Genomic DNA, 72089 nt, shown 5'->3' with positions numbered 1-72089 from the left:
GGTCCCTTGGATGATGGTCAGTTAGTTGTACACCGGAGTTATTATGTGAATTTGGATGTTATGCGAGATTTTCTATAACACCCAAAAATTTCATGCCAAATTAAAACGTTTTCAAAAACATTTAAAACCATTCGTCATTACAAAGTTTGTTTTCAAAATATCTAATATCAGAGTTTTCCCAGAAACATAAACAAATCACGAGGAGCTGTACAATCATGTCTTCGCCTTTCCGCGATCCCCTGATGTACCTGAAACAATAAATTGAAACTGTAAGCTCGAAAGCTTAGTGAGTTCCCCCCAAAATACCAACGCCATACCAATATAACCACAACAAATAACAATTACAGATCAACATGCATAATGAGCCTTCAGCCTGAATGGACCGCCTCGCAGGGCCTACAGCCTATCTGGACCGCTCCCGAGCCTTCGGCATGACTGGACCGCCTCGTAGGGCCTACAGCCTATCCGGACCGCTCTCCGGGTATGTTGGCCTACAGCACAAAGCAGGACCGCCTCAACCCAACCCCCAATCAAACAAACATGTGCACATAAATATCGTACGCTAGCTCATATCATATAACAGTCAAACCGATCTAATAGATCACTAATCATAGCAACATCCCAATAACCGGGATACAGACCTAACCGGTCACTAACATAGCATCATCCTATAACCAAGACACTGACCTAACCAGGTCACTAAGCATAAACATACCGTCATCCTAACTACCAGGATGTAATCAATAAACATATCATGCCATAATCCAGATACAATATATAAAGGGTCGGCTTTGGTGCCTTAGACCCATTGGTATAGTGAGGATAACTCACCTTGCAAATGTCGAATCGATAGATAAGCTCACACTCCCGGATCACTGCCGAAAACTCCACCACCTATAATCGCCATACAACCATGTTCATAAGTTCCCAAAATGCCCCCAAAGTCCAAAAGTCAACCCATGGTCAAAGTCAAAGTCAACTGCCAAGGTCAACAGTCCATGTTGACCTGAACTCGTCGAGTGCAACTAGACACTCGCCGCGTTCCTTGCATTACTAACCCTCTCGCCGAGTCACTCTACTAACTCGCCGAGTCTACGACAATCTTCATCGGACCCGCCGAGTTGTTCATCCAACCCGTCGAGTTCATGACCATCTTCATATGACTCGCCGAGTGTACCATGCGACTCGCCGAGTCCCTTCAATCCTCCATCCTTACAGGTGCTTTCTAGGCCATGCAAAGGCTCCATATTGCAGATCTAAGCTCCTAGGGCATGTTTATCACGTAAAGTTGCAAACTTTACGTGCATGCAAGATGATAATGCCCCAAAACAAGCTAAAGGAGTGGCTTAAGGTAAGGGAAAGGTCATAGCTTGACAAGGACTGAAACTTTATGACAAAGAGGGGCTAAAGGAGTCCAGATCTGAGGTTGCAACCTCAGATCTTGACCCAAATCGGAGAACCACCACAAAACTCCAAAAATGGCTCTAAACCCATAAATGAAGAGATCTAACCAAAGGAGAGTCAAGGTGAAAACTTGTTACCTTCAAAACGATGACAAGACAGAGAAGAATCCGGATCTACAACAGCCCCTTGCTTCAAACTTCTTGAACTCCAAGCCCTTTACTCCAAGAATCTTCTTTCAAGATAAGAAGCACACAAAAATAGAGGGAAAGCACAAATTAGGGTTTCTGAATTCGAGGGAGGCAGTAAGAGAGGCTAGGGGAATAAGTGATCCTTAAATAGGGTGCAAAACCCCGGAAATTAGGGTTTCATCCTCCAGCTCCTACTCGTCGAGTCCTTTCTTGGACTCGGCGAGTAGGTCACTTAAAACATGCGGACCAACCCGCTGCTACTCGACGAGTCAGGCAACCCACTCGTCAAGTAGACCTTAAAATCAAGAATATAATTATATAAATCAATACCTGAGAATCGGGGCGTTACATTTTCGGATTGACAATGGTTATGCTCGTGGGAGTGTTGGGTTGGTGATGACCTGTCAGGAAGTCAAGTGTGTATTTGAGGTCTTTTGGGCATTACTTCCATGGTTCAGATTGGTTGAAAAATTGCTAACGATATGTTTTGGGTATTCATTAAGCATGGTTTGGTGGTGATCATACTCATGGACCAGGGATAAGTACGACGAAAGGATGATCATCTGTTTTAGAGTATGGGTTCTATAGTTTAGACTGATGGCTTCCCAGTTTTGGGAGTATATTGTTGAAACTAGGTTGTAGTTCCAGTTTTGAGAGTTTCCCCAGTTTGAATGGTTTTTGTTGCAAGTTTGGTCTTATAGTTAGGGAGGGTGATAGTTGTGCAGTTGTGGGTTTTCAAGTTTTTGGGTTGTTTGTTAGCATTTGTAGGGTTGTGGGTGGTCTCTCGAGTTTCTTCATGGATGCTTGAGTTCCAAGTAGTTAGAGGGAGCTTGTGGAATTCGTTGGTGTTGTTTTTAGATATCCTAATCGAGACGGATTTCGAGGACAAAATCCGGTTTAAGTGGGAGAGAGTTGTAACATCTAGTTTCAGGATGTTTCTTATTTCGGGATTGTAGACCGTAATACGATCATGTAATCAAGGAAATAGAGTTTATACCCTATCAAATGTTGATAATTTTGGTTAAGTGATAAAAGCCCTAAATTGTGCTTTGAAGCAAAAGGGTAAAATAGGAAAAGTAATATTTTAGGCTCCTTGCATGGATTATGGTTTTATTTTGACAAGTATAAATTAAAAGTAATTAGATAGGGTTGTGGGGCTTGTCAATACCTTTACATGCATATAAAGATCACCGAAAACGGAGTTGAAACAAAGAAGTTATGACTGTTTGAAACTGGAGTGGAATTGGGTGAAAACCTGTCGTCACGAGGTGACAAGCATGTTGTCACAACGTGATGAGTCATCACGAGGTGACAAGCAGGCTATCACGAGGTGAAAGTTGTGCATCCCAAGCCTATGAATTTTTAGGGTTTTCAAGGTATTTAAAGGTAAGGATTCAAGTTTTAGGGTATTTTCTTAGCCTCCATTACTACTAGAACTCCTTAGGAGCAACCCCAGCCTCCATCTTCAAGATTTGAGTTCTCCTCTCCTATCTTCTCTTTTGGATGCTTTTGGTGGTATTTTAATGAAGCTTGAAGATCAAGAAGGTTCTTTTGGTGGCAAGGAATGTTGTTTGAAATTTGGATCCATCAAAGTCACCCCATTTCTGGACTATTATGAGTATAAAGTTCATATCTTGCTCCTTAGTTCTTTAGATCTCTTCATTTGTGGATTTTGGCACTTTTGGTCCATTTTATGAGTGATCTTGGAGTTAAGTAGACTCCAACACCTTTTGATCAGTTTGGAATGCTTCTTTGACCTCATGGACTAGGAAAGTTATGATTTTTTGCCTTCCCTTTTAGCCATACAAGTTATCTTGGTCCTTTAGGTCATTTTGGTGTATTAATGTTTAGATCTTGAAAGTTTGAGGCATTATTATGGATAAAGTTGGAAACTTTATCCATCTAAATATCATGTTGATTCAGATTTGAAGGTTGGAGACTTGGACTTAATGGATTAAGTTGAGAAATATGCATTTTTGGTCCCTTTGAGACTTAAAGACTAGATCTTGGTTGTTTGGACCATCCTAATGGATAAAGTTGGAAACTTTATCCATTATGAAGCTATTAGGAACCATATCTGATGATATGAGTTTTGGGTCCTTAAGGATTAAGCTCTTTATGAAGAAAAATCTTTTCGGCCAAAACAACGATGTGGCCAAAGAAGGCTCACGACGTGGTGGCGCGCTGCAATGCGACTGTTTTGTCTATACGTGCCCATGACATGTCAGAGGAATTTCCACAACGTGGGGGTCATCTGAGGTTACTTTGACCGTTGACTTTTTGACGAGTTTGACTTTTGGTCAAATTTGGGTAGAATTGAGTATTTAGGTAAGGACCGGTCTCGATTTGGCTTTAGGAAACTTGGGTTGGCTGTATGTTGTTGATGTAGTTGTTGAGCTTCTGTTGAGTAGTTTAGTTGAGTCTTCTCACTATACTCATGGGTCGAAGGCACCAATGTCGACCCACTGGATTGTACTAGTTGTCTTTGTGACTCTTGCATGTTTATGTTGGGTTGGGTTTATTATTATTTATGTTGGGTTGTGCCCATTTGTATGTTGGGTTAGGCCCATTATTTTTTATGTTGGGTCGGGCCAATTTGTATGTTGGGTTGGGCCTATTTTTATGTTGGGCTAGGCCTATTTAAGTTAGGTTGGGCCCATTTATGTATGTTGGGTTGGGCCCGTTTATTTATATGCTGGACTGGGCTCATTTGTATGGTATGTGGTATTTTGGGGAATTCACTAAGCTCCGTGCTTACGGTTTATGGATTAACATTTTTTAGGCACTTCCAGTTCCAAAGGGAAGGGCCCGACTTGACTGCACATCATCCCCTGATGGCTTTTCCGCACTGATTATATTTTTTTTACTCTGATGTTTGAAAAATACAATTCACTCTGATTGGTTTTGAAACAAATGATTGTATGGAATTAATGATTTAAAAATGAAAATTTGTATCGGTATTTTTGGGATGTTACATGTTTTAACAGTATAATGAGACTGTTTTGTAAGTAAGTTGTTATTTTTTATATTTAATCTAATTTTGTCTTAAGTATGTTTCATTCCAATTTATTTTTTTCCTAACAAAAATAGTAACTTGTTTGCAAAACAACCACAATACACCGTTAAAATGACCAATGATATGTTCAAATACACTGTTAAATGACAGTGTACTTGAACATACTATCAAATATTTTAATAATCTACTAGGACTGTTTTTCCAGTACGTTTCTACCGAAAAAATAATAACTTACTTGCAAAACAGTTTCGATACATTATTAAAATGAACATACCATTATACCTTATGAAAACAAACTTGGGATAGTCATTGAAAACATTCCCGATCTGGTGAAAACAAACTTGTAATAAGAGACAATTAGAGTAGCTTCATTCTCACAATAACATAATTTCATTTAAGCCTTCCTTACTAAGTTCCTATTTATGATGTCGGAGGAAAAATCAATTTTAGAGGACATAACGTGGTGTACAAGAAAAAGAATTAAATGAAATATGTAACCTAAGGTTTTAAAATAAGTTTTTTTAGGTGGTCGATGATTATGAAACACATGAGTTAAGGGATATACGACTACATGTTGGTAACCGTCTCCATTAGTGAAATAACAAGGGATACTCAAAATTTGGTCTATTTTTCTTATAAAAAGGTTTTAGGTATAAAACAAAAAAAAGTGCAAAATATAATATCTTATCGAATAAACCCTAAAATTTAATAACATTATGTTTTTTTTTGTTATGTTAGGCTATAATGAACCTTTTTATTATATATAAACAAAGAAACCCTATAATGTGATCTCATTACATTAGTACCAATTTATAGAAAGCAACATTGCACCCCAAATGACATCTAAAAAGGTGTAATTGTGAGAGTGGGAAGTGCTTGTGAATGGGTTGGCCATCTCTATCTTTTGCACTTATTGGCAGACCAATTTCAATGGCTATAATGCATATAAATTGTTCTTTTAAATACTCATGAAATCCTATTTGAAACAACGAAATTTGTTATTTTTTTTAATCAATATATCTGTAATTATGGTGTCTGTTATCATTTGTGGATTATTATACGACCTAAAATTAAATTATGTTTAACAAAAGGAAACAATTTTAACGCATATAAAATATTTTTTTGTCACATTTTGATCTTAGTTGTTCGTTTAGTTTGTCAAACACGGCCTAAATTTCAATATATAAATTGAACTCGAAACATATGATAAACCGAATTCAAGATTATAATGACACAAATTGAAGTTTTCTAAACTTTTAAATCTTTATACATCTATTAATTTTGTTGTGTTGAATTAAAAATCAATTTTTTTTATTAACATACATTGTAAATATTTTCTAGCTATCCGAATTTTCTACTTGACCTTGATCTATCAAACATACTTTTGTGTTACTTACATTAAGTTCCAAGTTGAATGAAAAAACTTGTCAAGAAATCAAAGCAAGTTCAAGTTTAACCTAACCGAGTTAATAATTTGCGATACGCAACCAAATCATATAATAAAATATTTTATTATTATTATTATTATTCTTATTATTATTATTTACATTTTTTGATTCGCCAAAAATGTATAAAGCTATCAATATTTTTTGTAAATACAAGTTCACTATTAAAATAAAGGTAATATAAAAGTTGAATATAGAAATGGTTGCTATCTAGATACTAAGCCTAAATATAAACAAGCTCCATTAAGGGTGAACAAAAACCGAACCAGAAAACCAACAAAACCAAAGCTGGAAAACCGAAAACCCGAAAAAAACCAACGGAGTGGGTTTGAATTTTTATACAAAACCGATATTAGCAGTTCGATTCATTTTTATACAAAACCGAACCGATCATCATATATATTAGTTAACATTTATAATAATAATATTATTATTATTATTATGGGTTATCTACAGAAAAGTCCCAAACTTTTTTTAAAAGTTTCAATAAAGTCCTAAAAGTTTTTTTTAACAGAAAAGTCCAATTATTTTGATTTTTTGCCTAAATTTGCGAAAAAATCTCTTTTTATATTTGAACAGCAAATGATAGATTATATGAGTTTTTCAAAATATTGGGACTTTTTTGTTCAAAAAAAAACTTTTAGGACTTTATCCAAACTTTTGAAAAAAGTTTGGGACTTTTCTATAGATAACCCTTATTATTATTATTATTATTATATATATATATATATATATATATATATATATATATATATATTATGTTTAAGAAATGTTAACTATGTTACTATAATTTATGTTATGTTCCGAGACAAAATTGAAGTAATTTTAGTACTCTTGTCCTTCTTACCCTTGCATAGTTATTTAGAAAAAATTTAAGTTGTGTACATTTACCATTTATAGCAACGTACTTTCAGTGAGTTTGAACTCGAAAAACAAGAAAAACATGAAACCACAAACTCACGGTTTCAACCGAAAACCCATTGCACCTAAAAAGAAAAAAACAAAAAACCAACCCATGTAGAAACCGAACCTCTATGAGTTTTAAAACCGAAAAACCAACTTTTTACGATATGGTTTGGTTTTAGCCAAAAACTCACACAAACCGACTCATGCTCATCCTTAAGTTATACATGTATGGCATGAGTTGGTTGTCCAAGTCGAAGGTGAAGGGCCTTTTGTGTTGGCTAGGGATGTGCTTCGGGTCGGAACCGACCCGAACAGGACCGGACCCGAATTGTAACGTCCCAAAAATTCATAGAAAAAAATTTCATTTTAAAAACAGTAAACCATACAAACGAGTTGTTCCAAAACCTATCAACGTGAATATATCATTTAAACATCAGAGTAAAAATCACAAATAGTCCATGCGGAAATCTCTGAGGATGCAGTGTAGTCACGTCGGGCTCTTCCCTTTGGAACCAGAAGTACCTGAAACCATAAGCATAAAACTACAAGCACAAATCTTAGTGAGTTCCCCAAAATACCACATACCATACATAGAATAGAGATTGTTATGTGCCAAGTATAGTCTTACAGTTACTATCCTGCCATGAGTTGTATCATGGTCTTTCCTTTCCATGTTGGGACCCAAAACCCGGGTCTTACAAACAAGTTCCAAGAGCCACCTCATGGTCTTCCATGCAAGTATCGCAAAGACAGCTAGCATTCTACATATAACAGCCAAGGTCCAGACCCTGGTCTTGCATATAATTTTTCGGGAGCCGTATCCAGGTCTTTCATATAATTGTTAGGGGCCACCACCTGGTCTTCCTACATATATAATCCAGAGGGACATCATTGGTGCCTTTGACCGACAGGTACAGTGAGGAGACTCACCTGAATCACAGCACCGACTAAAACCACGCTCAAAGCCGCAACGACCACAACCAAATGCTCTCAACGCCAAAATATGGGTGATAAATACCTCCTAACAATCCAAGCAAGGCAAACCCTAAGTCTACCTTTTAAAAACAGAAATTTGACCAAAAGTCAATCCATGCCAAAAGTCAACGGTCTAATTCAACGGCTAACGTTAAATTTGATAGGTTTTATACAAACAATCCTATGTGTGCATGCAACCCTAGAGTTGGATCTATGTTTTCACTATTAGTTATACAACTTTATGAACACAAAAAGAAACCTGGCATGCTAATACTATTTTCGAAATCCACATAGAAGAATTAGAATACATACCTTTTGTTGTTATATAGTAATAACAACTAGTTCCTTGAATCTCCTTAGCTTTGAAAGCAGGTACCACAAGTGTAGTACCTCTAATGGAGTCACAAACACCACTAAGCAACAAGGATGAAGAAGGAAGAGAGAGTAGACACCAAAAACGGCTGGAAACCCTAATCCAAGTGTTAGCTACGTTTTTGGTGCCTAAGGGTTCCTTATATACTTAGGCTATTAGGGTTTTGCACTTACGAAACCCTAATTTGACTGCTTAGGCCCTAAGCAGCCCATGGACCCCTTTAGAATATCCCTTGGACGAATTCCTTATGGGCTTCCCATAGAATTCGTCCAACCTATATTATTAGGTGATCCATAGCCCAATTGCAATTATCTTATAATTACAAATTCAGTCCCCTTAAGTTTAATTAATCTCTTTTAGCCACAAAATTAATTCTTAATTAGTTCTTGACTAATATTAATTAAACAATATGATTTCTCCTTTAACATATTATTCTCATAATATATTAATAAATCATAATTAAACCTTTCTCTTCTTAATTCATCCTACATATTGCTATGGTGAAGGCAACCCAAAAGGACCATGCTCACAATCGGGTCAAGTACATACCAAAATAGTTATGGACTTAGACACTAATCCAACAGTCTCCCACTTGGATAAGTCTAATAACTATTTTGCATAACTTCAGAACCTGATCAGCAATCGTAGCTTTCAAAAGCCGCTATCAACTCTGATCTTATTAGATACGCGTGTCCTTTAGATAAGGGATCATATATTCCTCCATTCTACAAGATATCGTATAGACACAAGACATGGATTTAAATCATTCTCTCTGTCTAAGTATTGTTTCCCGACTTCCGATTCATGACGACTGACAACAGACTACAATTGAACACATCAACTTAGTCCCGACTTGGCCAAGCGCTTAGGTGTCATCACTAAATCATCGAGGGGCCCACAGATATCACTTTTATCCCACTTTGGGTAAAAAGAATGGATAAACTTCGACTCAAATGCTTGCTTGCACCTACTAATCGAATTACACACAACAATAAGTTTTATAACACCAAGTTACTGGTGCGTTTACTTATCATCAATGTGCAACCGACCAGCAAATAACAACTCACACGTCCTGGTTTCAAGAATATACAATGTTATCGTCTCACTAATCACTCGTGATAAAACCATGAAGTGATTCAAGTGAGTGTGGGTTTAATCCAATACTTTAATCTTATCAAAGCACTCATGAACTCTGCAGCAAACTTGTGCTATGTCTAATCACTTTAGACAATCTACAGACAGATTCATGACAATCTTCCTTCATACCTACTTCCATCGTATGACCGACTGTGGAGGTTCGAATAACCCAGTTATTCTGGAAGTCAAAACATGCAGAGTGAAACGCAATAATAATATTAATCCTATATGGCCCCAAAACTTTTGAGCGTAAATAAAACACTTTTATTTAAACACCATATTGATTACTCATTATTCATTGCTTACTGTTTCAGAAAATCAACTTATTACTTGAATTACAACAATAATTGTCCCATGCTCCAAGCATGCACACTTTGTTTCCTATGGTCCATGCTTTATGAAATAGATCAATTGAAAACTTTTCCAATGATGCTCATTTCACAATTCCTAATCCTCATCGTTAGTGTAAGAACACAAGGTTCTCGCCACTACTAGAATATGTTAGATTCTAACATTTTATGTAACGATCCTTTCGCAAAGTCATAGCACAAACGTCACCAGGACTTGGCCAATGAAATTACAGGGTCTCTATCAGAAATTGTTACAAACAATTCTATAGATGTGATGTCTCTCACTCAAAGTACATTCCTTTGAACATCCTTTTGCATAAAATTTTCTAATCTAGATATAAATTCTCAATTTCCAACTCCCGATATGGAAACATTTCCATATTTGACATATGACAACTCATTCTTAATATAATCTTATCTATTCATAATAATGTCGATATGGTCCATCCAACACTATACTCCCAACTACTCACAGGCAACAAATCCTTGCCGAACCTTAGATCGTCCTTTGATAGTTGTTTAATTATTTTAGCCAAAACCGTTCTAGTCCTTTTTCCCTCTTAATGCGCTAGGCATTTGGAAAATTTTAGAATGGTCAAATATTATAGCATATGCAATCGATCCTATACCCGAAGCGTATTGGACACGATGCATAATGTCTCACATAAAGACGTGATACTTTATCATCCTTCTGCCATAATATTTTTATGTGCCATGTTCCCACAATTCGAACTATGAAGAGGGATGTCGTAATCATAATCGAATTTTGAGAATGCACTATGTATCCTTGACTAAATTTATTAACATTTCTTGATCTAAGCTTTAGAATTTTGAAACGAAGTATAATATTCTCTCCCTTAATTATAGCAAAACAACTTTTCAACCTTTGCAACTTTGCAAAGTGAATCTTTGTTTTCTATAATTAATATTGCTAACTTGCGATACTTACCATAATAATCATGCTCCCACTAACATGATTATTTTCTTACCAGCATAACACTTATGCTCCCACTAGCTTTGACATGTATTCAGAAAGCAATTGAACTTCCAGAAAACAATGCTTATTGAATTCCTTAAGTTCATATTTCTAATACTTGATGCTTCGATAAGCCTTTATCTAAGTTTTTTTTAAGCTCATACACCTTTGCCTTAGATAGCTCACATGTGTGTCTAAACAATTCAGAGTTTATGTTACTAAGTCCCAGATGTTCAGACTAATTGCCAAATCTCACAATTCGAACTATGACGAGGGATGCCGTAATCATAATCGAATTTGAGAATACAATTTTCACAATTGCTGTCTTCTTAAAATCTCTCTTAGTGAAAGCATTTCCTCACAATCATTTTCATGAAGGAGATAAATCTTATGACACTCAGATTTTATGGTGTATGTGTTCCTATCCATGTGAATTTGTCAAAACGAAGGTTTGCGACAAATCCAAAACCATATGGACTGAACTTGTTCAATCTTGATTTCTTGCCTCATGGTAACACGAGTGCCCACCATGTCTTCCAAGTGGTTTAGCAACTCACCCTTACATATCAATGTACTTTCCATTGATCAAGGTGCTTTGTCTTTATGCATTCAAATGAGAACTCATAGAACCCACATACATATTTAGCTTAATTGGAATGGCACAGAAACAAAATAATGTCAACACGATAGGTTATAAACCTCAAGTCATGCGCTAGTGATGATTAACTAGGTTTACTCTTGATTTGTTCTTAAACCTTTTCAAGACCATTAAGACTCCCACTGACTCCTTGACATATAAGATTCTCTTGTCAAGAAACATTTCTTGACAAAGAAATATTCAAGAGTTAGTGCAGCCTTTTGTCAAGTTTAACACTTCACACAATTGGTCCTGGTTGGTCTTTGTCTTATCCAAGACATCACAACTTACCAATTTCAAATGTGCAAGAATAAGAAAACTTTTCCAAATTCCACATTTGACGAGTGTTATAAACCTACTTAAGACTTGTCACTCAAGTCACAATCTTGGAGTATGACTCTTAAGACTTGATATTGGAACGAAGTATGATTGACTTATTGATTTAGCTATTTCCATAATTCTCGATTCCTCTTCTTAGACATACAAATGCACTAAGACTCACTTAGAGGACCAATTGAGAAAGAGTTCTTAATCATTAAGACTTATCATAAAACACAATAAAAGGTACTTTCCCTTCTTCTTAGAATAGAGAAACTTTTATCTTTCTGCCTACTTGATTCTTCTTATTCGTTCTGCTATTGATTGAAACTCTTTCAATTAACTCAGAATTATACTTAATCTTATAAGTATAACCATATTTACTAAACTTTGGTAAATCATGACGAATATCTTTATCACTCTTGTGGGGAACTTGATCAACGCACAACCTAGTGTACTAGATCTCCTAGTCCTTCTCTTGACACTTTGTCAAAGAATTAGTCTACTTTCCAAATATGAAGTTTCTCATTCATCACGCAACCAAGTTGTATGATTCCAAGTTTCTGTCCAATTGAAACTTGGGCGATGAGAATCTTCCCTTATTTGGCAAATTCTCGACATTTCCACAAATAACATAATTAAGAATCAAATCCATTATTGCTAATAATAGAAACAATTAAACATCAATTTTTCATACACACCATTGCAAGGATAAATAAATAAGACAAAATCAAAATTTATTTTATTGCGGAAAAATTTGTCCTTACAACGAAATTCAACTGAAAAACTATGCTATTTCATATTTCTTATCATTCTATCCTAACTCTAGAGTAGCAGCTCAAAAATATGATCTTCGAATCCATGCGATCGAAATCCATTTCTTCATGATCAGATTCAGCACGCTTCTTCCTTAAGCTTCCTCTCTTTTCTTCGATTCTGCAAAACATCAAAATGTAATCTTATCACATCATGTATCAAGAATCAAATAATAGGAACTTACAGAGTTAGTTAGTGAATTTTATCTGAAGTAGATGTTGGAGAGAGAAGAATGATTTATTAATTTATTGCTTGGTTAATAAATTAATAATCAAGATAAATGATTTATTAATGTATTATGGATATAATATATTAATTAGAAATCATATTGTTTAATTAATATTTAATCAGAAACTAATTTGGAATTAATTTTGGGATTAGAGGAATTAACTGAAACTACAGGGACTAAAGGTGACAATGTTCAAAAGTTATGCATTGAGCATTCTAGAACCTCCCTTAGAGGTGGGGAACGAAATCTAGAGTGTCCTAGGGTTTCCTTGCGCTCTAAGGGTGCCTTGGAAGCCTTAGGGAGGAAGTTAAGGGATTAGGGTTATCTAAGATACACCTGCCTTATCCTAAACCTTCCTTATCACCTATATAAACCCCTATAGGGTTGGATTTCGTCAAAGGCACTCCAAGAAAGGCTAAGGGCCGAAATTCTACTCTACTTCTCTCTCTCCATAGTAATCCCTGGTTGCTAGGTTTGTTTGTGAGCCATTAGAGGCGCGACACTTGTGGCGCTTGCTACCAAAGTTCAAGATCTTCAAGGATTGATTGTTATTACAATATAACAATCAAGGTATGTATCCTAACCCTAATTATATGTTAATTTCGAAAATTACATATGCCTCCTAGGGTTTCTAGTTTTTGTGTTCAATGCTTGTATGTCTAATAGTGAAAACATAGATCCTCACCTTAGGGTTGCATGCACACATAGGATTGTTTGTTATGTACAAAACCCATCAGTGGTATCAGAGCCTTTGGTTTTTGTTTTCAATTAGATTTGATACAAATGTATGAATTTGACAAATTAGGGTTTATGGCTAATAAACCCTAGGGCTTGGATTTTCGAAATTAGGGTTACAAAACCCTAGTTTTCGAATTGTATTAGGGTTTCCCAAACCCTTTCCTTAGCCACCAAGATTTCGAAATTAGGGTTGTCTAACCCTAGGATTTCGAAATTTGCCTTGTCCCCATGATAAGATTCCCAAATTTTAGGGATTTGGATAATTTCATATCTTGTAATTATCCCTTAATTGTTTAAATAGATAATTAAAGATCTTTTGAATTATCCCATCCAAAATTTTCGAATTTTAGGGGATAAAGGGATTAGGTTAAAATTAATTGTTTAATTTAACAGATTATCCTCCAAGATTTAATAATTTAAATTAATTGTTTAATTGAGATAATTATTAAATCAAAGTTTTAATATCTAATATTTTAAAATTAAAAGGTTTTAATTTTCGAAAAATTTTAAATATGATTAAAACCCTAGTATTTTGAAATGTTTAAAATACACCCTTATACTATATATATATATTATATATATATATATATATATATATATATATATATATATATATATATATATATATATATATATATATATATATAAAATTAAAAGTCTAATATTATATATGTATAACTTAAACTGCTAGTCTTACCGTTAGTAGGCCTCATTCACGAAGCTGATCTATAAGGGGGGTATAAGGTTATGGCCTATAAAATGGCCGTTTAATGGGTGTCCACTCTCACCCACCGCTTCCTTGATTGGTGGAGGGTCGTTAGCCGAACAGGTAGGATAGGGCAAACCCTCTCCTCATTAAAAGTATAATGAATAAACTAACTAAATGTTTTTACCAAATTCCCAATCTTAGTTACTTTAGGAAAAAGTGAAATCGATGCAATTCCATGGAATTACACTTTGTACCCTTGCTGAGACGTTAGTGGAGCGTGTGTGGTTAACCGGCACACTAAATGGGTTCTAAGCAAAGGTAGTGAAGGGTGACTCAGTGTTTGTCATAGTTCGATGGAGCGTGTGTGGTTAACCGGCACATCGAATAGGTGACTGTAACATTGGGGGCACCATGTAAGTTTGCATGGTTATTCACACCCTGTTTTGTGATCCTCGGCATCCCAGTCACAAATCGAGGGGCATATCGAGATTTACACATGCCATTGAAAAGTTCAATGAATCTCAAAAGATCTAGGAGTTTTCAATACATTTAAAACTTAATCTCCTTTTTGTTTTTCATGGTGGAAAATTAGTGAATCGTCATTCACTTACCTTCAAATGTTCTGCAAGTAGGATTACGACATCCCTCTTCCAAATTGTAGAATATTGTGTTGGATCCTAGCCTTAATATCTCATTTGGGTGTTTTATTAAGGACTCAATCAACTAACTTGAATTTTCTCCGGTTTTATAGATGTCAAAGTCTGACAACTATGGTCTTCCTAAATCTGTTGGAAAAAGTTTTCCACGTGAATATGATGTTCCACGATTATATTGTGGAAATAGAAATCATGCTTCATTTCCTCCACCTCCTCCAATAATTCTCCCTGACCCACATGTTCGAAGACTTGAAAAGTTCAAGGTCACTTAAGCCCTATTGGCAAAAGACACGAAAATGGAAAGTCTATATGTGCTCATGTCTTGGATAAAAGGTTACATATTGATAAACTGGGATTGTTGGGTGTCGATGTTTAAAGGAAGTTGGCTGTTGACTTGGTTCTTCAGTTACTTCCCGAATCATATGGTAAGTTCGTTAGAGAGTACATTATTGATTTGACTTATTTGCTTATTGCTGCTGAATCAGAAATGATTTGGCGCACTGGTCAGCAATTTTGTCTGGTAAATCAATATCCCAACCCTCTATGGGCAATGGTAACATTGGAAGTCCAGAAAAGTTTTCTCTACGCAAGAGAAAGGCTGAGTTTGAGATAGTCCCGTGTGCCATTCCAGAGAGTCCATAAGTTTCTACTGCCAAAAAGAAGGGGCATTGGTTACGAAGCTGCCCTGACTACCTGAGAGATCTAAGAGATGAGAGAGTGAAGATGTATGACTCTGCTTCAGGTAAAAATCCACTATCTAACTCTATTAAGTTCCTATTTGGAGATTCTTAATACATGATGTGATAAGATTACATTTCGATGTTTTGAAGGATCGAAGAAAGGAAAGGAAGCTTAAAGGAAGGAGCAAGCTGAGTCTGATCGCGAAGAAATGGATTTCGATCGCATGATTCAAGGATCAGATATTTAAGCTACTACTTTAGAGTTAGGATAGATTGTTAAGTAATATTTACATAGTTTTCATTAGTAATCGCATTGTAAGGACAATATTTTTCCGCAATAAAATAAATTTTGATTTATCTTACTTATGTTTCCTTGCGATGGATTTTATGAAAATTGGTGTTTGAATGGTTCTATTGTTAGCAATATTGTGAATGGATTTGATTCTTAGTTATGTTATTTGTGGTAATGTCAGAAATTTACCAAATGAGGAAAGATTCTCATCGCCTAAGTGTCAATTGGACAGAAACTTGGAATCATACAACTGGTATTGTGTGACGAATGAGAGCCTTCGTATTTGGAAAATTGAGACTAATTCCTTGTTCACATAAGTATGTGAGTCAAGTGAAGGACTAGGAGATTAGGTACACTTGGTTGTGCGCTGGTCAAGTCCACCACAAAGAACAATAGAATTATTCGTCATGATTTACTATAGTTTAGTAAATATGGTTATACTTATAAGATTAAGTGTAATTCTGAGTTGTTGAAAAAGTTTCAATGAATAGCGGTACGAATAATAAGAATCAATTAGGCAGAAAGATAAAAGGTTCTCCAATCTAAGAAGAAGGGAGATTACTTTTGTATCATGTTCTATGATCGTCTTAAGAACCATATTACAATTCATCCTCTAAGGACACCTTAGTGCACTAGTATGGCTACGAAGAGGAGTCGGGAATTGTCAAAATGGGTTAAGTCAATAAGATGAATCGTACTTCGTTCCAAAAATCAAGTCTTAGAGTCAAACTCCAAGATTGTGACTTGAGTGACATAATCTTAAGTAGGAATGTTCTTACATTTGCACATTTTGGTAAGTTGTGGTGTCTTGAATAAGACATAGACCAACTAGTACCAAATTGCGCGTAGTTTTGTCTTGATATAGACACACACTAACTCTTGGATATTTGTTTTGTCAAGAAATGTTTCTTGATAAGAGAATCTAATATGTCAAGAGGTCAGTGGGAGTCTAAAGATCTTGAAAAGTTTCAATAACAAATCAAGAAGTAAACCTATTAAACACTAGCACACGACTTGAAGATTGTAACTTATCGTGTTGACAAAATTTTATTTTTGTGCCAATCCAGTTGAGGGATTATGCATATGAGTTCTACGAGTTCTCAATTGAATGCATAAGGGCAAACACCTTGATCAATGAAAGTACATTGACTGGCATAGGTGAGCTGCTAAATAACTTGGAGGCAATGGTGGGACCCTTGATGGCAAGAAATTAAGAATGAACAAGTTCTGTCCATAAGAGTTTGAATTTGTCACAAATATTATCTTTCGATTACGGTTATGGCAAATTCACATGGATAGGAACACATAAACCATAAAATCTAAGTGTCATAAGGTTTCTCTCCTTCATGAAAATGATTGTGAGGAAACGCTTTCACTAAGAGAGATTTTAAGGAGATAGAAGTTGTGTAAATTGCATGCTCAAATTCGATTATGATTACGGCATCCCTCTTCATAGTTCGAATTGTGAGATTTGGCAATTGGTTTGAACAATTAAGACTTATTGCTATAAGTTTTGAAATTGTTTAGACACACATGTGAGCTTTCTAAAAGGTGTATGAGCTTAGATAAAAGCTTATCGAAGCATCTCGTATCAGAAATATGAACTTCGGTAAGAAAGTCAATAGGTATTGATTTCTAGAAGTCCAACTGATTTCTGAATACATGTCACAGCTAGTGGGAGCATAAATGTTATGCTGGTAAGAAGATAATTATCATGTTAGTGGGAGCATGATTATTATGATTTGCGAGTTAACAATACTAATTATAGAAAACAAGAATTTCAATTTGCAAAGTTGCAAGGGATGAAGAGTTGTTTTGCTATAATTAAGGGAGAGAATATTATACTTCATTTCAAATCTAAAAGCTTAGATTGTGAGTTTTTAGTCAAATTTAGTCAAATATATATGAATGTTATGTTGGAATGGTTCAACATAAGGAAATTCTATATATGGAAAGGATAATTGCATTCTCAAAATTTGGTTATGATTACGGCATCCCTTTTCATAATCAAAATTTTTAGAACATGGCAATTAGAAATATTATAGCAGAGGACTAGTCTAGTATCACGTCTTTATGTGAGACGTTATGAATCGTGTCCCATACGCTTCGGGTATAGGATCGATTGCATATGCTATAATATTTGACCGTTCTAAAATTTTCCAAATGCCTAGAGCATTAAGAGGGAAAATGGACTAGAACCGGATTTGACTAAAATGATTAAACAACTGTCAAAGGACGATCTAAGATTTCCTAAGGATTTGTCGCTTGTGAGTAGTTGGAAGTATAGTATTGGATGGACCATATCGACATTATTATGAATAGATAAGATTCTATTTAGAATGAGTTGTCATATGGCAAATATGGAATGTTTCCATAAATGGGAGTTGGATATTAAGAATCTATGTCGAGATTAGGAACTTTTATGCAAGAAGGATGTTCAAAGGAATGTACTTTGAATGTGAGACTTCACGTCTATGGAATTGTCTTGCAACAATCTCCGATAGAGAACTTTGTAATTTCATTGGCTGATTCTTGGTGACTTTTGTGCAGTGACATTACGAAAGGATCGTTGCATAAAATGTTAGAATCTAACATATTCTAATAGTGGCAAGAATTTTATATTCTTACACTAACAATGAGTTTTGGGGATTGTGAAATGAGTTTCATTGGAAATGTTTTCCAATTGATCTATTTCACAAAGAAAGGATCATAGGTAAACATAGTGTGCATGCTTGGTGCATGGGACAACTGTTGTTATAATTCAGTGTCAAGTTGATTATATGAAACAGTATACAATGAATAATGAGTAATCAATATGGTGACTAAATAAAAGGTGTTTTATTTATACTCAAAAAGTTTTGGGGTCATATAGGATTAAGTATTATTATTGTGTTTCACTTTGCATGTTTTGACTTCCAGAATAACTAGGTTATTCAAACATCCACAGTCGCTCATACATTAGGAGTAGGTATGAAGCAAGACTGTCATGAGTCCGTCTGTAGATTGTCTAAAGTGTTTAGACATAGCAAAAGTTTGTTGCAGAGTTCATGAGTGCTTTAATAAGATTAGAGTATTGGATTAAACCCACACTCACTTGAATCACTTCATGGATTTTATCACGAGTGATTGTGAGACGATAATATCTTATATTCTTGAAACAAACATATATGAGTTACAGTTTGCAAATCGGTTGCACATTGATAATACGTAAACGCACCAGTAACTTGGTGTTATAAAACGTATTGTTGTGTGTGATTTGATGAGTAAATAGAGCAAGCATATGAGTCGATGTTTATCCGTTCCTTTTACCCAAAGTTAAATAAAAGCGATATATGTGGGCCCCTCGATGATTTAGTGATGACACCATAAAGTGCTTGGCCAAGCCGGGACTGATTTGATTTGTTTAATTAGTCAGTCGTCATAAATCGGAAATCGGGAAACAGAACATAGACAGAGAGAATGATTAAAATCCATGTCTCGTGTCTATACGATATCTAGAATGGAGGAATATATGATCCCTTATCTAAGGACACGTCAGTGACTAGGTCAGAGTTCTACAACGGCTTTTGGTAGCTAAAATTTGCTAGTCAATTTTTGAAGTTATACTTGCAATTATAGTTATTAGACTTATCCAAGTGGGAGACTGTTGGATTAGGTGTCTAAGCCCATAACTATAATTGTTATGTACTTGAATTGATATTAGCAATGTCCTTTTGGGTTGCCTTCAAACCTGGCAATTGAATAGGATAATTGTTGGAGAGAGAAGAATGATTTATTAATTTATTGCTTGGTTAATAAATTAATAATCAAGATAAATGATTTATTAATGTATTATGGATATAATATATTAATTAGAAATCATATTGTTTAATTAATATTTAATCAGAAATTAATTTGGAATTAATTTTGGGATTAAAGGAATTAACTGAAACTACAGGGACTAAAGGTGACAATGTTCAAAAGTTGTGCATTGAGCATTCTAGAACCTCCCTTAGAGGTGGGGAACGAAATCTAGAGTGTCCTAGGGTTTCCTTGCGCTCTAAGGGTGCCTTGGAAGCCTTAGGGAGGAAGTTAAGGGATTAGGGTTATCTAAGATACACCTGCCTTATCCTAAACCTTCCTTATCACCTATATAAACCCCTATAGGGTTGGATTTCGTCAAAGGCACTCCAAGAAAGGCTAAGGGCCGAAATTCTACTCTACTTCTCTCTCTCCATAGTAATCCCTGGTTGCTAGGTTTGTTTGTGAGCCATTAGAGGCGCGACACTTGTGGCGCTTGCTACCAAAGTTCAAGATCTTCAAGGATTTGATTGTTATTACAATATAACAATCAAGGTATGTATCCTAACCCTAATTATATGTTAATTTCGAAAATTACATATGCCTCCTAGGGTTTCTAGTTTTTGTGTTCAATGCTTGTATGTCTAATAGTGAAAACATAGATCCTCACCTTAGGGTTGCATGCACACATAGGATTGTTTGTTATGTACAAAACCCATCAGTAGAGCCATACGTCTTGACTCTCCCATCTCTTAGATCTCTTAGGTAAGCAGGGCAGCTTCATCCCCAATGCCCCTTCTCTTGGCAGTAGAAGCAAATGGACTCTTTTGGAATGGCACGAGGAACTATCTCAAAATTTACCTTTTCTGGATTTCCAATGTCACCATTTTCAATGTCCATTGAAGTTTGGGAGTTTGATTCATCAGACAAATTTGCTTGATCAGCACGCCAAATCATTTCTGATTCAGCAGCTATAAGCAAATAGGTCAAATCAATGAGGGTCACGTCATGGTCCATCATATAGTACTCTCTAACGAACTCACTATATGATTCAGGAAGCGACTGAAGAACCCAGTCAACAGCCAACTCACCTGAAATCTCGACACCCAACATCCTTAACCTGTCAATGTGTGACTTTATCTCCAAGACGTGTGCACACACAGGTTTCCCATCTTCGTGTTTACTTGCCTATAGGGCTTGAGTGAGCTTGAACTTTTCAAGCCTTTGAACTTGTGGGTTAGGGAGAATAATTGGAGGAGATGGAGGAAGTGAAGCATGACTCTCATTTCCTTGATCGTATCGTGGAACGTCATCTTCATTTGGAAAGCTTGTTCCAAGGGACTTGGGAAGACCATTGTAAGATTTAGACATCTACAAAACGGGAGAAAATTCAAGTTAGTTGATAAGAATCCTTGATGTAACACCCAAATGAAACATCAAGGCTAGGATCCAACACAATACTCTACAACCTAGAAGAGGGATGCCGTAATCTAGTTGCAGAATATTTGAAGGTAGGTAAATGACGATTTACCAATTTCCACCATGAAAAACGAAAAGAAATTAAGTTTTAAATGAATTGAAACTCCTAGATCTTTTGAGATTCATTGAACTTTTCAATGGCATGTTTAATCTCGATTATGCCCTTCAAATTTGCGACTGGGATGCCGAGGATCACAAATAAGGTGCGAATAACCATACGAATCTACGTGATGCACTCAATGCTACTATCACCTAATCAATGTGCCGATTAACCACACACGCTCCATTGGTCTATGATAAACATCGAGCCACCCTTCACAACCAATGTCAACCCCAAATTAGTGTGCCTGTTAACCACGCGCGCTCCACTAACGTTTGGCAAGGGTGTGAAGTGTAATTCCATGGGTTAGCATACAATTTCACATTTTGCCTAAAGTAACTAGAATTTGGGAATTTGTAAAGCATGTAGTTACTTTGTACTTCATTATACTTATAATGGAAGGTTTCGTCCTATCCTACCCGTTCGGCTAACGACCCTCCACTAGTCAAGAGTGTGGTGGGTAAGAGTGGATACCCATTCAATTGCCATTTTATAGGCAATTTCCTTAAACACCTCCTATAGACCAGCTTCGTGAATGAGGCCTACTAACGGTAAGACTGACTGTTTACTCATACATATATAATATTAGACTTTTTATGTTATATATAGTATAGGGTGTATTTTACACTTTTAAAATACTAGGTGGTCTAATTTAATAAATTATACTTTTAATTTAATTAAATGTAAACCAAAACTTTATGGGTTTATTAAATCTCTTTTAATTATACACCTTAATTAATTAATAAAACCATAAGGGTGTAATCTGAACTTTTCAAAAATTATTGGGGTTTTAATCATATTTAAAATTTTCGAAAATTAAAACCTTTTAATTTTAAAATCTTAAATATTAAAACATCGACTTAATAATTATCCAAAATAAAACAATTAATTTGATTATTAAATCTTGGAGGATTATCTATTTAAACTAAACAATTAATTTAACCTAATCCCTTTATCCCCTAAAATTCGAAAAATTGGGATGGAATAATTCAAAAATCTTTAATTACCATATTTAAACAATTAAGAGATAATTACAAGATATGACATTATCCAAATCCCTAAAATTTAGGATCTTATCTTTGGGAAGGAGGCAATTTCGAAATCCTAGTGTTGGATAACCCTAGAATTCGAAATCTTGGAGGCTAAGGAAAGGATTTGGGAAACCCTAACCAAATTTCGAAATTTAGGGTTTATGAACCCTAATTTCAAAAATCATGCCTTTAGGGTTTAATGGCTATAAACCCTAATATGTCAAATTCATACTTTTGTATAGAAAACTAATTGAAAACAAAAACCAATGGCTCTGATACCACTGATAGGTTTTATACAAACAATCATATGTGTGCATGCAACCCTAGAGTTGGATCTATGTTTTCACGATTAGTTATACAACTTTATGAACACAAAAAGAAACCTGGCATGCTAATACTATTTTCGAAATCCACATAGAAGAATAGAATACATACCTTTTGTTGTTATATAGTAATAACAACTAGTTCCTTGAATCTCCTTAGCTTTGAAAGCAGGTACCACAAGTGTAGTACCTCTAATGGAGTCACAAACACCACTAAGCAACAAGGATGAAGAAGGAAGAGAGAGTAGACACCAAAAACGGCTGGAAACCCTAATCCAAGTGTTAGCTACGTTTTTGGTGCCTAAGGGTTCCTTATATACTTAGGCTATTAGGGTTTTGCACTTAGGAAACCCTAATTTGACTGCTTAGGCCCTAAGCAGCCCATGGACCCCTTTAGAATATCCCTTGGACGAATTCCTTATGGGCTTCCCATAGAATTCGTCCAACCTATATTATTAGGTGATCCATAGCCCAATTGCAATTATCTTATAATTACAAATTCAGTCCCCTTAAGTTTAATTAATCTCTTTTAGCCACAAAATTAATTCTTAATTAATTCTTGACTAATATTAATTAAACAATATGATTTCTCCTTTAACATATTATTCTCATAATATATTAATAAATCATAATTAAACCTTTCTCTTCTTAATTCATCCTACATATTGCTATGGTGAAGGCAACCCAAAAGGACCATGCTCACAATTGGGTCAAGTACATACCAAAATAGTTATGGACTTAGACACTAATCCAACAAAATTTAGTCAACTGACACATCGTGTCCACCCATGGCCACGTCGTGGCCCTCATACAATCGAACAGACGGGAAATTCTCAATCGCCACGTCGTGGTGACTTATGGCCACGTCGTGGGCGTTGGGTTTGCAATAGTTTAATGGATTAAGGTTTTTTCTTCGATTTCAAGAGTTCCAAAACTCAGATCTGGTCCATTCTATGGTCTAAATTGATAAAGTTTCCAACTTTATCCATTAAGACACCCAAATCAATTAAGATCTCCAACCCCATGTCCAAATAAAGCCAAATACCACATTGTCTTAACCATTAAATCCTCAACCTGAAAAAGTGTTTTACTCAACCACTCTAGAAGGGTTTCTAATACCACATCTATCATAGAGGTGGAAGCTTTATAGACATGCATATCCAATACATGTATATAATCCATTTTAGGTCAAAATGAGCTAAAAATACCAAAACTCAAGCAAATGACAAGAACTCCAACCGAAGTCTAGTTCTACAACATAAGTTGCTCATAAGACTTAGGAGAGTCATAAAGTTGCTAACTTTATGAGTTCCTTCCTTTCAAACTTGCTTAAACATGAAGGACATGGAACAATATATTAGATCTAACCACTCCAATCCATAAAGTTTGAGCCTTTGACACTTACCAAGGTCCAAAAGCAATGTGAGATGTTGATGGTGTTGCTTCCTTGCAAGATCCAATTGTTGGATATAGTGTCTAAGTCCATAACTATATTTGGTATGTACTTGACCCGACCCGGCATGGTCCATTTGGGTTGCACTTCACCCGAACAATTTATGGATAATCTTTTGAGAATAGTATAAGTTATGATTTATTAATATATTATAAGTTCTAATATATTAATATAAAATCATATTATTTAATTAGTGTTGATCTATAATTAATTTAGAATTAATTTAGAGATCAAAAGTATGACTAATTAAATATGGGCTCTTGTATTTATATAGTGTGGGCTAATGCTTATTTGGAATGGGCTAGGCTTGCATGGAAAGTCCATGGATACTCCATGGAGCTTTAACCCATGGATGTCATGGAAATGAAAAGACATGGGTATTAGGGTTTACATGGATGTAACCCTAATCCACCACACTATATAAAGGAGGCTTTGGTTCTTGAAATAACGACTATTTGATGTGTGTAAACCAAGAGGGCCGATTTCAAGAAGTTTGTGACTATTCTCTCAAGTTTCCAAGTTTGTGGTGATTTGTGACTTCCATTTGAGGTATCCACATTATTGGTGCTAGGCTCTCAAACTCCAAGCAATCAACTACTACTACAAGGTAAGTAATTCTACTAGTTTTATTTGATTCAAGTATCCCATGTCATGCTAGTTAGGATAAGAACCTTGGAAAAAATAATTATTTGCATGTATCTTAGTCAAACATAGATCCAATGTTTCTAGGGTTGCATGTACACCATAGGAGTGTTAGAATGCTCAAAACCCATCAGTGGTATCAGAGCCAGGTTTGTTTATTTGATACTTGATGCAAAAAAAAAAACTTGAAAAAACGAAGTTTTGTTCAAAAGCTCGTATCAAAATTTCAAGTTTTGTATATGTACTTACGATTCTTGAAATTTTTGATATGAACACTCATAAACATATGAGTTTAGAAGATCATAGAAATTATGTGCTAATAATTGATTAGATTAATTTTTGATCTTTATGTGTTTTAATGGAGTCCATAATTAGTTCTTAAGTTATGGATAACCAAAAGTCACATTTATAAATAACCATTAAAAGAACACATAGGTTACAAAAAATGAAGAGTCTTCATTTTTAATAACCATTAACTTATAAGTTATGAGAAATGAAAAGTTTTGAAAGTTTACAAAACTTGCCCTCAAGTTTTGGAACATGTAAAGTCATATTAAAAACTTTAGTTCCAACCCCTAGAATTTTAAAAGTTAAAATTCAACCCTTATACTTTATAATATTATAAGTTTAATAATATTTATATATGTATAAGATCAAGTCGTCTTACCGCTAGTACGCCTCATTCACGAAGCCGGTCTATAAGGGGGGTATAAGGTTGTTGCCTATAAAATGACAACTTAATGGGTGTCCACTCTCACCCACCGCTTCCTTGATCGGTGGAGGGTCGTTAGCCGAACGGGTAGGACAAGGACTTATAAATTCTCATTAAAAGTATAATGATAATACTAAAGTAACTAAACTTTATTGAATTCCTAATCTTAGTTATTTTAGGAAAATGTGAATAAGGTGCTAATCCATGAAATTACACTTTACACTTTGTTTAAGTCGTTAGTGGAGCGTGTGTGGTTAACCGGCACACTAACTTGAACTTAACAAGGTAGGTAAAGGGTGACTTAATGTTTATCATAGTATCGATGGAGCGTGTATGGTTAACCGGCACATCGATTGGGGGGTAATACATTAAGGGTACCAAGTAATTTGCATGGTTACTTCACACCTTGTTTTGTGATCCTCGGCATCCCAGTCACAAAACTTGAAGGGCACACTCGAGATTGAAACATGCCATTGAAGAAAGTTCAATGAATCTCAAAGAATCTAGGAGTTTCTAAACCAATTAAAACCTAATTAACTATTTCGTTTTTCATGGTGGAAATTGGTGAATCGTCATTCACATACCTTCAAATATCTTATAGCTTAGATTACGGCATCCCTCTTCTAAGTTATAAAATATTGTGTTGGGTCCTAGCCTTAATATTACATTTGGGTGTTTTGTTAAGGACTATCTCTATATCTAATCTAATCTATTTCCTCTTCTTTTCAGATGTCTTCCAATAACAATGCTTCTGGCTCAAACCCTACTAGCTCCTTCTCTCTCATGAATCTTTGTGGGAGAGTCATCTTTGATGGGTCCAACTTTACAGATTGGATCAGAAACATCAGGATGGTCACTCGGTATGAGAACAAAGAATATGTTCTCGACAAGGAGCTGAAGGTACCCGAGCCAACTGCTACTCCTGAAGAGCTTGCTGAATATGAGGTACATGAAAGAGATGCTACAAAAGTGGCATGCATCATGATGGCCACCATGACAGCCGAGCTCCAAAAGTCCTATGAGGACTATTATCCTTTTGAGATGCACCAGGACTTGATGGACCGCTACCATCAAAGTGCTCGTCAAGAGCGATATGAAATAATCTCCTCCATGATAACAACCCGAATGAAGGATGGTGAACCCATCACGGGCCACATGCAGAAAATGCAAAGGTATGTGGACCGTTTACTGAAGCTGAATGTGAACTTCCCTGAGGAGTTAGCAATAGACATCATTTTGCACTCCTTGCCATCGTGTTATGATCAATTCCGCATGACATATCACATGACCAAGGAAGAAGTCACCCTCAGCAAACTTCAAGGACTCTTGAAGACCGCCGAAAGTGGTCTAAAGGGTAAGTCAGTTGTTACTACTCCTACTCCTACTCCAACTGCGGCCAATGTCTTGGCAATCGGGCATGGCAAAGGGAAGAAGAGAAAGAACCCTTCTAAGGGTACCAAGGGTAAGATCCTTGAAGGCTCCTCTTCAAACAAAACCAAGAAAGGTTTTGTCACTCCTTCTGCTAACCCTAATGAGGCTGAATGCTTCTATTGCCATGAAAAGTTGCACTGGAAGCGAAACTGCCCAAAGTACCAGCAAGATTTGAAGGATGGGAAAGTAAAACCCAACCATGCAGGTATATACACTATATTGTCTAATAACTCACCTCATTCTAAGTCTTGGGTCCTTGATACAGGTTGTGGTATTCACATATGTTGTGATTTGCAGGGACTAAAAAGAAGTGAGAATGTGGAGCAGGGAAAGATAAACTTGATCATGGGAAACAGGAAAGCTTCACCTGTCACCAAGATAGGAGTTTATTCCTTAGTGCTAAATAGTGGGTTTACATTAGATTTGAATAAATGTTATTATTTGCCAGAAATGGCAAGAAATGTTATTTCCTTTCATGCATTGTATAAACAAGGTTTTACCTTTTATTTTGATAATAATAATGGTAGTATTGATGCTTTCTTTAATAATGTTCTTTATTTTAAAGCATTACCTTGTGATGGCGTGTATGTGATGGGTTTTAGGTAAAACAAATAAACTAGAAAACAATTCCTAAGTTCACATGCAACCTACTTTGGATCTATGTTTTAACTATTGAACATATAACTTTGAATTGCAAAACAAGAACCCTAGAGGAGAGAGGCTAATTTCGAAATTAACAAACTAGGGTTTAGGAGTTACATACCTTTCAATTGTTATAGCAAACAATTGATAATCCTCTTGATCTTGATCTTGATCTTCTTGGAAGCTTAGCACCACAAATGTAATGCCTCTAATGGAATCACACCCAAGAACTAGCAAGAAGGAAACTTGGAGGAGAGAGGATGGAGAGAGTATGCAATTTCGGCCTTAGGGTTTCTTCCAAAGAAATTAGTGACCTCAAATGTGAGCCAGGAGGCTCCTTAAATAGCTGAGGGATCTAGGGTTTAGGGAAAACCCTAGTTATCCTTTGCTTAGGGCCTAAGCAAGATCCAAAGGCCTTATTTGGACCCCTTGGACGAAATCTCTAGGGTTTCCCCTAAGAATTTCGTCCACCTCCTTCCAAGGGGGTTCTGGAGTCTTCCACTCAACTATCTGATAATTGCAAACTAGTCCCTGCACTTTATAATTAATACTTTTAACCCCAAAATTAATTCTGATTAATTTCTGGCTAACTATTAATTAAACATACTTATTTCTAATTAATATATTAATCTTTTAACATATTAATAAATCATTTATATTAATTCATTAATCTTATAAATTAATATCTCTCCTTTCATAATTTCCTTGTCCAGTTGCTAGGTTGAGGGCAACCCAAAAGGACTGTGCTGCTATCAATTCAAGTACATACCAATTATAGTTATGGGCTTAGACACCTAATCCAACAGTCTCCCACTTGGATAAGTCTGTAACTATAATTGCTAGTATGCCTTCTAAATTTGACCAGCAAATTGTAGCTTCCAAAAGCTGTTGCCGAACTCTGACCCAGTCAGTTACGTGTCCTAAGATAAGTGATCATATAATCCTTCGTTCTGCTAGATATCCCTAGACATAAGACATGGAATGTAATCAATCTCTTTGTCCATAATCTATGTTTCCCGATTCCTGATTTGTGATGATGTAGGACTTCTAATTGAACACATCAATTTAGTCCTGGCTGGGCCCAACACATAAGTCAACACCAAATCATCGAGGGGCCCACAGATATCGCTTTTCCTGTTAGGGCAAAAGGAACGAATAAACGTTGACTCATATGCTTGTATCTTTTACTCATCAAATTATGCATGACAATACGTTTTATAACACCAAGTTACTGATGCGTTTTCGTATCACCAATGCATGACCGACTTGTAAATCACAACTCATATATCTTCGTTTCAAAATTATAAGATATTATCGTCTCAGTATTACTCGTGATGAATTCCATGAAGTGATACTCTGAGCGAGGGTTTATCCAATACTCAAATCTCAATTTCTGAGTACTCATGAATGTTGCAACAATTCTATTCCCATGTCTATCCTTTAGACAATCTACAATCCAGTTCATGACAGTCTTGATTCACTACCTACTTCCAAAAGTACGAGCGACTGTGGAGTTTGAATAATCTTATTATTCGGGAAGTAAAACATGCAAAAATGAAACACAATAATAAACAATTGACAAAAGGCAGAAACCAAACTTATAAATAATACTTTATTATTTAATCACCAAAAGTCAATTACATTTACTTTGTTACAAGTTTCAGAACAAAACTAATCTAACTACTAAAACTAATATCATCTTTCAGTCCTATGCTCCGAGCATGCTGAATATGCTTAGCCCTACTCAGACCCTTTGTGAGGGGATCTGTTGGGTTATCTTCAGATGACACCCTCTTTACTATAAGATGGCCTTCTTCTACTCTATGTCTGATGAAATGGTACTTTCTGTCGATATGTCTGGTTTTACCATGATCTCTCGGTTCCTTTGTCAAGGCAACCGCTCCTTCATTATCGCAGAACAGTTCCATAGGCTCCTGGATGGTTGGAACAACTCCGAGATCTCCGATGAAGTTCCTCAACCAAGCTGCTTCTTTCGACGCTTCACTCGCTGCTATGTACTCTGATTCACAAGTAGAATCAGCCACCGTATCTTGCTTGGAACTTTTCCAAGTAACTGCTCCTCCATTCAGTAAAAACACCCAACCCGACTGAGAACGGAAGTTATCTCTATCCGTCTGAAAGCTGGCATCACTGTAACCATCTACTCTCAAAGTATCACTGCCACCAAGCACAAGGACCCAGTCCTTTGTCCTTCGCAAATACTTGAGTATATTCTTAACTGCTATCCAATGAGCTCTACCTGGGTTTCCCTGATAGCGACTGACCATGCTCAAAGCAAATGCCACATCAGGGCGAGTACATGTCATAGCGTACATGATCGATCCGACAACGGAAGCATAAGGTACACGACTCATGTCATCTATTTCAACATCTGTACTCGGGAATTGAGTCTTACTCAATTTGGTATTGCTCTGGATAGGTAGCTCTCCCTTCTTGGAATTTTCCATACTAAACCTCTTTAGTACCTTATCCAAGTATGTGCTCTGACTAAGTCCAATTAGTCTCTTCTTTCTATCTCTCAATATTCTAATCCCAAGAATATAGGCAGCTTCTCCAAGGTCTTTCATGGCAAAACACTTTCCAAGCCAAGACTTAACTTCTTTCAAGGTTGGAACGTCGTTACCAATGAGTAATATGTCATCGACATACAACACTAGAAAAGTTACTATACTCCCACTAGCCTTAATATACACACAGAACTCATCTTCACTTCTAGAGAAACCAAACTCTTTGACTTTCTCATGGAAGCAAAGATTTCAACTGCGAGATGCTTGTTTCAATCCATAAATGGATTTCTCAAGCTTGCACACTCTATTGGGGAACTTTGCATCAACAAAACCCTCTGGCTGACTCATGTAAACATCTTCAGCCAACTTCCCATTAAGGAAAGCAGTTTTGACATCCATCTGCCAGATTTCATAATCATGAAAGGCAGCTATGGCGAGCAATATCCTAATAGATTTAATCTTAGCCACTGGCGAGAAGGTTTCATCATAGTCAACCCCTGGGGTTTGAGTGAAACCTTTTGCAACCAGTCGAGCCTTGAATGTGTGCACATTTCCATCCATGTCTGTCTTCTTCTTGAAGATCCATTTGCACCCAACTGTCTTACGACCTGGTGCACTATCAACCAAATTCCAAACTTGGTTGTCATACATGGACTTAATCTCGCTGTCCATTGCCTCTTTCCACTTGGAAGCCTCTGGGCCTGCCATTGCTTCCTTATAAGTGACTGGTTCATCTAAGTTTACTAGTGTTCTGTCACTTATGAATGTGTCACCATCTGAAGTAATATGAAAACCATACAAATCAGGTGGCACACTCACCCTAGTGGATCTTCTAAGAGGTAATGAGTTATCGATTGGTTCAACAGGAACTGTTTCCTCTGGTTGAGTGCTAGTGTCATCTAAGGTTCCTTCATTGGCTGACTCTTGAATTTCTTCAAGGTCAATAGTGCTCCCACTGTCCTCTTTGAATATGAGCTCTCTTTCAAGAAAGTCTCCTCTTCGTGCTACAAAGACCACGTTCTCACTAGGCCTGTAGAACAAATATCCAAAAGACTGCTTTGGGTAACCAATGAAAACACATTTCTCACTTCTTGCTGCTAGCTTGTTGTGAGTCTCTCGTCTTACGAAAGCTTCACAACCCCAGACTTTAATATGTGCTAACGAGGGAATTTTCCCTGTCCACATGTCGTGAGGTGTTTTGGCAACCTTCTTTGTAGGGACAAGATTGAGGATGTGGGCGGCTATCTCTAAGGCATACCCCCAGAAGTGAATGGGAAACGAAGCCCGACTCATCATAGAACGAACCATGTCTAACAAGGTTCGATTACGCCTCTCAGCTACACCATTTAACTGTGGTGTCCTAGGAGGAGTCAATTGTGAGACTATCCCACATTCTTTCAGATAGTCGTTAAACTCGATACTAAGATACTCCCCGCCTCTATCGGATCTAAGTATCTTTATCTTTCTGCCCAATTGATTTTCGACTTCATGCTTAAACTCTTTGAACCTTTCAAAAGTTTCTGACTTATGCTTGATCAAGTAGATATATCCATATCTGCTATAATCGTCAGTGAAAGTCACATAGAATCGATTAGCATCTCTTGTAGTTGATCTGAAGGGCCCACACACATCTGTGTGTATGAGATCCAACAGACCTTCACCTCTTTCACAAGACCCTGTGAATGGTGATTTTGTCATCTTTCCCAAAAGACAAGATTCACACATATCATCTGATTTTAGGTCAAATGATTCCAACACTCCATCCTTTTGGAGTTGGACTATGCGTTTCTTGTTAATGTGTCCAAGACGACAATGCCACAAGCATGCCTTGTCTACACTATTAGACAAGTCAATATTAAGTACACTATTTCCTAAGCTATCAACACAAGTCACTGTTTCATACACACCATCACAAGGTAAAGCTTCAAACATAAAAACACCATTCTTATAAACAGAAATTGAACCATTCAAATCATTAAAAGAATATTTGAAACCTTGTCTGAACAATGCATGAAATGAAATAATGTTTCTCGTCATCTCAGACGAATAGCAACAATTTATTAAATCTAATCTAACATCATTGCTAAGCAGAAGCTGATAAACTCCGATCTTGGTCACTGGTGAAGACTTTCTGTTTCCCATGATCAAGTTTATCCTTCCTCGCTCTATCTCCTCACTTTCCTTTAGTCCTTGCAAATCAGAACAGATATGAAAACCACATCCTGTATCAAGGACCCATGAACGAGAAGATAATGAGTTATTAGCAGAAATAGTGTAAATACCTGCCGAAGATGGCTTCACTTTGCCATCCTTGATATCTTGCAGATATTGTGGGCAAGATCTCTTCCAATGCCCCTTTTGATTGCAATAAAAGCAAACGGCCTCTTTTGGATCAGAAACATGGGGAGTGGAACCATTGGGCTTAGCCTTTGGGCCATTACTAGACGACCCAGCTTGAGCCTTGCTCTTCCAATTTTGCTTGGGAGGACCTTTCCTCTTTTTCCCCTTTCCCTGTCCAATAGCCAACACAGGGGCACTTGTAGGTGTGGAGGGTATACTTTTACCCTTCATCCCTGCTTCAGCTGTCTGCAACAAGTTGTGCAATTGGGCCAAAGTCTGCTCAGTATTGTTCAAATGGTAAGTTAGAATAAACTGACCATAACAATCAGGTAGTGAGTTCAAGACCATGTCAATGGCCAATTCCTCATCAAATTGAATGTTGAGCTTGACCAAACGCTCTATGTAGCGTTGCATTCTTTGCACATGTGACACAACCGACTCCCCCTCTTTCATCTTGCAAGCCATGAGTGACTTAACTACTTCAAACTTTTCTTGACGAGCTCGCTTATGGTACTTTTCCATAAGGTCCTTGTTCATATCGAAAGGCCAGTAGTCCTCATAGTACCTCTGCAGTTCTGGGGACATGGTTGCCACCATGATGCACGCCACTTTGGTAGCATCATCGTAATGTTTCTTGTAGGCAGCTAGATCTTCAGGAGTAGCTTCAGACTCATCAAGCTCTTTGAGCTCCTTTTCAAGAACATATTCTTTGTTCTCAAAACGAAGAGCCATCTTGATGTTGCGCATCCAATCGTTATAGTTAGAGCCATCCATAACGACTTTGGAGCATATATTGAGCAAAGAGAAGTTTTGGTTGGAGGAGGATGAAGCAGAAGTGTTTCCAGGAGTAGACATCTGAAAAGAAAGAAAGTTTTAGTTAGATTTCAAGATACCTCAATATAATAACCCAAAGATAAAATATCAAGGTTAGGATCCAACTATGAAGATTCACAACTTAGAAATGGGATGCCGAGATCCAAGTGTAAATTTCATAAAGGTAGGTGAATGACGATTCACCAATTCCACCATTAGACGAAACAAACGAAGTGAGATTCCTAATTCTTTTGAGATACATTGAAACTATTCAATGGCATGTTTTAATCTCAGATTATGCTCTTCTATTTGTGACTGGGATGCCGAGGATCACAAACAAGATGTGAATAACCATACAAATGTGCTTGGTAACCTCTTTGTCTTTATCATTAACTATTGATGTGCTGGTAAACCACACACGCTCCATCAAAATGACAATTATGAGATACCCATTACTACTCTTTATTAGTGCCCTTTAGTGTGCTGGTTAACCACACACGCTCCACTAACGACCAATAAAGCATAATGTGCAATTTCATGGATTAGCATACTTTTCACATTTTTCCTAAAGTAACTAAAGTTGGGATTTTAAAAATAATGTTCTAGTACTTTCTTTAATGTCATTATACTTTTAATGAGAAGTAGTTGTCCTATCAAATCCGTTCTGCTAACGACCCTCCACTAATCAAGGAAGCGGTGGGTGAGAGTGGACACCCATTCAACTACCATTTTATAGGCAGTTTCCTTATACCCCCCTTGTAGATTAGCTTCGTGAATGAGGCATACTAGCGATTTGACTGACCATATTCTTATACATATATAATATTAAACTTTTAATCATAATACATATATAGGGTGTGTTTTAAAACATTTTAAAACTTCAAGAGTTTATATAAATTTCGAAATTCAAACTATTAAATTTAAATTTAAATAAACCAATAAAGCATAATGTGCAATTTCATGGATTAGCATACTTTTCACATTTTTCCTAAAGTAACTAAAGTTGGGATTTTAAAAATAATGTTCTAGTACTTTCTTTAATGTCATTATACTTTTAATGAGAAGTAGTTGTCCTATCAAATCCGTTCTGCTAACGACCCTCCACTAATCAAGGAAGCGGTGGGTGAGAGTGGACACCCATTCAACTACCATTTTATAGGCAGTTTCCTTATACCCCCTTGTAGATTAGCTTCGTGAATGAGGCATACTAGCGATTTGACTGACCATATTCTTATACATATATAATATTAAACTTTTAATCATAATACATATATAGGGTGTGTTTTAAAACATTTTAAAACTTCAAGGGTTTATATAAATTTCGAAATTCAAACTATTAAATTTAAATTTAAATAAACCAATTAACTAGATTTAATATTTATCTTTTAATTAACTATTAATCAAATTATTAAATCTTGTAAGGATTATCTAATTAAATTAATCAATTAATTTAATCCTAATCCTTATCCCTCTAAATTTCGAAAAATAGGGTAAGGATAATTATCCAATTAATCTAATTAAGTAACAATTATCCAAAACAAGAAACCCTAAAACTTCTAGCAATTTCGAAATTTACAAGGGAGGAGGCTAGGGTTTTCAAAACCCTAACCCTAATTTCGATTAGGGTTCTTTGGAGGCTAGGGTTTTCGAAAAAACCCTTTTATCCAAAACCCTAGAAATCGAAAATTTGGCCTTTAGGGTTTAATAGCTATAAACCCTAATTTGCAATTCAACAATTATAGCAATTCAAATTAAAACAAACAATGGCTCTGATACCTCTGATGGGTTTTAGGTAAAACAAATAAACTAGAAAACAATTCCTAAGTTCACATGCAACCTACTTTGGATCTATGTTTTAACTATTGAACATATAACTTTGAATTGCAAAACAAGAACCCTAGAGGAGAGAGGCTAATTTCGAAATTAACAAACTAGGGTTTAGGAGTTACATACCTTTCAATTGTTATAGCAAACAATTGATAATCCTCTTGATCTTGATCTTGATCTTCTTGGAAGCTTAGCACCACAAATGTAATGCCTCTAATGGAATCACACCCAAGAACTAGCAAGAAGGAAACTTGGAGGAGAGAGGATGGAGAGAGTATGCAATTTCGGCCTTAGGGTTTCTTCCAAAGAAATCAGTGACCTCAAATGTGAGCCAGGAGGCTCCTTAAATAGCTGAGGGATCTAGGGTTTAGGGAAAACCCTAGTTATCCTTTGCTTAGGGCCTAAGCAAGATCCAAAGGCCTTATTTGGACCCCTTGGACGAAATCTCTAGGGTTTCCCCTAAGAATTTCGTCCACCTCCTTCCAAGGGGGTTCTGGAGTCTTCCACTCAACTATCTGATAATTGCAAACTAGTCCCTGCACTTTATAATTAATACTTTTAACCCCAAAATTAATTCTGATTAATTTCTGGCTAACTATTAATTAAACATACTTATTTCTAATTAATATATTAATCTTTTAACATATTAATAAATCATTTATATTAATTCATTAATCTTATAAATTAATATCTCTCCTTTCATAATTTCCTTGTCCAGTTGCTAGGTTGAGGGCAACCCAAAAGGACTGTGCTGCTATCAATTCAAGTACATACCAATTATAGTTATGGGCTTAGACATCTAATCCAACAGTATGAAACTGTATCTGTTGTAGATAATCTAGGAAATAATGTATTGTGTATTAACTCTTCCACTAGCTTAGATAAAACATCCTTATGGCATTGTCGTCTTGGATATGTAAGCAAGAAACGCATAGGCCAACTCCAAAAGGATGGAGTCTTGGAGTCATTTGACCTAAAGTCAGATGATAGTTGTGAATCTTGTTTGCTTGGTAAAATGACAAAGTCACCTTTTACTGGCACTTGTGCTAGGGGTGAAGGTTTGTTGGACCTCATACACACGGATGTGTGTGGACCCTTCAGAACCGCCACAAGAGATGGTAATCGGTTCTATGTGACTTTTACTGATGATTTTAGTAGATATGGATATGTCTACCTAATCAAGCATAAGTTAGAAACCTTTGAGAAATTCAAAGAGTTTAAGCAAGAAGTGGAGAATCAGTTGGGCAGGAACATTAAGATGCTTCGATCCGATCGTGGTGGTGAGTATCTTAGTACTGAGTTCCTTGACTATCTTAAGGAATGTGGGATTGTCTCACAATTGACACCTCCTAGGACACCATAGTTGAATGGTGTAGCTGAGAGGCGCAATCGGACCTTTTTGGACATGGTTCATTCCATGATGAGTCGAGCTTCGCTACCAATCTCATTTTGGGGGTATGCCTTAGAGACTGCCGCCCATATCCTTAATCTAGTCCCTACAAAGAAGGTTTCCAAAACACCTCACGAGGTGTGGACTAGAAAAGTTCCCAATCTATACCACATCAAGATTTGGGGTTGCGAGGCTTTCGTGAGATGCGAGACTCACGATAAGCTCGAACCCCGAAGCGAAAGGTGTATTTTCATCGGCTACCCACAGAAATCCTTTGGTTACATCTTCTACAGACCTACTGATAATGTGGTCTTTGTACCAAGAAGAGGATTCTTTCAAGAGAGAGAATTCATGAGCCAAGGAGACAGTGGGAGGCAAATTGACCTTGAGGAAATTCAAGAGTCAAGTGGTGAAGGAACCTCAAACCCTAGCCCTCAACCTGAGGAGGAAACTCCTGTTGAGTCGACTGAAGAATCTATACCTCTGAGGCGTTCCACCAGAGTTAGGAATGCACCTGAGCATTATTATGGTTTTCATATTACTGCAGAAGGTGAGACACTTATCAGTGATAACACACTAGTAAATCTGGATGAGCCTAACAGCTACACGGAAGCCATGGCAGGCCCTGAGGCTGCTAAATGGAAAGAGGCTATGGATAGCGAGATACAGTCCATGTATGACAATCAAGTTTGGAACTTGGTTGACAATGTACCTGATCGTAAGATAGTTGGGTGCAAATGGATCTTCAAGAAGAAGACTGACATGGATGGTAATGTACACACTTATAAGGCACGACTGGTTGCAAAGGGTTATTCTCAAACTCCGGGAGTTGATTATGATGAGACCTTTTCACCAGTGGCCAAGATTAAGTCTATTAGGGTTCTGTTAGCCATTGCTGCATTTCATGATTATGAAATATGACAAATGGATGTCAAAACCGTTTTCCTTAATGGAAAGTTGGCTGAAGATGTTTACATGGTTCAGCCCGAGGGTTTTGTCAGTACAGAGTACCCCAGTAGAGTGTGTAAGCTCGAGAAATCCATTTATGGATTAAAACAGGCACCTCGCAGATGGAATCTTTGCTTTGACGAGAAAGTCAAAGAATTTGGCTTTTCAAGGAGTGAAGATGAATCTTGTGTCTATATCAAGGCTAGTGGGAGTATAGTCAGCTTTTTGGTACTGTATGTGGATGACATACTACTCATAGGAAATGACATCCCAACCCTGCAGGAAGTAAAGTCCTGGCTTGGGAAGTGTTTCGCTATGAAGGACCTTGGAGAAGCTGCCTATATCCTAGGGATAAGGATTTTGAGAAACAGGAGTAAAAGACTAATTGGACTTAGTCAAAGCACCTATGTGGACAAAGTGTTGAAAAGGTTCAACATGCATAACTCCAAGAAAGGAGAGTTACCCATCCAGAGTAACGCCAGATTGAGTAAGACACAAAGCCCTAGTACTGAGGCTGAGATAGCAGAAATGAGTCGAATACCTTATGCTTCAGCTGTAGGATCGATCATGTATGCTATGACGTGTACTCGACCTGATGTAGCCTTTGCTTTGAGCATGGTTAGCAGGTATTAGGGGAACCCTGGCAAGGCACACTGGACTGCGGTAAAGAATATCCTCAAGTACCTACGGAGGACTAAGGACTGGGTCCTTACCCTCGGTGGCAGTGAGGACTTGAGAGTTGTAGGGTACAGTGATGCTAGCTTTCAGACTGACAAGGATAATTTCCGCTCTCAGTCGGGCTGGGTCTTTACTCTAAATGGAGGGGCAATTACTTGGAAAAGTTCCAAGCAGGAGACAGTGGCTGATTCCACTTGTGAATCAGAGTATATAGCAGCAAGCGAGGCAGCAAAGGAGGCTATATGGCTAAAGAACTTCATCGGAGACCTTGGAGTTGTACCAGCTATAAAGGAGCCAATGGAGATTTTCTGTGACAGCAATAGTGCGGTTGCCTTAGCCAAGGAACCAAGAGATCATGGGAGATCCAGACACATTGACAGAAAATATCACTTCATCAGACATCGAATAGAAGAAGGAATCCTCGTGGTAAAGAGGGTATCATCGGATGAGAACCCAGCAGATCCCCTCACGAAGGGACTGACTCGGGCTAAGCATCTCCAGCATGCTCGGAGCATAGGGCTGAAGGATGATATTAGTTTTAGTAGTTAGATAATCTTGAAATTTGTAAAATGTAATTGACATTTGATGATAAATAAAAGCTGTTATTTATGAGTAAAGTGTTGCTATCTCTTGTCAATCGTTTACTATTATTTCTTTTTGCATGTTTTGACTTCCAGAATAATTATGTTATGGTTTATATCATATTATTCAAACTCTCCACAGTCGGTCATATGTTGGAAGTAGATATGAATCAAGACTGTCATGGGTTGGCTTGTAGAGGTCTAAGATGTTAGACAAAGCGGGGCTACAGCACTCATGAGTGCTCATAAGTTCTGAGTATTGGATTCAACCCACGCTCACTTGTATCACTTCATGGAATTTATCTCGAGTGATCGTGAGACGGTAATATCATATAAGTCTTCAAACCTAGAGATATGATTTGTTGCCTATGAGTTGGTTATGCATTGATTGCACAAAAACGCATTGGTAACTCGATGTTATAAACCGTGCTTTTGTGTGTAATTCAACAAGTAGTAGAGCAAACATATGAGTCGAAGTTTATCTGTTCCTTCTAGAATTAGAAGCGATATCTGGGCCCCTCGATGATTTTGTTTTGACCTATGTACCGGGCCCGGTCAGAACTAAATTGATGTGTTCAGTTAAATTCTATGCCAAACAAATCGGAAATCGGGAAACAAATGCTGGACAATAAGCAAGACCATGTTCCATGTATTTGTCCGGCTGATATCTAGAACAGAGGATTATATGATCACTTATCTAAAATGGCGTTTCATAGTTCAACAGAGTTTAAAGAGCTACGATTGCTGATCGGTTCCTGAAGTCATACTTGCAACTATAGTTATTAGACTTATCCAAGTGGGAGACTGTTGGATATAGTGTCTAAGTCCATAACTATATTTGGTATGTACTTGACCCGACCCGGCATGGTCTATTTGGGTTGCACTTCACCCGAACAATTTATGGATAATCTTTTGAGAATAGTATAAGTTATGATTTATTAATATATTATAAGTTCTAATATATTAATATAAAATCATATTATTTAATTAGTGTTGATCTATAATTAATTTAGAATTAATTTAGAGATCAAAAGTATGACTAATTAAATATGGGCTCTTGTATTTATATAGTGTGGGCTAATGCTTATTTGGAATGGGCTAGGCTTGCATGGAAAGTCCATGGATACTCCATGGAGCTTTAACCCATGGATCTCATGGAAATGAAAAGACATGGGTATTAGGGTTTACATGGATGTAACCCTAATCCACCACACTATATAAAGGAGGCTTTGGTTCTTGAAATAACGACTAGTTGATGTGTGTAAACCAAGAGGGCCGATTTCAAGAAGTTTGTGACTATTCTCTCAAGTTTCCAAGTTTGTGGTGATTTGTGACTTCCATTTGAGGCATCCACATTATTGGTGCTAGGCTCTCAAACTCCAAGCAATCAACTACTACTACAAGGTAAGTAATTCTACTAGTTTTATTTGATTCAAGTATCCCATGCCATGCTAGTTAGGATAAGAACCTTGGAAAAAATAATTATTTGCATGTATCTTAGTCAAACATAGATCCAAGGTTTCTAGGGTTGCATGTACACCATAGGAGTGTTAGAATGCTCAAAACCCATCACCAATAATAGAGCACCTTCTTCTCCTTCTTCACTTATTCTCCAGGTTATCAAATGCTCTGATAGGCCACAAATCACCAAGGGAAGGAGGGTTATGGTTTCTCTGAGGTATAAGGGTGTTGGGGGCTGGTGATGAACCCTAGAAATAGCTTAGGGGGGTTTAAATACGAAGCAAACCCTAAAAGAATAATGGGCTTGGGCCAAAACAACTGTCACGCCATGGCAACCCTTGGCTACGCCGTGGCGGTCCAATAAAATACACAATCCCTTTATTCGATGCCATATTGTGGGCATCCTTACTCCACGTCGTGGCATAGAGTTTTTCCCAAAACTCCATCTTTAGGCCCCAATAAATATAAAGTTAAACTAGTCTGGGACACGGGTGTTACACGAATAACCCGAAACCCGAATTGGATGTAAAGTTGGAACCGAAACCCGGACCGATTATACTAATACGGGACAGGTTCGGTTCGGGTAATATGGGTTTCGGTTCGGTTATTAATCTGAACGGGCCGAAATAACATGTACACTATGCTTTTGAACCGAAATGACTCGAATAACCCAAATAAGGAAATTATATATCTAGTTCAAGTAAAAAAAAATATATTAAACATTGATAGGGCGACGAGTTCAGTAGTTTTTTTTTTTTTTGAAATTTTGATCAACGGATACAACAATACACAATACACAAGAGCCAAGAGGGATTGATCAAGTGACTATTCAATATTCGGGTTGTTTCTTTTGGTCCGATTAAACATTTATTCGGGTAACTCGGACCGAATAACCCGATAACCGAATTGGGTTAAAATAGATACCCGATAACCGACCCAAATTACTTATTCGGTCCTAATTCAGGTCGGTCAAATTCGGGTTTCGATTTCGGTTTCGGTTTCGGTTTGAGCATTCGGTCCAAATGCACATCCCTAGTGTTGGCTATTCCGCCGAGAAGATAAAAGATATAATAAAGTTGCATGTCGGCTATAGAAAAAAAGTGATGGATTGAGGTTTAAATGGAAAGTGGAAACTAACTCTTTGTTTGGACCAATATGATTGGGTTGTTGGTTGGCTGATTCTTCATGCTAATGGGCTGAATTAGAATGTTAATAAATGGGATGGGCTTAGAGATAACTGGGTTGTAATCATGGGCGAGTTCTGGGCTATGAGATCAAATGAGAAGTTAGGTGCCTTAAATAATCATGTTGATGGGCTGAAAACGAGAGTAGTAGGTATCATTCAGAATGTTGATTATAGCCTCAAGTATAAGTTGATTCGAAATAAATTGGTGGGCAGATGTGTTTATGGGGCTGTTGGGCAGATGATTTATGCAAAAAAAAAAAAAAAAAAAAAAAAACAACAAGAACAAAAATGATTTTGAAGGGGTGAATGTGGATCTAAGTGCAAAAGAAATTGAACGAATAGATTGTTCAAAAGAAGAGATGATGGTTTGGAAAATTGAAGATACTAATATACTATTGTCTATTGGACTTAAAAGCTAAATTGTTTATGCTGGGAATTTATTTGGAAAGTGGGTGAGCCGAAAGTTTGATCTAGTGGACAGAGATTTCATTATTATGAAGCTCATGTATCATTATGTCTATTATGTGATTAATTTGCATGCATAAAGAAAGAAGGAATACAAAGTTTGCTATTTTTGGTTTCATTCCAAACGTTGGAGTTGGATTCAGATGTAGATTGGGTGGACAACTGTAAAATTGCAAATATTTGACATATATAGGTGTAGGTTGAACTTTTGGGGTTATATGAAACCCTCATTATCCAAAAAAAAAAAAAAAAACTACAGATTTTGTATTATTTCTGCCAAATGTTGTTGTTTTGGAAAACTATGAGGTAAACATCATCTAATCATAAAATTTTCACTATGTATACGACTCACAATGTGACTAGCTCTGGAGACCAATATAAATTTGAATCAAACCCCCGAGTCTTCGGCTAATTGAAACTAGAATCCATAGGGAGTTATGGTGCATTTGGTTGTGGAAATTATTTTTAGTTTTTTAGAAAAAAATTAAAAAAAGAGTGGAGTTTTCATTTTTATATGGTTAACTTATTGAGTTTTCATTTTTCATTATAGAAAATTTAAAAACATGTTTGATGTATTTTATATCAGTTTTATTTTTATATTATTTTGTTATTTCAAATAATACAATATATGACATATTACCTAGATAATGTTTAGCAAATATCGTGTATTGTTCATCAAACTACAATTCTCTAATGCAAGAATTACATAAATGGCCGTTGTTTTATTCATTTGCAGAATTATGTATATTGTCCATGTGTAGTAGTAAAATTATAAAAATTGTCCTTGTGTAATAGTATGATTATAGAAATGATCCATGTGTAATAAAAAAAAATTATAAAAATGATCCATGTGTAAGAAAAAGATACTAAGCTGTTTTCAAAGATTTCAATTTGTAAAGAAAAAATTATGGAAAACAAACATGACCAAACGCGCCTTTAACTATTTCCACATATATGCTACTCAAAGCCAAATGCAGCCCCTATAGCTTAGTATTGATATCCTAAAAAGTTTTATTTATTTATTCTAACTGTTTTGTTATCAAAGTGAACAACTATCTATAAATTATTAAATACTATGATAAAAATTTATAATAAAAAACATAACTTTTTTTTTTTTTTTTTAAAAATTTTGATTCCAAATATTTTTCCATTACATGAAAAATAACATTTATTCCTGGTTTGAATGAACATCCTAACACCATTCATCGTCATCCTCTTGCATCCAAGATGTTGGTTCATACGAGAGCTGGAGTTAAACCTGAGGAAGAAGCCTTGACATTTGCCGCATACTCTCGAGCCCACAAATCGTAATGTATGATTTCCTCAAGTGAAGGCGCTGTCACCAACTCTGATTGATGCTTCTCACAAGTCAACTCCACCACCTTGAATATATCCAAGTAGCTAATCCTGAAAAACACCCACCACATTAACTACCAACCACAATATTCATTATTAATCCAATCAACAAACACAAACAAAGTAAACCACTTACTTTTCATCAATGAACATTTCAACCGCTTTCTCATTGGCGGCACTAAGAACTCCGGTCATCGTACCACCAGCTCGCCCGGCGGCATAAGCCAAATCCATTGACGGGTATTTCACATTGTCTGGAGCTTTGAATGTCAACGATCCCAACCTATATTAATTAGAATGTCAGATATGTGGAGTTCTTGATTTTCTTTCTAAAAGAGACGAGAGCATTGTCTAGTTGATGTGGGACACAACACAGAATATGTACGTGATTTAATTTTAAATCAAACTACTTTTAAAACGTGCTACATACTTGCAGAGATCAAGACGGGGCCATGTAATCTCAGAGCAGTGTATTCTATCGGGCCATGACAATGTATATAGGATCGGCAACCGCATGTCGGGCCATCCTAATTGTGCCAAGACCGACGAGTCCTGAAAAATCATAACCCGAAAAAATGGTCAAACCGTTAGCATAAGTTTTTATTCGGTTGTTTCGTATTCTGTAATTATTCCAGCAACCCCTGAACTGGCCTACACTGCCATTAAAGCATAATGTCAGTACCCACAAGGAGTGGAGTCCACATTTGAATTAAAACACCCACAGTGTGGGCCAGCAGTTGCTGAGACTTGAACCCTTGACCGCATCAGAACCAAGTGTGCTTGGGGGATCATTTAGTTATTTGAGTGATTACTTTACCTGTGTCTCGACCATGGAATGGATGATAGATTGAGGGTGAATAACGATGTCAATGTCGTCATAGTCACATCCGTAAAGATAATGAGCTTCAATAACTTCAAGACCCTGTCAAAATAAATGGAATTAATTTTGTCTTTCGATTAGCAATTTCAAATAACAATAAATAGTAGAAATCAAGATTTACTTTGTTGAAGAGTGTGGCAGAGTCGACTGTGATCTTTTTCCCCATGCTCCAGTTTGGATGCTTCAATGCATCTGCAACTTTAACCTCTTTCAGTTTTTCAACAGGCCAGTCCCTAAACAAAAACCATGAGATTAAAACAATAATCAGATGATGATTAAACCAAATTTTGTCATCAACTTTAGAGGTAAGTTTTAAAGTTTACTATACCTGAAAGCACCTCCAGATGCAGTTAAGATTATACGCCTTAGAGCACCTTCAGGGAAGCCTTGTATACACTAAAAAACACCACATTTAGATCCTTCATGTTAAGAAAAAGAATGGTTTATAAATGTATAACTTGTATACTAAATGATTTAAACGGTTTTTGTACCTGAAATATAGCAGAATGTTCTGAATCTGCAGGAAGAATCTTGACGTTATGCTTATGTGCAAGAGGAAGAACAAAGGGACCTCCGGCGATTAAGGTTTCTTTATTTGCTAATGCGATGTTTTTCCCTGCTTCAATAGCAGCAACTGTCGGCTAAAAAACGAGAACACAAAATTATGAAAACGTCTCGATGAATGTTTAAAATATGTGATATGACCCTAAAAGATGATCCCATTAACGAGAGGATATGAAGATGAACCTTTAAACCAGCACAACCCATTATTCCGGTGACTACGGTAACACAATCTGGGTGACGAGCAACCTGAATTGGAGTCGAAGAAGTTTCCGGTGAGTAATCCGACGGATTTTTAAGTAGCAGAAGCTTGAAACGATGGAGGAAAATGGACACTGACCTCAATAACACCTTCGTCGCCGGGAATAATTTCAGGCATGTAATCGGCGCCGGCCAAAGCTTCTTTGAGTTCACTAACCAACGACTCGTTCTTCATAGAAACTAACTGTGGTTTGAAAGCTTTGATCTGCGAAAAGGTGTAGAATGTCAAAAGAGAAACCTTTCGAACACCAAGTTAATACTTAATAGTCGATTTAGTTACCTGATCTGCAAGAAGTGTGACATTTGAGCCAGCAGCAAGTGCTACAACTTTGAACTTATCTGGGTGTTCGGCGACAATGTCTAGTGTCTGCTCATCAAGAACTAAAAATAATCAAACGAATCGAAGAGCTACCATATGCATAATCATGAAGTGAAACGAAAGAATTCAAAATTCACCTGGGTCCCAATGGAACCAGTGGATCCAATGATTGAAATAGGTTTAGGGCCATTCCAGTTCTTAGTCCCCGGCTGAACAGCAGCCGTTCCCGGCCATGCCGAAGGAGGTAGCGCCGCCGCGCATTGGATCCCCTTTCTACATGTTACCTTACTATCTTTCCTCTTGAAAGAGAACCCACCTACCAAAACACCCATGGACATAAATTAATAATGCACATAAAAAAAATAACCACCAACATCATAAATTCATAATCTACATTGCAGATATCAAAGATTAACATATTGTGTCTTCTTAGTTAAACTAATACAGGGGTTTTGCTGAAAAATTATTTTGGGCAAGTAAAACAACACCTTGAAGCTTGAGAAGGTGGGTGTTGGATTTGGAAGCGTCTAAGAAAGAGATGACCCTGGCTTCTGTTGGAGATAGAATGTTCAAAGACATTTTTCTTTGAACTTTTCACAAATTTCAGTCGATTAAAAACTTGAAGAAAATCTTGATTCCCAGAAAATGGTCAGAATAGAATGAGGAAGACGAAAAGACTGAACAATCAAGTGGGATTTGTTTATTTTGCTTTTTGGCGGAAAACCATGTGAGATTTAATTAAGAGTAAGGAGGTCTGGAGAAAGAGACCAGTATGCACTAACTGCTGGTGACAAGGGCGTTGAGTTTCAAGAAATCCAAAGAAAAAGGGAAGTGGGCGAATGGTGGTGACTGACCGACTGTTGAATATACTATAAATAGAAAATATTACACTTGTTACCCCTTGAGGTTGGCTTTTAGTTGTAATGTCTCCATGTCACTTTCAAAATAAATGTGCATAGGTTATCTTCTCGATTGTTATAATGAATACGACAGTTTTGAATACGTTAAGAAGACCAAGTCGGCCAAATGAACATACAAAATGTTGAGTTATGATCATGTTTGGTCATGTTGTCAAAGTACTTGAGTTTGTAGGTTTCACATACTTAATTGCTCGTGTAATGTGTTTCTAAATTATAAGAATACATGAGATGTCAAAACGTGTGGCAATTCCCAAGATATTAAGTTTTTTAGTCATAACATGAAACTATAAGAGAGAATGATCGAGACCAAGTTGCGACATGAAACCAACATAATATAAACCTATTTGGCTTCATGCATGAAAGGTCGACAGTTAGGGGAGTCCACATCCTCATTTATATGGAAGTATAGGAAAGGAAGTAGGGACTAGGGATCTTCATATGACGTGTATAAAGCTTATGTCAATATTCTACGAGAGATGATTTGGAGGGCAATATAAGTTTTGTGCAATAAGAGGATTTCGTCGAAAAGTATAGGGGAAATCTAGAAGATGGCATCATTATGTTATGCCAACTATCTTGTACATATCATAATGATGCCCGATAAAGAAGGCACGTGTGAGGAAGATGGGCAGAAGTGAAGATGTTATGGTGGACATGAAGCAAAACAATGTTGAACATGATAGTCGACGCAGTAATCAGAAATAAGATGTGAGTGTAAAATAATGAAAGAAATATTAAGGTGGTTCAAGCATGTTTAAAGGATGCAAGTGTCTGATACGATAGGGATGAAACTATTAGGAGAGGTTCTCTAAGGAGAAAGTGGAATGATAACTTGATTTTAAACCTGAAGAAGACCATATGATTTTATATATGAGCTAGTGGAGACTTAAAATTAGATTAGTGTCGACTTACTTAGGGTAGTATATTAGCATAACTCTTAGTTTTTTAATTTATATATATATATATATATATATATATATATATATATATATATATATATTCTGTTTTTTAAATTAAAACAATGTTGTTTGTATCATGTTTTTAATTCCCTTTTTATTCATCTTCGTTTAGGCATGCTACTTTTTAAATTGCAACTCTCTTGTTTGTCTCCGATGCCGATTTGAACCGATTTGAGGCCCCAAACAAACTAAAAAAAATAGACCCCTTTTATCAGTTAAATGTTATGACTTAATATCAAAAATAAATTTATTTTTAAAATAATATAAGTAGATACATAGAAACAGGTCTCGAAATTTTAGAAGTTTTGAACCATCGCCAATGATACGGCTCTGTTTGTCTCTTTATTAGTTGTCTACATTTTATTTTTCCCTTTTGTGGTTTTATTACGAGACTTTGGGTTGTGGTTTTATTACGAGACTTTGGTGTTGTACATAACCCAAAGATGATTATTTCCCTTTTGAGTAAATAGAAATAAATAGAAACGGATATGGATTATTTTCCCTTTTGAGTAAATAAATATAGCTATAATATCACAAAAACCTTAAAATAAAATTATATTTTAACAAACCTTATAGGTTTAAAGTTTACATAGTTTTTATTATCTTGATTTAAGTGATTATTTCATTGAGCTTGTTACTTCCAAAGATGTTAGCTTTGACAAAGTCAAAAGAAGTTTTGGTGAAAATTATCGATCGACGATTAAGTGAAAAATCAACTAAAAGTTGTGAAAAGGTTCTACAGCTAGTGTAAGTTTTAAAATAGTAAGGGGTAATTGGATTATATACATATGTTTAGGGGTGGAAATGGCAATTTAGGGAAGAACACGACCAAGAAATGAGGATTGCTCGTGATCTGCAGTTTTGGTTTTGTTTGTTTTCACTTTTCAATTAACTCAATAAGTCGTCGTTTCCTTCAAATTTTTTTGTATTACAACTTTAGATACATAATTAAATTTTTAGGAATATCGACATAAAAATCTTTAAGATTTTTGAAAGAAAAAAAGGTTTTATCTTAATTTCATTTTTTATTGTGTTAAAACCGAAACTTTGTAACTCTCTTCTACTTTTGCATGTTATCATAGGTTTTCACATATATATTTTGTGTTGGTATTTGTTATTATCAATGTTATTTAAGTGTAATGGGATTACTTTGTTGATCGAAAGTGATCTTGATAAATATTAAACAAGCAAAGAAGGTGTGGAGTACACACTTGTTTGAGTTTGATTAAGTTTCAAAGTACGCTGTCATTTAGGGGCGAAGCCCCTGAACGAACAGGGGTCCGGGGGCAGCGCCCCTGGGAGCAGGGTCCAAGGGGCGGCAGCCCCTGGCGGGGTCCAAGGGGCAGAGCCCCTGGCTGGGGTCATTGGTTTTTCAGATAATTGACCATTGGTTTGACCCTTATCCATATATTCGTTTTTATGATTTATGACAGTTTAAAACTGTCATATGACAGTTTTCAGACAAAGATCTTAAAGTTGGTTTTGGTCTCATTTCTGGTACATACGAAAATATCATCAAACATTCTTTGTTCTTGTCTCTCTGAGTCTTATCCAATTGAGAATTTGAGAGTACCACCCAAATACTTCGATTTGAAAGTGATAATCACAATTCTTAGAATTTCCAAGCCTTTCTATACCCAAATTTCTAACATTTTGCAAAGAAACACTTACCTTTACAATTTTTTACTTCTTTACCTTAACTATTTTTTTCCATATTATATGCATAAATATGTATTTTTAGAAGTATGAATACATTTCTAGAAATATTAACATGTTTTTTAAAAGTATTTAGGTTTTTAGAAGTATAAATATATTGTTTAAAAGCATAAATATATATTTTTACTTTTATAAAAATTTAGATACGTAATTTTAGGTTTTCAGAAGTATAGATACATTTTTTTAAAGCATAAGTATGTATTTTTTATGTTTTTAGAAGAATAATTATATTTTTAGAAGTATAAATGCGTTTTTAGACGTATAAATACATATTTTTTACATATGTAGAAGTATAAATATGTATTTTTACATTTTATTTTTTTAATAGAGACCCATATAAAGACGTAATTTACGTTTTCAAAATTATAAATAAATTTTTTAGAAGCATAAATACGTATTTTTACGTTTTTCATAAATATATTTATATTTTTTAGGGTCAGTATGAAGTGTTAAAAAAATCTAATACCTTCTTAATCATCAAACAAATTCAATCACTCTTAATCTCCATCAAAATTAAGTTTTTCACTGTTTTCGATCTTTTCAATAAATTAAACCATTAGAGGAAGATTAATACATTTGTAAGCTTCAACAATGAATTAAACAATCCTATGAGACCAAGAACCGTGAAGAGTCGATACCTTTTGCATTGGCATGTGATCTTACATTGCATATAGTGTATCTTGCATTAAGTTTGTTTAAAGTAAATGGTTTTATTAAAAAAAAGATATTTATCGTATCTATAATCCAAATAGCTCATGAAATACTATTCTCAATGCTCTCACATACTATATTTTAAATGCAATGTATTCATGGTTCATGTATAAAGGCATAGAAATTTATGGTCCTTAGAAAAGGATCTTTTGGTAAATGACTAGAATGATAGTCTTTTGCACTTAGACTTTTTTTTGAAACAGCAAATCTAACATACTCCTAAACTATACATTAAATCCACCTATGTTCACGACGGGACTTGAACCCTCAACCTCAAGAAGGGAGGGCAACATCGGATACCGTTGGGCTAAAGGTATCTGTCTTTTGCTTTATGGTTTGTTTTAATATGAAGTTTGTAAGCCTAAGTTGTATTAACATTTCTAAAATGGTATGTGTTAAAAAAAATCTAATACATCTTAATCATCAAACAAATTCAATCACTCTTAATCTCCATCAAAATTAAGTTTTTCACTGTTTTCAATCTTTTCAATGAATTACACCATTAGAGGAAGATTAATTGTCACAACTAGCCTTTTTGGCTAGGAAATTTCGTCCTCAAGTAAGCAAGGACTATTGTGAGACTTGTACTAACACTTCTAAGTGTACTATATGAGTTCCTAGTGAGCCATGTAGTGTTAGAATACAAATTTCTCCAAGTGTGAGAAATCTCTCCCAAATCTCTCCAAGTATGTGAAATCTCTCCCAAATCTCTCCAAGTATGTAAAATCTCTCCAAGTATATCGAATCTCTCCAAAATCTCTCCAAGAATGTGAAATCTCTCCCAAATCTCTCCAAGTATGTGAAATCTCTCCCAAATCTCTCCAAGTATGTGAAATCTCTCCAAGTATATCGAATCTCTCCAAAATCTCTCCAAGAATGTGAAATCTCTCCAAGTATGTGAAATCTCTCCCAAATCTCTCCCATAGGCGAAATCTCTCCAAGTATGTGAAATCTCTCCCAAATCTCTCCAAGAATGTGAAATCTCTCCCAAATCTCTCCATGTATCTCAAATCTCTCTCAAGTCTCTCTAAGCACCTTCCTTAGTCGAAACCAACTCAAAACCGGAAGAGGAAACTCAAAAGGACCCTCTTGGTCCGGAACCTCTTGGTCCTGAACCTCTTGGCCGGAACCCTCTTGGTCCGGAACCCTCCTCGTCCGGAATCCTCTTGGGCCGGAACCCCTCCCTATTTCGGATGCTTCTGATGGATCCGGAATGCCCATGTTGATTCAGACAATCTCGCATCTCGGATCTTCATGGCTTCGGACGACCTCGCATGCCCCGGAAAGGAGTGGCTTCGGAAGATCTCGCTAGGCTGCTCCGGATTTGCCCAGCCAACTACGCGCCTCCGATCCGGACCTCCGGACTCCGCCTTACTGACTCCAGATGATACTAAAGGACTTCGGAATCCATGAAAGTGCTCCGGAAGTGTGGACCTGACTCTGGAATCCTCCCTAAGCAATCCAGAACTTCCCTCAGACCTTCGGACCCTCGCAGGAACCAACCCCCACTCCGGATTTTGGTCATTTTCGGACTTTTTCATCATTTTAAGGCATTTTGACGCCGGAAATCACACCAAACTCGTATTTTTCCTATCCTAAACCCTTAAACCCCTGTTTTATGCTAAAATTAATTATATTAAACATATTTACATAAAAATAAATGTTTGGGATTTAGGAAGATCTTATCCTAAATCAAGATAAGGACAAAGAGTTTGACTTTATGATGTGATGCAAATTCCTCATTTCCCAAGCAAGTCCCAGTTAAACATAAAAATACCCATGGATATAAGTCTTGTACACCAGTCCTCCAAGCAAGTGTCATATCACTCTTATCCCTCCACTTAGAATACGTGAACTCCTCTTCTCCCTTTTCCCCACTTCTCATTTTCATCTTCAGCAAACTTCTAAGAGTGCTCTCAACTCCTTCAAGCTTCAAGTTCATCTCTTCAAAGGAAATTCTCAAATTTCTTTGGTGAATATTTTTATCCTCTTTGAACAATAATTCTTCACATTATTCTAAGATTTCATTACATTTACACAAAAATTATTCTTAGGATATTTTTAAGTTCAAAGAAACTCTCAAGTGTTGGAACTTGGAAACTCCTCCTCAGCTCTCCAAATCACCCAGCAAGTCAACTAAGGTGAGCTTCATATCCCACCTTTTTCTAAGTTTTTATTGTTTTTGGGGGAGAGTACAAGTCAAATCTTGCCTAAATACTTGATTAATTGCATGTATACGTATGTTTGTATGTGTGTGTGAAATATTATTAAATTATTATTTTAGTAATATTTTCATGAACGTAAGATTTCACAACTTTATAAAGAACAGTGGATACTTTGTGTACAAAAGAGCCTCCAAACTATTGGGTATGTCCAACTTAACCCCTTTATCTATGCTTTCGTGTCTAGAGATAAAACTTATAAAAAAAGGGACCTTGATAAGTTGACACTATTTCTAGTAATTTTCGAAAATGGAAACTTTGTGACTATTTGCAAACTATCAGGGAGTATTTTATAAATATTCAATATAAAAGTTTGTGTCATGAAAATACACAAATAGAGCCTTTATGACAGAAATATTTGCATGTCATAAACTGCTGTCGTAAAACCTCCAACAACATAAGTAATGTTCTATATGTCATAAAACAGAAAATGCGTGTCATAACCGGCAGTTATAAATTTATACAAATTATAACTTGACACTTTTTCTCTTGACTAAAATGACTTATTTTTCAATAAACGAAAAGGAACGAACACGAGCACCTAGTTAACGAGCACAATCAACGATACGGAACGAGAACGATATTTCTATTCAATAAGTACGAATTTCATTATTTTTCTAACAAATAATGGATCTCTAACGATTGCTCAAAAGGTTGTTAATATTCTAGTCAGACAAATCTCAAAAGTACCTAAATATAAAAATATTAGTGTACGTCTAAGTCCTGTAAGGAGTTATAGCCAGAGTCTCCTAGAGGGAGAGCGGGAATTTGTGTATAGATCTATACGGGGTTGACACCCCGCACCTTCGTTGTTCGCTACAGCTAGACATGCCAGTCTAGGGTGACAAATGTCTTTTCCAAACCGAGGGCGCCTGAGAAACGACAAAACAGGCACTCCGTCAGATTAGTATGGTTATAACGGCTCACTAGAATATGTTATGTCATCTAGAAATTTATGTAAGGAAAAAAAACCTCGTAAATAAATTTTGGCACGTTGTGTTGACCGTCCTATGCATGATAAGTGATGGTCCGCATTTGTTGCGTTGACTGTCCTTTTTCATCGCGTAGAATGTCCACAATTGCCATGTTGATTTTTTCTCCTAACAAGTATAGAGTCGTAATACTGCTATTTTACAAATTAAAAAGCGTAGGACTCTATGGAAAACATTTGTAAACGATTTTGAAAATGATAAACTAACCCACACATATACATAGTTGGAACTAGAACTTACGAATATTTTATAGCAGAAAATATAGGATTTTCTGGAGAAAACGATTTTCTACGATTTCGATAACGATAAACTAGAACGCACACTCAATTTTACTCGATAAGAGGAACAAGACTTTCAACCATATTCTCTTTTTGAAAATAAGGGATTTTTTCTGGAAACGGTTAACTATTACTATTCAAAAGAACGATTCTCATACACAGCTCGCTTTTACAAATTACACTACTTTTCAAAATCACTCCTTATGAGGATGAGCAAAAGTAATGACATGCACACACACATATCCATGATTTCCAAGGCAAGACTTCAAACGATTTCATAGAAAATATCGGATTTTCTGATGGTACAATGAGAACGATTCTAAACAAGTGTAAACAATTTTATACAAAAATGCTTATGAACTCACCAACTTTTTAGTTGACGCTTTTCAAAACGACTTGTATTCTCAGGGATCTAGTAAGCAGGTGACAAGGGACGCGGATGCAGGACTATTTAGTTGTAGTTTGGATTTTTTCTACTTATGTCTCTTTTGTGTAACTCGAAGAACAAATACAATATGTAAACAATGTAAGTTTGTTATCTCAATGTATGATGTTTGGATTGCTCTGTTTCATTTATATTCAATTGTTATGATACTGCACAATGAAGTCACCCGCCTCCGGACGTTTCCGCCGTCTGGTCCGGGGGTGTGGCAGATTGGTATCAGAGCATTGTTTATAGTGAACTGGTATATCTAGTCATACAAGATATACAACTATAAATACAATGGGACTAAAACACACTCTGCCTGAAAGTATACTTTAAAAATACAAGTATTCTATAAAAGTATACATATCTACTAACACAGTATCATAACGAGAAGAAAACAAAAGTAATTAAAGGTTGAACGCTACAGTCAAACCTAGGCAGTATGTAATCATATATGGGATAAATATAGCTTGATCAACAATATTTATTTGATATATGACCAACATGTATTTGGGAGTGATGGTGGTGTTGCAACAAACCTAAAACCTACCAACTATGAGTACAAGAGAATACTAGAATTGAACATCAAGTTTAAAATACTATAGGAGTATTTTAGGATACTATAAACCCCTCCCACACCTAAACTTTCCCCGTATATCTCATACCTCGATTCTCGCACAAACAACGTAGTTGAAATTCCTCGCCAAGACTTCTACTACCCTATCACGACGATTTGCGAATAGGGCAAGGAGAGACTAGAAGAAGTCCATGAGGAAAAACCCAGAACTGGATCCTAAGGAATACCAAGAGATGAATTGTGAAAGGAAGGATTCTGACTAAGAACCCAGCAAGGATAAAAGCGCCGAGGAAACCCTTGGCGAAGCTCTACCCAATTGATAGTAGATCAGAGACCATTTCACCTTTATTTTCCCAGATACATAAACACCTTATATAGGTACTCCTGGAATAGACATACCTAGAAACTGTTGGGTTTTGAGCATTCTAACACTCCTAAGTGTACATGCAACCCTAATAAACCTTGGATCTATGTTTTCTCTAAAATACATGCAAATAATAATTTCCAAGGTTTACATCCTAACTAGCATGGCATGAAGAACTAGAATCATAAAACACTAGAAGAATGACATACCTTTTGATAGTGATTGATTGCTTGGAGTTTGAGAGCCTAGCACCAATAATGTGAATGCCTCAAGTGGAATCACAAATCACCACAAACCTTGGAACCTTGAGAGAATAATATATGTGCTCTAGAAATTAGGCCACCACTCTTGTTCACACACAACTACTGTCATTTCAAGCATCATAAGCTCCTTTATATAGTGTGGAGGATTAGGGTTACATCCATGTAAACCCTAATACCCATGACTCTTCCTTTCCAAGGATCCATGGGTTAAAAGCTCCATGGACTATCCATGGATTCCCATGCATGCCAAGCCCATTCCAAATGAGTATTAGCCCACACTACATAAAATACAATAGCCCATATTTAATTAGTCACCTTTTTTATCACCAAATTAATTCTAAATTAATTTATGACCAATACTAATTAAATAATATGATTTAATATTAATATATTATAACTTATAATATATTAATAAAGCATGAACATACTATTCTCAAAAGATTATCCAAACAAATTGTTCGGGTGAAGTGCAACCCAAATGGACCATGCCGGGTCGGGTCAAGTACATCTCAAATATTGTTATGGACTTAGACACCTTATCCAACAGTCTCCCACTTGGATGAGTCTAATAACATATTTGCAGATATGACTTCAAGAACCAACCGGCAATCGTAGCTCTCAAACCCTGTTGAACTATGAAGCGCCATTTTAGATAAGTGATCATATAATCCCCTGCTCTCATGATATCAGCCGGACAAATACATGGAACAATGTCTTACTTATTGTCCAGCAGTTTGTTTCCCGATTTCCGATTTGTTTGACAAAGAACTTAATCGAACACATCAATTTAGTTCTGACCGGGCCCGGTACATAGGTCAAAACAAAATCATCGAGGGGCCCAGATATCGCTTCTAATCCTCTAAGGACTAGAAGGAACAGATAAACTTCGACTCATATACTTGTTTCTACTACTTGTTGAATTATACACAAAGGCACGTTTTATAACATCAAGTTACTGATGCGTTTTCGTGCAATCAATGTACAACCAACTCATAGGTAACAACTCATATCTCTAGGTTTGAAGACTTATATGATATTACCGTCTCACGATCACTCGAGATAAATTCCATGAAGTGATGCAAGTGAGCGTGGGTTAAATCCAATACTCATAACTTATGAGCAATCATGAGTGTTGTAGCCATGTCCAACATCTTAGACCTCTACAACCAACTCATGACAGTCTTGATTCATATCTACTTCCAACATATGACCGACTGTGGATGGTTTGAATAACTTAATCATTCGGAAAGAATAACCTAGTTATTATGGAAGTCAAAACATGCAAAGTGAAACACAATAATAATCGAATCCAATATGGTCTCAGAACCCTTTTGAATATAAATAAAACCACCTTTTATTTATCACCATATTGATTACACATTATTCATTGTATAATGTTTCAAATAATCAACTTAATACTTGAATAAAAAACAACAGTTGTCCCATGCTTCTAGCATGTACACTTTGTTTTTCTAAACAATAGTTATGCCATACTCCAAGTATGCATACTATGTTTGTCTATGATCTTTACTTTGTGAAATAGATCAATTGAACATGATTCCAATGATGCTCATTTCACAATCCCAAATCCTTATTGTAAATGTAAGAATTCCCAATTCCTACCATTTACCAAAAATCTGTCAGATTTTAAACTTATATGCACTGATCCTTTCGTAATGATTATGCACAAGGTCACCAAAACCTTGTCATCAGTCATTACAGAGGATTCCAAAGGAGATCAATTCCATGGAAACGAAGTCTCATATTCAAAGTACATTGCTTTGAACATCCTTCTTGCACTAAGGTTTTCTAATCTTACACAGATTGAACAACTTCCACCTATGGAGACATTTCCATAGTCCCATTTCGACTATCACTTCCGAACAAGAGTTACCTCTTTTCAGAATATGTCAATATGGTCCTTTCCAACAATTTACATCATACTTCCAACTATCCCTGAGCAACCAATCTTTGGCGAACCTCATACTGTCCTCGACAATTTCTTAATCATTTTAGTCATATCCGGTTCTATTCCTTTTTCCCTCTTAATGCTCTAAGCATTTTTGAAAAATTTAGAACGGATAAATATTATAGCACATGTGACCGATCCTACACCCGAAGCATATGGGACACGATTCATGATGTCTCACATAAAGACCTGATACTAGATCAGTCTTTTGCTACAATATTTTTTATTTGCCATGTTTTCAAAAATCGACTATGAAGAGGGATGCCGTAATCATAATCGAATTTAAGAACGCAATATATATAGAATCTCCTTATGTTGAACCATTCCAACATAAAATCCATATATATATCCTTGACTAAAGATGATTGAAATCTCAATCTAAACTTTTTAGGATTGAAATGAAGTATAATCTCCTCTCCCTTAATTATAGCAAAACAACCTTTTCCAAGTGAAACTCTTGTTTTCTATAATTAACAATACTCATCATAATTGATTATGCTCCCACTAGCATAATAATTATTTAGCACAACAATTATGCTCCCAGTAGCTTTGACATGTACTCTGAAATTGACTTCTAGAAATCAATACTTTATTGACTTTCATCACCAAAGTTCAGACTTCTGACACGAGATGCTTCGACAAAACTTTATCTAAGCTTCTCAGACTCATACATCTTTCCTTAGATAGCTCACATGTGTGTCTAAACAATTATGAAGAGGGATGCCGTAATCATAATGTTTAGACCTGTTTGCCATTTCTCACAAGTCCATGTTAATGTGCCGGTTAACCACACACGCTCCACTAACGACTTTGAGAATGCAAACATCACAATTGCTATCTACTTAAAATCTACTTAGTGAAAGCGTTTCCTCACCATCATTTTCATGAATCGGAGAGAAACCTTATAACACTTAGATTTTATAGTGTATGAGTTTCTATCCATGTGAATTTGTCAAAACCATAATCACAAGACAAGGTTAGTGACAAATTCAGCCTTACATGGATTGAACTTGTTCAATCGTAATTTCTTGTCACCTGGTAGCACAAGGCCCACCAATGCTTCCAAGCTGTTATGCACACATTTTAGAACTAACAGAACTCATATGCATAGTCAACTTAATAGGAACAGACACAGAAACAAGAATCATGTCAACTTAATAGGTTGCAAACCTTAAGTCGTGTGCTAGTGATAAAACTCAGGTTTTACTCTTGATTAAATCTTGAAATCCTTTCAGGATCTTTAAGACTCCCACTGTCCTCTTGACATATAAGTTTCCCTAGTCAAGGACCATTCCTTTACAAAACAAATGTTCAAGGGATAGTGCGGATTCTTATCAAGATAAACACTTCACACAATTGGTCTTAGTTGGTCTTTGTCTTATCCAAGACATCACAACTTACCAATTTCAAATGTACAGGAGTAGAAAACATTTTACACTACATTTGATAAGTGTTTTAAACCTTACTTTATGTCACTCAATGTTACAATCTTGGAGTATGACTCTAAGAGTTGTTTTGAAACGAAGTATGATTCATCTTTTTGATTTAATCATTCCAACAATTCATGAATCCTCTTCTTAGCCATAAAATGCACTAAGATGTCCTTAGAGGATGAATTGTGACATGGTTTCTTAATCATTAAGACGATCATAAAACAAGATACTAAAGTACCCTCCCATCTTTTCAGATTTGAGAAACCTTTTATCTTTCTGCTCAATTTGATTCTTCCCATTCGTCCTGCCATACATTGAAACTTTTCCAATGTTTCAGAATTGTACTACAACTTGTAGGTACAACCATATTTACTTAAACTTTAGTAAATCATAACGAATAGTCTTATCGATCTTTGTGGTGGACCTTGACCAGCACACACCCAGTCTATCTAATTCCTTAGTCCTTCAATTGACTCACATATGCATGTGATCAATGAATTAGTCTCAATTTTACAAAGATGAAAATTCTCATTCATCATACAATACAGCTTGTATGATTCCAAGTTTCTGTCCAATTGAAGCTTGGGTGATGAGAACCTTTCCTCATTTGGTAAATTCAGACACAACCACAAATGAGAGAATCAAACTCATATTTCCACTATTGCTAGAAACATACAAACATCAATTTTCCATAAATGCCATTGCAAGGAGATATAAAATAAAGTAAAACAAAATTTTATTTATTCATAAAATGCGGAAAAACTTTTCCTTACAATGCAACTTTAAATGGAAACTATGCTATTACATATTTCCTAGCAATCTATCATAACTTCTAAGTAGTAGCTCAAGAATCCGATCCTCGAACCATGCGATAGAAATCCATCTTCGTGATCAGATTCAGCACACTCTTCTTTTAACCTTCCTTTTGCTCGATCCTGCTAAACATCAAGATGCAACCTAGTCACATCATGTAATAAGAATCAACAATTAGGAACTTTAACAAAGTTAGATAGTGGACTTACCTGAAGCCAAGTCAAACATTTTGTCTCTACTTGCTTTCAAATATTTCAGGTATTCAGGGCAGCTTCGCTTCCAATGTCCCTTCTCATGACAATAAAAACATATAGACTCTTTGGGAATGGTACACGAGACAATCACAGACGTATCCTTTCCCTTTACCTTTTGGTCAACCGGGTTGACCAAGGCCGATCCCTTTCCATTGGGAAGAGCAAGCTTTTCTGGACTTCCAATGTTACCATTGTCCATGTCCATGGAAGTTTGAGAATTAGACCTTCCATCAATATTTGCTTGACCATTGCGCCAAATCATTGATGACTCAGCAGCAACAAGCAAATAAGAAAGATCTATTAGGGTTATGTCAGGATTTGTCATATGGTAGTCTTTAATAAACTCACTATACGACTCAGGAAGTGACTGAAGAACCCAGTCAACAGCGAACTTCCTTGAAATAACAGCACCTAACATTCTCAGCCTGTCAATGTGTGACTTCATTCCTAAGACATGAGTGCACACAGGTCTTCCATCTTTATGTTTCATTTCTAGTAGAGCTTGAGTGATCTTGAACCTTTCAAGTCTTCGGGCTTGTGGGTCAGGGAGAATAAATGGAGGAGGTGGAGGAAGTGAAGCATGATGTTGAGGGACATCATCTTCAAGAAGAAAGTTTGTTCCAAGAGATTTAGGAAGATCATAGTTGTCTGAACCAGACATCTACAATGGGAGAAAATCAAGTTAGTTGATTCTAAGTCCTTAATATAACACCCAATAAGAAATATTAAGGCTAGGACCCAACACAATATTTTATAACTTGGAAGAGGGATGCCGTAATCCAAGCTATAAAATATTTGAAGGTAGGTGAATGACGATTCACCAATTTCCACCATAAAAAACGAAATGAATTATTAGGTTTTAATTGGATTTGAAATTCCTAGATTCTTTTGAGATTCATTGAACTTTTCAATGGCATGTTTCAATCTCGATTGTGCCCTTCAGGTTTTGTGACTGGGATGCCGAGGATCACAAAACAAGGTGTGAATAACCATGCAAACTCACTTGGTACCCTTAATATTATCACCTAATCGATGTGCCGGTTAACCACACACGCTCCACCGATTTATGATAAACATTAAGTCACCCTTCGTGATCCTTACTAGTCCAAGTTAGTGTGCCGGTTAACCACACACGCTCCACCAACGACTTGGTAAGGTACAAAGTGTGAATTTCATGGGTTAGCACCAAATTCACATTTTCCTAAAGTAACTAAGATTGGGAATTTATAAAAATATTTAGTTACTTTATAATCATTATACTTTTAATGAGAATTAAAGTCATTTTCTTACCCGTTCGGCTAACGACCCTGTTGGATAAGGTGTCTAAGTCCATAACTATTTCTGGTATGTACTTGACCCGACCCGGCATGGTCCATTTGGGTTGCATGGCATCATGCATTTGGATAGACTAAATGAGAGAAATAACACTTGTGGTTTATTAATATATTATAAGTTCTAATATATTAATAGTATTATTTAATTAGTATTGATCAAGAATTAATCTAGGATTAATTAAGTGATCAAAAGATGACTAATTAAATATATGGGTTGATCATGTAAATCATCCATAACTTGTATAGTGGGCTAAAAGGCTCCATGGATAATCAAGTTGGGTTAAACCCATTGAATGCTCCATGGAGGATCCATGGGAGTTACAAACCCATGGGTCATGGAAATGAAGAGTCATGCCACATTAGGGTTTACATGGTGTAACCCTAGATGTGACACACTATATAAGCAACATGTTCTCCACCAAAATCGGCGACACATAAGAAACAAGAGGGCTAGGCCGATTTTAGAAGTGTGTATTCTCTCTAAAGTTATTCCAAAAGCATTTGGTGTTGTGTGAAGCATTTGAGGCATCACACTTGGGGTGCTAGGCTCACAAGGTTTCAAGGATCATAAGCAACAACAAGGTAAGTTATTCTATCTTTCATGCAAGTTAAAATTTGTTCCCCATGTATGTTAGATAGGAATATAACCTTGGAATTCAACTTTGCATGATAATTAGACAAACATAGATCCAAGGTTATTAGGGTTGTATGTACACTTAGGAAGTGTTAGACTGCTCAAAACCCATCAGTGGTATCAGAGCCTAGATTCGTTTTATTAAAATTACAAGTTTTTTTAAGTGTAATTTTTGATTCTTGAAAGTATTCATATTCATGTTCTTGAACTTATGAAGATTAGATGATCATAGGAATTGTTTGTAACCTTCATGGTAGTTTAATTCATGATCATAATGTGTTTTAATGGAGTCCATAACTTGTCCTCAAGTTATGGAAAACCAAAAGTCTCACTTTTATTAAAGCCATTAAAAGAACACAAGAGTTATAAAAATGAAGAGTCTTCATTTTTATTACTCAATTAATTCATAAGTTATAAGAAATGAAAAGTTTTGGAAGTTTACAAAACTTGCCCTCAAGTTTTGGAACATGTAAAGTCTTGATTAAAACTTTAGTTCCAACCCTTAGAATTTTAAAAGTTAAAATTCAACCCTTATACTTTATAATATTATAAGTTACTAATATATATATATATATATATATATATATATATATATATATATATATATATATATATATATATATATATATATATATATATATATAACGTCAAGTCGTCTTACCGCTAGTACGCCTCATTCACGAAGCCGGTCTATAAGGGGGGTATAAGGTTGTTGCCTATAAAATGGCAACTTAATGGGTGTCCACTCTCACCCACCGCTTCCTTGATCGGTGGAGGATCGTTAGCCGAACGGGTAAGACAAGGACTTATAAATTCTCATTAAAAGTATGATGAATATTATAAAGTAACTAAATGCTTTTATTAAATTCCCAATATTAGTTACTTTAGGAAAATGTGAATAAGGTGCTAATCCATGAAATTACACTTTACACTTTGTTTAAGTCATTGGTGGAGCATGTGTGGTTAACCGGCATACTAACTTGGACTTAACAAGGTAGGTAAAGGGTGACTTAAGGTTTACCATAGCATCGGTGGAGCGTGTGTGGTTTACCGGCACATCGATTGAGTGATAAACCTTGAGGGTACCAAGTGATTTGCATGGTTACTTCACACCTCGTTTTGTGATCCTCGGTATCCCAGTCACAAAACTTGGAGGGCACACTCGAGATTGAAACATGCCTTTGAAAAGTAATCTCAAAAGAATCTAGGAATTTCTAAGAACCAATTAAAAACCTAATATTTATATTTTGTTTTTCATGGTGGAAATTGGTGAATTGTCATTCACCTACCTTTCAAATATGTTATAGCTTGGATTACGGCATACCTCTTCTAAGTTATAATATATTGTGATTGGATCCTAGCCTTAATATTACATTTGGGTGTTTTATTAAGGACTCTCTTAATATCTAAACTAATCTTGTTCTCTTCTTTCAGATGTCTTCAAACAATGCTGCTTCTGGCTCTAATCCTAATGGCTCCTTTACCCTTATGAACTTATGTGGGAAAGTCACTTTTGATGGATCCAACTTCAATGAATGGATCAGAAACATCAGGATGATTACCCACTACGAGGACAAAGAATATATCCTTGACAAGGAGCTTAAGGAGATTGATGAGACCACTGCAACTCCCCAGGAGATCGCTGACTTCCGGGCACATGAAAGGGATGCTACAAAAGTGGCATGCATCATGTTGGCCACCATGACAGCTGAACTCCAAAAGTCCTATGAGGACTTCTACCCTTTTGAAATACACCAAGATCTGATGGAAATATACCATCAAAGTGCACGACAAGAGAGGTATGAAATCATATGCTCTATCATAACAACCATGATGAAGGACGGGGAATCCGTCACGAGCCACATTCAGAAAATGCAAAGGTATGTGGATCGGTTGCTGAAGCTTAATGTGAACTTCCCTAAGGAGCTTGCAATAGATATCATTTTGCACTCCTTACCATCGTGCTATGATCAATTCCGCATGACATATCACATGAATAAGGAAGAGGTCACACTCAGCAAACTTCAGGGACTCCTCAAGACCGCAGAAACAGGTCTTAAGGGTAAGTCGGTTGTTAACACTCCTACTCCAAACTCCGCCCCGGTTTTGGCAATCGGGAAAGGTAGAGGGAAGAAGAGGAAGAGCTCTTCGAAGGGTACCAAGGCTAGGACCCTTGATGGCTCTTCTTCAAGTGGAACCAAGAAAGGTTTTGTCACTCCTTCTTCTGACCCTAAAGAGGCTGAATGCTTCTATTGCCATGAAAAGTCACATTGGAAGCGGAACTGCCCAAAGTACCAGCAAGATGTGAAGGATGGGAAAGTTAAACCCAACCATGCGGGTATTTACACTATCTTATCTAATAACTCACCCCATTCTAACTCTTGGGTCCTTGATACCGGTTGTGGTATTCATATCTGTTCTGATTTGCAGGGACTAAGAAGAAGTGAGAATGTGGAGCATGGAAGAATAAACTTAATCATGGGGAATAGGAAAGCTTTACCTGTCACCAAGATTGGAGTTTATACTTTATCGCTAAGTAGTGGGTTTAGTTTAGATTTGAATAAATGTTGTCATTCGCCAGAAATGGCAAGAAATATTATTTCCTTTCATGCATTGTATAAACAAGGTTTCACCTTTTCATTTGATAATGAAGTTGGTTCGATTAATGCTTTCTTTAATAATGTTCTTTATTTTAAAGCATTACCTTGTGATTGTGTGTATGAAACTGTATTTGTGGTTGATAACTTAGGAAATAATGTATTGTGTATTGATTCTGTTAATGATAATAACTTGGATGAAGCATCATTATGGCATTGTCGTCTTGGACATATAAGCAAGAAACGCATAGGCCAACTCCAAAAGGATGGAGTATTGGAGTCATTTGACCTAAAGTCAGATGATAGTTGTGAATCATGCTTACTTGGAAAAATGACAAAGTCACCCTTCACAGGCTCTTGTGAGAGGGGTGAAGGTTTGTTGGATCTTATACACACGGATGTGTGTGGGCCCTTCAAACATGCCACAAGGGATGCTAAACGTTATTATTTGACTTTTACTGATGATTACAGTAGATATGGATATGTCTACTTAATCAAGCATAAGTCAGAGACTTTTGAGAGGTTTAAAGAGTTTAAACAGGAAGTCGAGAATCAATTGGGCAGGAACATTAAGATGCTTCGATCCGATCGAGGTGGTGAGTATCTTAGTTCAGAGTTCCTCGACTATCTTAGGGAATGTGGGATTGTCTCACAATTGACACCTCCCAGGACACCGCAGTTGAATGGTGTAGCTGAGAGGCGTAATCGAACCTTGTTGGATATGGTTCATTCCATGATGAGTCGAGCTTCGCTACCAATCTCATTTTGGGGGTATGCCTTAGAGACTGCTGCCCATATCCTTAATCTAGTTCCCACAAAGAAAGTTGCCAAAACTCCTCATGAGATGTGGACTGGTAAAGTACCCAAACTAGACCACATTAAGATTTGGGGTTGCGAGGCTTTCGTGAGACGCGAGACTCATGATAAGCTCGAACCTCGAAGTGAGAGGTGTATTTTCATCGGCTACCCACATAAATCCTTTGGTTACTTCTTCTACAGACCTAGTGAGAATGTGGTCTTTGTAGCTAGGAGGGCTTTCTTTCGAGAGAGAGAGTTCATAAGCCAAGGAGACAGTGGGAGGCAAGTTGACCTTGAAGAAATTCAAGAGTCAAGTGGTGAAGGAACTTCAAACCCTAGCACTCAACTTGAGGAGGAAACTTCTGTTGAGCCAATTGACAAGTCTGTACCTCTGAGGCGTTCCACAAGGGTTAGGAATGCACCTGAGCATTACTATGGATTCCATATTACTGCGGAAGGTGATACACTTATCAGTGATGAGACGCTTATAGGTCTGGATGAACCTAACAGTTACGCGGAAGCCATGGCAGGCCCTGAGTCAGCCAAGTGGAAAGAGGCAATGGACAGCGAGATACAGTCCATGTATGACAATCAAGTTTGGAACTTGGTTGAGAATGTACCAGGCCGTAAGACTGTAGGGTGCAAATGGATCTTCAAGAAGAAGACCGACATGGATGGTAATGTGCACACTTATAAGGCACGACTGGTTGCAAAGGGTTTCTCACAAACTCCGGGAGTTGATTATGATGAGACCTTTTCTCCAGTGGCCAAGATTAAGTCTATTAGGGTTCTGTTAGCCATAGCCGCATTTCATGACTATGAAATATGGCAAATGGATGTCAAAACCGCTTTCCTTAATGGAAAGTTGGCTGAGGATGTTTACATGAGTCAACCAGAGGGTTTTGTCAACACAGAGTACCCTAATAGAGTGTGTAAGCTTGAGAAATCCATTTATGGGTTAAAGCAAGCACCTCGCAGATGGAATCTTTGCTTTGATGAGAAAGTCAAGGAATTTGGCTTTTCTAGGAGTGAAGATGAATCTTGTGTATATGTCAAGGCTAGTGGGAGTATAGTTAGCTTTTTGGTATTGTATGTGGATGACATACTACTCATAGGAAATGACATCCCAACTCTGCAGGAAGTTAAGTCCTGGCTTGGGAAGTGTTTCTCTATGAAGGACCTAGGAGAAGCTGCCTATATTCTAGGGATAAGGATCTTGAGAGACCGGAGTAAAAGACTAATTGGACTTAGTCAGAGTACTTACTTGGATAAGGTGTTGAAGAGATTCGGCATGCAGGACTCCAAGAAAAGAGAGTTACCCATCCAGAGTAACGCCAGATTGAGTAAGACACAAAGCCCTAGTACTGAGGCTGAGATAGCAGAAATGAGTCGAATACCTTATGCTTCGGCTGTAGGATCGATCATGTATGCTATGACGTGTACTCGACCTGATGTAGCCTTTTCTTTGAGCATGGTTAGCAGGTATCAGGGGAACTCTGGCAAGGCACACTGGACTGCGGTAAAGAATATCCTCAAGTACCTACGGAGGACTAAGGACTGGGTCCTTACCCTCGGTGGGAGTGAAGACTTGAGAGTTGTAGGGTATAGTGATGCTAGCTTTCAGACTGATAGGGATAATTTCCGCTCTCAGTCAGGCTGGGTCTTTACGTTAAACGGAGGAGCAATTTCTTGGAAGAGTTCCAAGCAAGAGACAGTGGCTGATTCAACTTGCGAATCAGAGTATATAGCAGCTAGCGAGGCAGCAAAGGAGGCGATATGGCTGAAGAACTTCATTGGAGACCTTGGAGTTGTACCAGCTATTAAAGAGCCAATGGAAATTTTCTGTGATAGTGAAAGTGCAGTTGCCTTAGCCAAGGAACCAAGGGATCACGGGAGATTCAGACACATCGACAGAAAATACCATTTCATCAGACATCGAATAGAAGAAGGACTCCTCGTGGCAAAGAGGGTATCATCGGATGAGAATCCAGCAGATCCCCTCACGAAAGGACTGACTCGGGTTAAGCATCTCCAGCATGCTCGGAGCATAGGGCTGAAGGATGATATTAGATTTAGTAGTTAGATAACCTTGAAATTTGTAAAGTGTAATTGACATTAGATGATGAATAAAAGGTGTTTTATTTATGAGTAAAGTGTTGCTATCTCTTGTCGATCGTTTACTATATTTCTTTTGCATGTTTTGACTTCCAGAATAATTATGTTTGGTATATCATATTATTCGAACCTCCACAATCGGTCATATGTCGGAAGTAGGTATGAATCAAGACTGTCATGATTGGTTGCAGAGGTCTAAGTTGTTGGACATGGCTACAACACTCATGAGCGCTCATAAGTTTTGAGCATTGGACTCAACCCACGCTCACTGGAATCACTTCATGGAATTTATCTCGAGTGATCGTGAGACGGTAATATCATATAAGTCTTCAAACCTAGATATATGATTTGTTACTTATGAGTTGGTTATGCATTGATTGTACGAAAACGCATTGGTAACTCGATGTTATAAAACGTGCTCTTGTGTATAATTCAATGAGTAGTAGAACAAACATATGAGTCGAAGTTTATATGTTCCTTCTTGGATTAGAAGCTGATATCTGGGCCCCTCGATGATTTTGTTTTGACCTATGTACCGGGCCCGGTCAGAACTAAGTTGATGTGTTCAATTGAGTTCTATGTCAAACAAATCGGAAATCGGGAAACAAACTGCTGGACACAAAGTAAGACATTGTTCCATGTATTTGTCCGGCTGATATCTAGAACAGAGGATTATATGATCACTTATCTGAAATGGCGTATCATCATCTTCTCAGTTCCGAGAAACCTTGAAAAGAGCTACGATTGCTGATCGGTTCCTGAAGTCATACTTGCAGTTATAGTTATTAGACTTATCCAAGTGGGAGACTGTTGGATAAGGTGTCTAAGTCCATAACTATTTCTGGTATGTACTTGACCCGACCCGGCATGGTCCATTTGGGTTGCATGGCATCATGCATTTGGATAGACTAAATGAGAGAAATAACACTTGTGGTTTATTAATATATTATAAGTTCTAATATATTAATAGTATTATTTAATTAGTATTGATCAAGAATTAATCTAGGATTAATTAAGTGATCAAAAGATGACTAATTAAATATATGGGTTGATCATGTAAATCATCCATAACTTGTATAGTGGGCTAAAAGGCTCCATGGATAATCAAGTTGGGTTAAACCCATTGAATGCTCCATGGAGGTTCCATGGGAGTTACAAACCCATGGGTCATGGAAATGAAGAGTCATGCCACATTAGGGTTTACATGGTGTAACCCTAGATGTGACACACTATATAAGCAACATGTTCTCCACCAAAATCAGCGACACATAAGAAACAAGAGGGCTAGGCCGATTTTAGAAGTGTGTATTCTCTCTAAAGTTATTCCAAAAGCATTTGGTGTTGTGTGAAGCATTTGAGGCATCACACTTGGGGTGCTAGGCTCACAAGGTTTCAAGGATCATAAGCAACAACAAGGTAAGTTATTCTATCTTTCATGCAAGTTAAAATTTGTTCCCCATGTATGTTAGATAGGAATATAACCTTGGAATTCAACTTTGCATGATAATTAGACAAACATAGATCCAAGGTTATTAGGGTTGCGTGTACACTTAGGAAGTGTTAGACTGCTCAAAACCCATCAGACCCTCCACCGATCAAGGAAGCGGTGGGTGAGAGTGGACACCCATTAAGTTGCCATTTTATAGGCAACAACCTTATACCCCCTTATAGACTGGCTTCGTGAATGAGGCCTACTAACGGTAAAACGACTTGATCTTATACATATATATAATAATTAACCATTAATGTTATAAATAGTATAAGTGTTGAATTTTAACTTTTAAAACTCTAGGGTATGGAATTAAAGTTTGTGTGCGACTTTACAAATTCCAAAACTTGAGGGCAAGTTTTGAACAATTCAAAAACTTTTGGATATTCATAACTTATGAGTTTTAATTAAGTGTTTTAAAACTTTTAATGAAGAGACTCTCGGATATCCATAACTTGAGGACAAGTTATGGAGTCCATAAAAGCATTTATTAGAAAACTCTTCAAGAAAATGTAACTTATGACTTCTTAAAAAAACATTTAAAAGAAAAACTTTTGGAATTCCATAACTTGAGGACAAATTATGAATTCCATTAAAACACATTAAGATCAACAATTAACTAACAAACAATTTGCAAATAATTCCTATGATCTAACAAAACTCATATGAACATGAACATCCACATCAACAATTTCAAGAATCATATGAACACATATAAAAACTTGGAATTTTGATATTAGCCTTGAAATTGGTTTACCACAATCATTACCACATCAAAACAGGTTTTATAAGTCCAAAACAGTTTAAGGTAATGATTCTAGACCAATTCCAGCACAAAATCTTGAAAATCTGCACTCAGGCCTGCCAACTCGTCGAGTGCATGAACTGACTCGGCGAGTTGGTTGAATATATGCATGAACTCGGCAAGTTCCATGAGGGACTCGACGAGTCAGCTGTGCAGAATGCAGTTTTTCGACATTTTTTCAGCTATTTGCATCAAGTATTCAAGAAAACAAGCCTAGGCTCTGATACCACTGTTGGGTTTTGAGCATTCTAACACTCCTAAGTGTACATGCAACCCTAATAAACCTTGGATCTATGTTTTCTCTAAAATACATGCAAATAATAATTTCCAAGGTTTACATCCTAACTAGCATGGCATGAAGAACTAGAATCATAAAACACTAGGAGAATGACATACCTTTTTATAGTGATTGATTGCTTGGAGTTTGAGAGCCTAGCACCAATAATGTGAATGCCTCAAGTGGAATCACAAATCACCACAAACCTTGGAACCTTGAGAGAATAATATATGTGCTCTAGAAATTAGGCCACCACTCTTGTTCACACACAACTACTGTCATTTCAAGCATCATAAGCTCCTTTATATAGTGTGGAGGATTAGGGTTACATCCATGTAAACCCTAATACCCATGACTCTTCCTTTCCAAGGATCCATGGGTTAAAACCTCTATGGACTATCCATGGATTCCCATGCATGCCAAGCCCATTCCAAATGAGTATTAGCCCACACTACATAAAATACAAGAGCCCATATTTAATTAGTCACCTTTTTTATCACCAAATTATATCTAAATTAATTTATGACCAATACTAATTAAATAATATGATTTAATATTAATATATTATAACTTATAATATATTAATAAAGCATGAACATACTATTCTCAAAAGATTATCCAAACAAATTGTTCGGGTGAAGTGCAACCCAAATGGACCATGCCGGGTCGGTTCAAGTACATCTCAAATATTGTTATGGACTTAGACACCTTATCCAACAGAAACAAAACGATACCCACACAAAAACAAGTTGAGAAATTGGCTCCTATCCCATTTAGGGCGTATCTCCACAAAAGACAACCCGATCCACAATCGACGTGCACCGAACTCCGATAGCCAACGCCCTCACGAATCAGACATCTGTTTAAACCAAAAGTAACCCAAAGTGACTCCCGGTTTCCAACCCTCTGTCATGGAGTAATGGAGACCATAAACAAAGCCCGATATATGGGAATGTAAATTCGATCCCCCACGAGTAACAAGAACGCCATTCCAAATGCCTTACGAGACCCACAAGTAGGACCAGAAAACTATGCAGACCATGTGCACTCCTTAAAAGGGGAAATGGTCATTTGGAGACCGCAACTCATAGCAATCAAGGCTAGGACAGCCTTAGCCGCGTAAGGAACACAAAAAGGGAACTCATAGTATAAGTAAAATGGCCAAGCACTTTGTGTGCCAAAAGAGGATCACCACACTACTCGCCTTAGGTTCATAATGCCCTTAATCGCAACCAGTAGTAGTAAACCAAGAGGAGTACATCCTCCAAGAATCCATACAACCGAATACGGTAACTATAGTGCTAGCTATGTGCTATTTTGACGGACTTTACGTCAGACGATACATGTTCCCACTCAATACCATAACTGCATCATGGGGATGTAGGTTGACACAATTAGCACCAGTACGTTAAGATTATAGGATTAAACCCACTTGAAACTAGCTACAAGTACTTACGAGCTCACTTTTCGTGTGCAACAGGGTCATGTCTTACCATGGAGATAACCAGTACGCTGACGATGCACCGGTCCTATAAATAAACTCCACCGCATTCCAAGCCACTGTAACAGCTGCCGTAGCAGCCGCCATGGAATACTTCAATGCCAACAGCGCGAACGAAAATGGAAGCAATATCGATAAATTCAACCGTAACAACCACCAGGGAAACCAACGAAAAACAACTCGCCAATGCACCCTAAAACCTAAACCTAAGCTCAAGAAACGAAAATTCGGGAACGAGAACGGAGGCAGTTCGATTCAGAGACCTACTAAAAGACAACAAGTGGAATCAGTCCCTACCCCCACTAACCCCACACCTCCCGCTACTGTAGGGCCCCAGCCCCATGCGTTGCCCCAACCCGCAACCCATAAGTAAGTTCAGTTTGCCACAAGTGCGGTGCAACAGGACATCTCAAGAGAGATTGTCCAACGAAGATGACTAACGAAGGAGTCGACAACTAGACAGGAGTTGACGACAAGGAACCCTACCGCAGCTTTTGGTACGTTCCACGATAAACTTAAACATCGATCTATCACAAAAGTTTTTGTCAATTAAAAACATAATCCAAAAACATTTGTCTCGTTAGAACAAATCATGTAGATTACAGGAAGCTAGGGATCCTTACGAATGGACCATGATGGTCCCATATGAACGTTAGTATCACCTATGATTAGGATTCCGCAAACTAAGGACGTGCGATTCTGCCTTACTTTCTGTCCCTGGGCTAAATAACGAGTAGGACAGAACCCCACAGTCAACCATCTCTAAAGATCCTAAGATCTTAAGTATGTACGGTTAGGTCACATCCATCTATAGCGGAAGGACCTGGCAGAATTCGGATTACGAATTCCCTTGCCTTATAGCAGCACCCTCGTGTCGCCAGAACACCTAACAAGAAGAAACGAGATAGACCCAATGGTAACAACGAAAACGAAACTAGCAACGATAAGAACACGAAAACTAGAACACCTAACAAGCAGAAACGAGATAGACCCAATGGTAACAACGGAAACGAAACTAGCAACGATAAGTACACAAACACTAGAACACCTAACAAGCAGAAACAAGATAGACCCAATGGTAACAACGAAAACGAAACTAGCAACGATAAGAACACGAACACTAGAACACCTAACTAGCAGAAACGAGATAGACCCAATGGTAACAACGAAAACGAAACTAGCAACGATAAGTACACAAACACTAGAACACCTAACAAGCAGAAACAAGATAGACCCAATGGTAACAACGAAAACGAAACTAGCAACGATAAGAACACGAACAATAGAACACCAAACAAGCAGAAACGAGATAGACCCAATGGTAGTAACGAAAACGAAACTAGCAATGATAAGAACACGAACATAGGAACACCTAACAAGCAGAAACAAGATAGACCCAATGGTAATAACGAAAACGAAACTAGCAACGATAAGAACACGAACACTAGAACACCAAACAAGCAGAAACGAGATAGACCCAATGGTAGTAACGAAAACGAAACTAGCAACGATAAGAACACGAACATAGGAACACCTAACAAGCAGAAACAAGATAGACCCAATGGTAATAACGAAAACAAAACTAGCAACGATAAGAACACGAACACTA

At 36.7% G+C, this 72089-nt stretch overlaps 1 protein-coding gene across 1 annotated transcript; it reads right to left on the bottom strand.

Annotated features, from left to right (window-relative positions):
• Nucleotides 1–42740: 42740 nt before the first annotated feature.
• Nucleotides 42741–45884, bottom strand: LOC145107599 (1-deoxy-D-xylulose 5-phosphate reductoisomerase, chloroplastic-like). Its single transcript, XM_079044504.1, has 12 exons — nt 45521–45884; nt 45170–45348; nt 44994–45080; nt 44793–44918; nt 44639–44701; nt 44383–44532; nt 44220–44287; nt 44013–44124; nt 43829–43933; nt 43442–43563; nt 43148–43294; nt 42741–43062 (listed from the first exon to the last, which is right to left on the bottom strand). The coding sequence occupies exons 1-12, from the start codon at nt 45609–45611 to the stop codon at nt 42891–42893; spliced, it is 1422 nt and encodes a 473-aa protein (XP_078900630.1). The 5' UTR covers nt 45612–45884; the 3' UTR covers nt 42741–42890.
• Nucleotides 45885–72089: the final 26205 nt, after the last annotated feature.

This window comes from Lactuca virosa, chromosome 4, assembly GCF_052849685.1.
Source record: "Lactuca virosa cultivar CGN04683 chromosome 4, Lactuca_virosa_CGN04683_v6, whole genome shotgun sequence".
Classification (NCBI taxonomy): Eukaryota; Viridiplantae; Streptophyta; class Magnoliopsida; order Asterales; family Asteraceae; genus Lactuca; species Lactuca virosa.
Note: the sequence above shows the minus strand (reverse complement) of the source record. Positions and strands in the feature narration are given on the sequence as shown.

Coding starts and splice junctions, on each gene's coding strand:
- LOC145107599 (XM_079044504.1), bottom strand. CDS start 45,611: ATGTCTTTGAACATTCTATCTCCAACAGAAGCCAGGGTCATCTCTTTC. Junction 45,349..45,520: donor CCACCTTCTCAAGCTTCAAG/GTGTTGTTTTAC, acceptor GTGTTTTGGTAG/GTGGGTTCTCTTTCAAGAGG. Junction 44,288..44,382: donor AACATTCTGCTATATTTCAG/GTACAAAAACCG, acceptor GGTGTTTTTTAG/TGTATACAAGGCTTCCCTGA.